This window comes from Budorcas taxicolor, chromosome 15 (genome assembly GCF_023091745.1).
Source record: "Budorcas taxicolor isolate Tak-1 chromosome 15, Takin1.1, whole genome shotgun sequence".
NCBI classification, from domain to species: Eukaryota; Metazoa; Chordata; class Mammalia; order Artiodactyla; family Bovidae; genus Budorcas; species Budorcas taxicolor.
The window spans coordinates 45,026,574-45,091,143 of NC_068924.1; the positions used below are offsets into that span (position 1 = coordinate 45,026,574).

Here is a 64,570-nt window from a genome sequence, read left to right on the forward strand (position 1 = left end):
TTAAAAGACAAAAGAATTTTCCTTTATCTGAAAGTTTGGTAGACATCACCTTGATTACAAGCAGTTTTCGGGAATTCCATTGTCCAGTGGTTAGAACTGGGCACTTTCACTACCATGGGCCAGGGTTCAGTCCCTGGCCAGGGAACTAAGATCTCACAGGTTGCACAGTGCAACCAAAAAAGAAAAAAGCAGCAGCATTTATTAGTCCTTAGTTGGAGCTTTATTTGGCCCTGGAGAATGGGCCAGGATTATGTTAAAGCCCCTTATTTCCCCTTTCTCTCCATTCCTGCTGCTATGGCTCTCTTTACAGCGTTACCATCTGTGGCACATTTTATTGAATGGAATGAAATGGTGCATTTATTGAATGGCACATTTCATTGAATGGCACAGGATTGTTGTTTATGAAGGATAAGATGCTGCTCTATGAAAGGAATGCCACTTCTTCGATGTATGCTTTATTTTCTATGGACTTCCCTGGTGGCTCAGAGATTAAAGCGTCTGCCCGCAATGCGGGAGACTTGGGTTCGATCCCTGGGTCGGGAAGATTCCCTGGAGAAGGAAATGGCAACCCACTCCAGTATTCTTGCCTGTAGAATCCCATGGACCGAGGAGCCTGGTGGGCTATAGTCCACGGGTCCGCAAAGAGTCAGACATGAGAGGCTAGCTTTCTCTAGCCAGGACAACTGTCACTGGGAGTTAACCTCATACTGACCCTTCTCTAGGTATCATCTCTGCCAAATGTCACCTGTTATCACTGTTCTGTGTGCATATATCAGCTCCGGGAACATTACTTGTAAATTCTCACCCAATTGCCTTCTGCCCCCATCTACCTGCCATGGTTCACTCTTGTCTCCAGCCTTGCTATGCTGACTTGGGAGCTATTATACCAGCAAAGAGACAGACAGGGAGAAAAAGGATAAGAGTTTGTGGTAGACTACAGAAGGCCACAAATTCTCTAACACTATTCCCATCAACCAGTGACTGCCCTTGAATCTAGACTGGCTTGGACTGTTTAGATCAATGGAGTAAGACAGAATTGGCTTTATGCCAGTTCTGGGCCTACCTTTTAAGAGAACTGGCAACTTCCCCTTGACTTCGTCAAAGCCCGAACCTCCATTCATTACTCCATCCCTGCTAGAAAGGCCCTAAGACTGGAGGGAAGAGCGGCCCAGCCTAACCCAGCCTGCCAGCCTGCCATCCTCTGCAAGGCACCAGGCATGTGACCGAAGTCCTCTCTTTAGTCTTATAGAGCAGAGCAATATGACTGTCAATTAAATATCACCACAAGACTCCAGGTGATGTCATGTGGAGCATAAGAAGTGCTTAACTGAGCCCTTTCTCGATTCTAATTCATCCAGTCATGAGATATAACAAAGTGGTTATTGTTTTAACCCACTATGTTTTTGGATGGTTTGTTATTTGGCAATAAATTGCATGACAAGACATTCTCCCACTGAAAATTTCAGTATACCATGTTTCTGCCAAAGGAAGGAATCTGCTTTTAGCTCTAGAAACTCCTATAATCTTTATATCTTCATTTATCTTCACAGTGAAAAGGCAACTCCCATTTCTATTGAGACTTGTGATTCTTAAAGAGTAATGTACCAAAGAATTGCCTGGGAAGTTATTAAACATGCCAGTGTCTGGGAACCTCACCCAGTAATCTATTTCAATAAATCTGGTATGGAGCTCAAAAATCTGCATTTTAAGAAAACACTAAGTGGTTTTGCCCCGACTGGTCCCAAGAACACACAGCAGAGCATTCAGTAAAATGTGCCACAGATGGTGAGGCTGTGAAGAGAGGCATGGCAGCAGGAAGGGAGGGAAAGGGAAATAGGGGACTTTAACATAATCCTCCCTGGCCCATTCTCCAGTCTCATTTCCAGGCTTCTTACATCTGAATCCTTAAACTTTGTATTCAACTCAAACCATGTTATATTTTCCACAGAGCTTTATGTTTTCCATTTTATTATAGCCTCTTAACTCCCATGTGAAGTAGAACAGACATTTTACAGAGAAGTGACTAACCCATATCTGACAGACATCACATGCTATATGTCTGGGCACAGAGTACCTAAAGCTAAGAGCCTCCCACCCCACCTTGTCACTCTGAGGCCTTAATTTTACTTCGTTGAAGGACATCAGGTTCTTCAAATCAGAAACACCGCCACCAGGAACCATCTTCTTCCTCATGGTCATTACAGTCCTGCTTAACAGCTAGGCGTAGATTGCTACTCCCCACAGCTTCCAGCAGCTTCTGGGTTTCTTCATCAAGTGCCTCTTTGCACAACCTGAGAAGACAAGGGAACACCTCTTCTTGCCACAAAAACACCTCTCAATTCTCCCATAGCCCTTCACTTTCTCTGGGGAATTTATTTCAAGGAAAGAAAAAAACCTGTTAATAGACAGAGAATATTAACATGGCTGGGCAGCAGGTAAGGAGAAAGAGATACACTGAGAGACATAGCAGTTGAAGGAAAATAGAGTACAAAAGATAAATGGAAAACAGATTAAGATTTTTAAAGGATCCATCAAGAGACTTTTCCTATTCAAGCAAAATAGCTCTATTCATGATTATGAAAACAGCCAACACATACACTGTTTATTACGTGCTAGTCACTGTTCTAAACACTGCCTGTATGGACTCAGGTGATCCATGCTCACAGTAAACCTCTAAGTAAATATTGTCATTTCATCAATTTTACAGACAAAGGAAACCAAAACACAGAGAATGTGCGGACTAGTACAAGTTCAAATATCTAGTAAGTGGCAGGGCCAGAGTTCAAACTCAGAGAGTCAGGCTCTAGAGTTCTCAGCTCTTAACTACTATGCTACATTGCACCTTTTGAAATTCACTCTTCTATGTGAGAAAAACAAATAAGGGCCTGGAAAATACCCAATGATTCACAATCAGGTTGATGCTGAGGCTTGCCATTAATGAATGGCTCCCCAAATGCCTCATTCCAGGAAACTTCTTCCCTGAGAAGCCAATGAAGACTTACCCTAGAACCTGTAGTTTACATTCAGTAGACCTCAAGACTTCACTTAACTTCATAATTTCTTCACGCTCTAAGGTATTCAGTGTCAGGCTTATTTTTATCAGGCCTTGGTTGCTGCTAAGAGTAGAAGAGAGATCCTGACAACAGAGAGAAGTCAAACCACAGTGCTCCAACCTGCAGGGAAGAGAGACTAAAGATAAATGAACTTTATCTCATGATAGAGAGCATGCACACAAGCAATCTGTGATCTGGGAGTGTAGGGTAACTCCAGAAGCTCAAAAAATGAGCACAAATAGGGTAAAATCAAGGTATATAATATCATTATTTCTAGATGTTTGGGGGTTGAATAGATCCCTTCCTTAATCATGAATTACAGGTTCATAATTATGGTCCAGGAATAAATAAAATGTGGAAGCACACCAAGGAAAACTGAAGCAACTGAATCCTTAGAATTAAAAACACAGCAACATAAGTAGATTTTAGAAATATGATATTGAGTATTAAAAGTCCAAGTATACAACACAGGGAAACAAACTAAATGTCCATGGACAGAGGAATGAATAAAGAAGATGTGGCACATGTATACAATGGAATATTGTTCAGCCATAACAGGAATGAAATAATGCCATTTGCAACAATACGGATGGACCTAGAGATTATCATACTGTGGAGTCAGATAAACACCATATGATATCACTTATAAATGGAATCTAAAATATGATACAAATGAACTTATCTATAAAACAGACTCCGGACATAGAGAACAATCTTGTGGTTGCCAAGGAGGAGTGGAGGTGAGGAAGGGTTGGATTTGGAATTTGGGACTAGCAGATGCAAACTATTATATATAGAATGGACAAACAAGGACCTACTGTATAGCACAGAAAACTATATATTCAATATCCTGTGATAAACCACAATGAAAAAGAATTTTTTTAATATTTTTTAAAATGTCATATGTTAAAGAAATTATGGAGAGTGGGTAAGGTAAATAAATGGCACCATGCCAGTTATGCAAAAAAAATGTATACACCTAAAAACACCAGAGAAGCCCCCAAAGCAACATTACATCTTCTATAAGGTAATACAATTCTATGGCATATTTCAAAAAAACGAGGCAAACTGCCTATAAATGGAAAGGAGACATAGTTAATGGAGATAAATTAACCAACTAATCAACCAACCAGGGCCCATGCATAAAACAAGGATAACAAAATACCACGAACTGGATCAATGGAACAGAATAGAGAACCCAGAAATAAGTCCACACACCTAGAGTCAATTAATCTTCAACAGAGGAGGCAAAAATATAAAATAGGGGAAAAAAAAGGGTCTCGTCAGCAAGTGATGCTGGGAGGTTGGACAGCTGCATGTAAATCAATGAGATCAGAACATGCCCTCACACTATACTCAAAGATAAACTTCAAATGGCTTAAATATAAGACAAGACACCATAAAATTCCTAGAAGAGATCACAGGCAAGATATTCTTTGACATAAATTGTACCAATGTTTTTTTGGTCAACCTCTTCAGTCAATAGAAATAAAAATAAACAAATTGAACTTAATCAAACTTACAAGGTCTTAACAGCAAAGGAAACTATAGATAGATAGATAGATAGATAGGTATGTATGTATATGTGTATATATATATGTATGTACATATATAAAGACAAGCTACAGAATGGGAGAATATATTTGCAAATGATGTGACCAACAAGGACTTAATTTCCAAAATATACGGATGCTCATACAACTCAACAACAACAAGACAACCCAATCAAAAAATGGCAGAAGACCCAAATGGACGTTTCTCCAAAGACATACAGATGGCCAATAGGCACCTGAAAAGATACTCAACATGGCTAATTGTTAGGGAAATGCAAATCAAAACTACAATGAGGTACCACCTGACAACAGAAGAATGGCCATCATTTAAAACTCTACAAATAATAGATGCTGGAGAGAGTGTGAAGAAAAGAGAACCCTCTTACATTGTTGGTGGGAATGTAAATTGGTACAGCCACTATGGAAAAGAGTAGAGAAGTTCCTCAGAAAACTAAAAATAGAATTACCATATGATCCAGTAATCCTGTTCCCATGCATATATACAGAGAAAATTATAATTTGAAAAGATACATGCACCCCTATATTCATAATAGCGTTTTTTACAATAGTCAAGACATGGACGTAACCTAGATGTCCATCAACAGATGAATGGATAAAGAATAGGGGGTGGGGTAACAGTCCCAATAATTATGATACAAGGTACATAAATATCACACAAAACAAACCTTATGGTAAAAGCATATAAGACATAAGACATAAAAGCATTATAAGAATAAAAGCATTAAGAGACATAAAACACTATCAAGAATTCATCAGGAAATAATCATTCTAAATTTGTGGTCACTAATAGAAGTCACAAATATAGAAAATAAAAACTAACAGAACTACAAAGTGAAATACACAGATCTGTAACTATAGCAGAGATTTTAACATATTTTTCACAATAATAGAATTATCTGGAAAAAATCATTAAAAATACCAGATGATTTAAACAACAGAACTAACAATCTTAACTGATACAAAATACTGCAACCCACAACTCTTCATAATCTTTCCAAGTGCACTATGGAACACACATTAAAAGCTGACTATATAAGGGCCATGAAACAAGTGTCAACAACTTTTTAAACATTGAAATCATATACAGTATATTCTCAGACTACAGTGCCAGAGGTTAAATATAAGAAGATAATAAGAAACCCTTATGTTTGAAAATGAAGTAGTACACTTTAGAATAATCCATATGTTGAAGGAAAAAATCATGTTAAATATTTTAAACTCAAAGTAACAAAAATAACACATATAATATCAAAATTTGTAGGATGAACTTAATGACTTAATGAAGTCTATTGGAAAAGAAGGAAATATTTATGAGATAAACATCCAACTCAAGAATTTAGGAAAAATAATGGCAAAATTAACTCAACAAAAATAGAGAAATATAGTAATTAATGAAACATGGCTATCTAAACACTAGATATGACTTAGAAATTAAGCAGATAACAGACACTTGACAGTAAGTTTTAAGTTTCAGATGAAATGGCTAACATCACTTGCCAGAAGTTCACCAGAAATTTCTGCCAAGTTCAAGGAAGAAATAATTCCAGTTCTACACAGTCTTATGCTAAAATCACACTTGATTGGCTAGAATTTTAAAAATTAAGTCTGACAAAATTGTCAAGAATAGAGTAACAAGAACTCTTACACACTGCCAGTGGTAGCATAATGGGTGTGATCCTTGGAGATATTCCCGATAATAATTCCACTCCTAATTATACTGTAGATAAATGTGTACACACCTGTCTTACAATCCATGTATTAAAATGGGCTTCCCAGGTGGTGCTAGTGGTAAAGAAAGTGAAACTGAAAGTTGCTCAGTCATGTCTGACTCTTTGCTACCCCATGGACTGTAGCCCACCAGGGTCCTCTGTCCATGGAATTCTCCAGGCCAGAATACTGGAGTGGGTAGCTTTTGAACGCCTCTGGCAATGCAGGAGACCCAAGTTAGATCCCTAGGTCAGGAAGATCCTGTGGAGAAGGAAATGGCAACCCATTCCAGTATTCTTGCCTGGAGAATCCCATGGACAGAGGACCCTGGTGGGCTACAGTCCATGGGGTCGCAAAGAGTCAGACATTATTTACTGGAGATAAATGTGTAAACACCTGTCTTACAATTCATGTTTTAAAATACTCATAGCAGCACTAATCATTAAAGAAAACAATCCACCAGCTAAATAGACTGAGCAACTAAGCCCAGCACAGCACAGAAGAAACCTATAATAAACACAAACCTCAATTAAATAGAGTTGGGAGACCAGAAGGGGGAGCTCTCACACCCTGCAAAGATAGCGTAGCCCAACAAGGACTTCTTTCCTGGCAAGGACTCAGCCAGGGAAAAGCCAGACTCTTGGTTTGCTATAGCCCCTCCAGCTTCATTTTCCTCTCTGTAAACACGTTCTCCTTTCCTTGCCATGTAGAGACTTGCACATGGCTCATCATGGTTGCAGACCCCAAATTACAATTCTCTGCGGATCCTGAATAAATCCATTTTTGCCAGAGAAATATCTGGCAGTGTTTCAGGTTAGCAATAGTTGGTAGTATGGTCATTCATTGGAATCTTTCATAGCAATAAAAATGAGTAAAAACAGCCACATGAAACAACTAGAGGACTCTTACAATCATAACATTAAGCAAAAAACATAAAAGAATACATAAAGTATGATTTCCCTGTATAGAAAGTTCAAAATCAAGCAAAATTCAAATATATTGTTTATGATTACATATATTATATAAATCTATAGCGGAGAACACAAATTACTGCTATAAAAGTCAAGATAATGTTTACTTCTTGAATAGGAGAGAAGTTGTGATTTGGGAGGGATAACTGAGGGGAGTTTAGTTTACTGGGAAAATTCAATATCTGAACCTGACCATGATTGTTACATATTTCCTTTTTAAAAAACATTAGTTTTATTTACTTTTCTGTATATTTTATTTTATAAATAAAATGTTTAAAATATGATTTGGCAGAGCTTAAAAGTAACAGAAGAAAAAAATTATAGAATGAAGGCCACATTAAAAGAAGTCACAACTGCTAAAAATACACTTAGGAATATGTAGCATGAGTTAGAAAGATCCAGCAAAAGAAGAGTGAGTTTTAAAAGATTAAAGAATATAGATAAAAAATTATCCATAATTACAGAAAAACGAAAGAGATCCAACATAAGCATAATTAGTTATTCTGAAAAAAAATTAAGTCAAATAGATAAGCAGAAACTAAAGATATGAAAGCCTACCCCCACAAAAAAAAGCACAATCTACATACTTAAATGGCACACCATTTCCCCAGAAAAGTATTATTAAAGAAAATTCAACAAAGGCTAAAGGAAAAATTTGGAGGATATATAGTCCCCCTCCTCCATTTTTTTAGAACAGTAAGGATATTAAAGGGGAAGAACCAACTGATTTCAGACTTTTCTACAACCAAATTCAATGCTAGCAGGCAGTGGACTCTTCAGAACTCTTAAGAGGATAACCAAAATATTATGAAGACAACCAAATGTGTTCATTCAGGTTCATCGAAAACTAACATATTTTCAGATATGCAAAAAAATAATATATATCTCTGGACTGCCCCTCAAAATTAAATAAGAAATATTACTGACTCTACACCCCTCACTAACTCCTGGTCTACATTCCTTAGAGGGGCAGTTTAGTCACCAATTGTGACTATCCCCTGAAAAGCTCATCTCTCTTTGGCTACCTCCTGGGTAATGATTAGGATGAAAGGGACGGCAGCTTCTATAAAAAACTATTTTGAAGTTTCAGGATTGTATTCGGGTCATTCTTGGGCATGATGCTTTTCTCTCCCTAAAAGCAACTCCAGGTGACCCTGACTGGTACACCCTCCAGGTGGCAGGTCAGCCAAAAAAGGACTTTGGAATTCAAACTTAATTCAGATCAGATACCTGGATTCTCTTTTGGACTGACATAGCTCGTGAAAATAACAATCGTTTGGTTGAGTACAATGCTGGACAACTCCCCAACAAGCCAAGATGTGGGATACAACGGGTTTCTATAAATACTGTAAAATTGCTTTTGTCCCTCTCCTGCCTTATCCCTCTGGACTGTAGGCCTGGTGCTGGTGGGGGATGACTAGAGAAAAAGTGAAGTTATAGACACTGGGATGGGACACACCTAGTTCCTGACTGGGAGGAAGGCTAACAGCACTAATACCTGGAGAAAGAACACCTTAGAACCTGAGAGGTTCAGGGAGTGGGAAGAACCACCATGGTTCTCCTTGTCACCCTGGATCCAACACTGCCACCTGACAAATAATTACGTGGTTTGCTTGAGTCAAGCAGCAGCTGGCACCTGGACCCACTGCCCAGTTGTCATGCCTGTCTACATGCTATGAAAACAGAAAATCTCACATGGACATGGCAGGTCCTCAACTATTCTGTTATGCCTGTGGCTGTCAAAGGCAGACCCCAAATGTAAGATCCCTTTCACAGGGCAACTGGTATGAACTTGTTTCAATCTGTGGATGCAAATTCACTAAGATTCTCTTAATGCTGGAACAGCCTGGATTATGCCACATATGGCAAACAAAGCAGCTGTAACTCCTCAGCGGCACTGCCTGCCCGATACAACCAAAGCAAGGTAATGGTGACCCAAATCAAATATAACAACAAACCCCACATTGGAGCCACCTGTGCACCTTCAGGTTATATGTTTGCATGTGGGAAAGTGTAGACCACTGAATGGCTCTTTAATGATGAAAGCATTGCTTCTGGCCCATCTTTTGCCTCCTTTCCTTATTGCTAATGAGACCAGGAGCAGCAGGTCATTCTAAATTCCCTTTCTTGAATTATAATCAAAAATTGGACACATTGTTCCTTTTATTGTTACTCAGCTGGCAAAGCCCAGGGCCCTGGGGCATGTTTTAAATCAATACTGCAAATTGGCCTCATCCTGTGCTTGGAGTCCTGTTGATAGTGACCTTAATTAAATGGCATAGAGACAAACTGAACAAATTTGGTCCCAGCCTTTGTTGGTCTGACTAATCAGAGTGGCCAGTGGAGTGGCATATCCGTGCGGAAGTTCACCAGAAGCCAAGACTTCTGTAGAAAACTTTTTCTGTTGTGTAGAAAAATTTGTGGAAATTGTTGGGAGACATTCTTCTATGGCTATGTCACCCTCCTACATGTTTTACTGACAAAAATGCAAGGTCCTGACAACACTACCTGATCGTTTCCTGGGATGTGTGTGCAGTGAGCAACCTTGAGGGATAAAGAAATGTCTCCCTCCAGGACAAAGGGCAGGCTTGCTCACTGCTTACTATGAAATGATGGGTCCCCCAAACTCAACGTTCCTCTCCTGGAATGCAACAACTGCCTGTGCAGGCATCCATCTGAGTCCTACACATCGACCCTGTGGGATCTGCGACACAAGGGAAACTGCCAGCAAACATGCCCAATGCTTATGTGGCTATCCTCTGAGTAATCAAGTCCTCTGTCTCTGATAGGACCCCACTCTCCTGGCAGGATGCATTAAACAGTAACTGGCTAAAACAGGCAGAATAAAATTAAAAGTCAGACCCAAAAGTAATATCATAATTATTGTGAAATATATATGTATATATAATTTATATGTATTTGTATGTGTGTGTGTGTGTGTGTGTATTTGTAAATTGTCAATGGAAACATAGAAAAAGCAACACTTTCTTAGAAGAGCCAGGAAGATATATCAGTGTCTAGGCTTTCCACATGTAGAGCAAATTTCTTGACCCAGAGGTCAATAATTTATGCTGTGTAAGTAAAAATGTACTAGCCAATACGAATCCGTTCAAGATTTAGAGAAAATAAAAATTTAAACATTATTCAACATAAAAAGTACTCAGAACATAGGATTAGATTTTGCTAGATTACAAGCTCCTTGAGACCACAGACAGCATTTTTACAGGTAGAAAATGATTAGTAAAACCTTTGATTTACTAAGAAAAATTAATTCAAGGACAGATGGAATATCTGAAGGATAATAGAACATAGAAGACCTAAATTAAGCACTATTTACTTAATATATACCATGTCCAAAGCACTAAGGGGGACACAAAGTAATGTGAAGTGCGGCTTCTATGCTAAGAACATGTAATACAACGATTTATATATATGAAATTCAGATTTTCATTTTTGAGAATAATTTACCTTCTAGCCCCATTAATTTTTCACCCATTCTGCATATACTAAATTTCTTCTAGGTATACAAGCCATCAGATAGGTATCATTTTCCTAAGGAAAACCGAACTCACCCAAGCCTCTGAATATTGCAGTTTGGATGTCTCAAAGCCTCAAACAGAAATTTCACTCCATCATCCTGCAAGTCATTGTTCCCGAGGTCCAGGCTCTGCAAGTTTGGGTTGTTCAAAATAGCAGAAGCCAGATCCAGGCAACATGCACTAGTGAGAACACAGCCCATCAATCTGTGAGAAATAAAAAAGAGAAGTGAGATTTTCAGTTGTGAGGCTTTATTAGTTTATTCCTGGAAGGAACGCCCAGGTGAGCCTTTTTTTCCCTAAGCCTTTTCTATCTATAACCTAGGATGCACACAGGAAGGTCTAATGTTAAGCCACTAAAAACAGATGGGATTGCTTAATAAGCAAGAAAAAACCAACAGGTAAAACTGCTTTCTCCCACAAATAGGTTGTTTTCTAGTAAGCTTCCCAAGTCAAGGGTATAAACACTTATTTCTACCTCTGCCAAAAAAAAAAAGGATCGGATATAATTTTCCTGAGGAATCCACAGATCTCTATGCCTTCGGTTCCTAATATATTTTTGAAATTAAACTGCAGTTAAGGAATCTAAAAGTACTGTTTCCAAAGAAGAAAGAAGCAAGCTACATACAAAAAGGTATTTCCTTCAAGTCCTTTGTAGGACATTCAAGAGCATTCACGATCTGGCCTTTCTTTCTCTTTCCGTATTTTGTCCCCACCCTATTTTCCAACCATACACACCCATTTACCCTACCCCAAATATATCACATCTACCTGCATTCCCCATCTTTTCTCTCTGCCTAGAGTATCTGCACATAACAAAATCCTCTTTATCTTTCAAGCCTAAATTAAATAAGTTTCCTCTGTTTCATTCCTTGCTCCTTGGGACTTTTGCCACATCCTTATAACAGCATATGGAATCTATTATAATTGGCTTTATATTTATTTCCCTGCTGTCAGCACTTTGTAAGTTACCTTAGGACAAGTGCATAACCTTAGAGATACCCGTTAGTTCCCTGAGCATTTAGTTCATATCTGATGTAAAGATTGCTTGAGAGAATAGGCATGCCTGCAGAGGCTTTGAAAGTGGCTAAGAAGGCACAAATTTGTCTATGTGTTTACAGCAATGCTTAGGAGAAAAATGCAGGCTAAGCAAACAACTTGTGTGCATAGGCCACATAGAAATTATATCTCTGTAGCTGAAATGAAGGCACTGGATTTAATGATAAACTCCATGAAGTAAATTTCTGTCTTCCAGGTGAATAATAATAAAAGAAACCAGAAAATCACATCGTAACCCATATCATATACATTTTCTCAGAGGAAGTACAGGTACTTATTGAATCCAAGAGTTCAATCACCTCAGGGTTTATAGAAATGACAATCAACTATTAAACTCATTTGAAAATTTGGTTATCATAAGTCAATCCAATCTGGCCAAACACTTCTAGGTATCCCATCGATCTTCAGTTTCTAGGAAAACAGTGTTGGGCTTAGACCCTTAATGACTCACCCAGGCTATTAGTCGCATGGGAGGCCCTAGTGGGAAAGTGAGATTTCTAAGTGACATCTCTTATCTTGCTTCACTTGAGCCACAATATTTACCTAATGAAATACTATGTACTATGTAGCCATTAAAATAAATAATTATATGTAAGTATTTAAATGAAATACTACATTTATCTGAAATACGATCACGTAAAAAGGAAACCTTAAAGTCATGTAATCACAACTATACATACACATATATGCAAATGTTTGTGTACCTACTCCTAGAGTAAGACAGACTAATGGAATTAAAAATGATTGCTGCTTAAGAATGACTGGATTCTTGGATATTCTTAAAAACTTCATTCCCAGTTTCTTTCAAAGTTGACCTAAGTATAAACCCGAGTTTAAGAAAGAAAAACTAGTAAAGCACAATTCAGCTTCCTGGATTTAGGTAGAAGACACACAACAGACTCCCTGAAGCACAACCGAGGCAAAAATGAAATGGCTACATACAGTTCAACCTGAGGTCTCTGACCCTCCTTAACCGAGGGAATGAGGGAAGTTGACTGTAATTACTGTAGTAATTGTTTAACAAAAATCTGATGAATAGACTCCTCCAGCTTTTCTCATGCAGAATGAGAGAGAATTAGTGTGTATTCCTCTCTGACAGATACTCTGCTCTCAGAACTCTTTTCCCATCTCCCCTGCCCTCCCAGTACTTAAAGCTACACAAAAATAAGGTCACAGAGCACCTACTCCAGGTCTTGAAGACTGCAACTTGGATGCCGAAAGGCATCACACAGAAGCTTTACTCCATCGTCTTGTAGGCAGTTTGACCCCAGATCCAGATGCTTCAGGCTCTTGTTGTGCAGGAGAGAGGTTGAGAGAGATTCACTGCTGAGTGACGTGAAATGGCAGCGCCTCAGCCTGTGGGTGGACAATGTGAGGAGAGATGGAATCACTGCTCTGCTACTTAGATTTGTACATCTTTGAAGAGGTTTCTAAGCCCCTATCTTCTTGCCAACCCTCCATCTATCTCAGATCAAATACCCTCCTTCCTCATTGCCTCTTTGGCTGTCTCACTTAGGTTTGTGCCAAATTTGGCTTCAAACTGGATTCTTGTTCTTCAGAATTTTTCTTCCTAAAAAGAACATGCTAGCCTCCCTACATTGTACGTAAATATAGTATCCTATTACAGAAGCAGCTCTGTGGAGCAGAGGAGCAAGCCAATGGAGTAGAATGGGCGGAATCATAATTAAATGAGGACTTTCCGTACATATTAAATGCGGCATTTCCAATCAGAACGGAAAAGATACATTATGCCATAAATGATTTAGGGTTAATGTCCTTTATGTAGGGGACATTTAATGTCCCCTAATATGTAGGGCAAGGTAAATTTAAATCTTATGACAAAGTTAATTTGGAATAAGTGTTAAAAATTAAGCCATGGTGGCTCCAATGGTAAAGAATCCGCCTGCAATGTGGAAGACCTGTGTTCGATCCTTGGGTTGGAAAGATCCACCGGAGAAGAGAATGGCTACCCACTCCAGCGTTCTGGCCTGGAGAATTCCATGGACAGAGGAGCCTGGCAGGCTGACTTTCACAAGCCATAATGAATATGAAAAAGATGACAGAAGTGGGCTTTTTTTAAATATATTAAACAATTCTATTAAGTCATGAAGGGGAAGATAATTCAACTTCACGAAAGTTTTAAACTTCTATATTCTAAAAATAACCATAAAGAAAGTTAGAAATACAACAGGTATGTTATTTATAATATATAAAAATAATAGTGATAATGTATATGTGACATTAATAACCATAATAGATATAACAAAAAAAAAATCAGGGGAAAGCTAAGCCTAGTAAGAGGAAATTTCTAGAATAGTAGAAACCAAAAAATTTGAAAAGATGTTCAACACAAATAATTTTTAAAGTTATTTTCAACTAATTAATATTGATAAAGAATCTTGTATAGGTTGGTGCAAAAGTAATTGCGGGTTTTGCATTGTTGAAATTTGCCATTTGATACTGGAATACATTCTTAAATAAATGTGATTATGTTATACATCTTTTTAATGCATCTTTCTTTATGTTTTTTTTGCTAATGACTTATTAATTGCTGGTTATTTTATATTTATTTTAGACTATGGAATTGATGTTAGTCAAAAAGCAAATTCGAGCAATTTTATTATTTAAGTTCAAAATGGATCATAAAGCAATGGAGACAACTCACAACATCAACAACACATTTGGCCCAGGAACTGCTAATGAATGTACAGTGCAGTGGTGGTTCAAGAAGTTTGTGCGAAGGCGACAAGAGCCTTGAAGATGAGGAGCATAGTGGCTGGCAATCATCGAAGCTGATCCTCTTACAACTACATGAGAAGTTGCCCAATGTTGACCATTCTATGGTCATTCAGCATTTGAAGCAAATTGGAAAGGTGAAAAAGCTCAAAAAGTGGGTGCCTTGTGAGCTGACCAAAAATCAAACAAAATCATTGTTTTGAAGTGTTGTCTTCTCTCATCCTATGCAGCAACACAAACTCACATACTTCTCACGTTACCTAACAGCAATGAACAGTACTGTCACATCATAACTCAGCCATACCATGGAATACTGTCTTTGTTTAACGGTAGTGATACATATTTAACTGTTTGGAGCCCAGAATATAGAGTTGGATGGGTGGACTTGAATTCTAAATACATCATTTTCTTGTAAGCATTATGCAAGTTGCATAACCTTTCTAAGCCTCACAATCCTCACCTATTCAGGGAGGCACTTAGAACTCAGGTGACCAATTTGACACCAATGGGTACTTCTCTGCAGGTTAAATTTTGCACAGGGCCCAGCAGAGAGTAGGGTCACAATATATGGCAATTATTAATATCATCACCCTCATCATCTTCATCATCGTAGACAACAGGGAAAAAGCAAGGGACATAATATGTCCAAAATATTTTCCTAGTTTAAATATATTTCAAAATGTTATTACATGGGAATGATGAAAACTAGCAGGCACCAGGACTTCCCTAGTAGTCCAGTGGCTACGACTCTGCACTCCCAACACAGGGAGCCTGGGTTTGATCCCCGGTCAGGGAACTAGATCCCACAAGCTGCAACTAAGAGTTCACACGCTACAATGAGGATCGAAGATCCTGAATGCCACAACTAAGACCCAGCATGGCCAAGTAAATAACAATAAATATATATATATATTTTTTAAAAACTAGTAGACACTTACACTAGGCTCTGTAGAATGCACTGTGGATGTTTCAAGGCCTCGCTCATAAGCTTTACTCCACCATCTCCCAAGATGTTGTCCGCCAAGCATAAGTGTGTCAGCCTTTTGTTGCTGATGAGAACCAAAGACAGATCCTCACAACAAGCTACTGTGAGGCCACAGCTTTCTAAGCTGAAGCAGAAACACAGATGAAGAGGGGTCAGTCAAGTCCCAAAGTGCGTGCTTCTCTCCCCTTTCAGAGGGAAGTTAGCTGGTACTAACAACCTCTACATCTCCACTATAGAAGCAACCTCATCAAACCTACTTAAATCATGAATTCCATTGCAGCCATGGACAAGGTATGGTGAAACAAAATACAAGAGGACAGAGAAGAAGGCTGGAAAAGAATGAAAACAAGACATCTGTCATAAACAAAAGAAATGTCTAAAAGTCAAGTGAAAGGGGGAAGGAGGTAGAAGGAGGAGGTCATCCAAGACTGACAAATGAGCCAAGTAATATCAAGACCCACTCAGTTCATAAGTAAAAAAAGAAAAAAAAAACTGAACAAAATGTCTCTGTAGAAAACAGTACAGAAAGACTCACGACAGTTTCTCCAGGTTACACTTTGGATGCATTAAGCCCTCGCACAACAGCTTCACTCCATCATCCAATAGATTATTAGTTGACAGATTCAGAGACAACAGGCTCTGGCTTCTCACGAGAGCCTTAGAGATATTCAGACAACAAACCGTAGTTAAGTCGCAGGATTCCAAGCTGGAAAACGATACAGAAAAATAGAAACGACCACTCCTCAGAAAAGAATTATAACCCCAACTCACTCAGCCACAGAGTGTGGTTTCCCGGTCTTTGGGACCTGTTCTGAAACTCAGCTTCCCTACACAGAATGAGGGTGATTTATCTAAAGCACAGGGCTCTGACAGACAGGAAGGGGAGGGGAGGAAGCTTACCTCTCCCATCCCTACCTCCCCAATTCCCTACAAAATATGTATGAAAGCATTCAGGAAAGTATTTTCAAATAATAAGTTTTCTTTTTTTTTTAATTTGGGAGGAATTTAACAACAACATGAAGAAGGTAGACAGAAGGATGGCTGTATCCTTGCACACTTTGACTTCTGAAACAGAACTGAGATGGGCATGAAACCAGGGGTGAAAGCTGAACCAACCATAAACTACTGTCAAGATTTCATTTATTCATGGCAGCCAATCTGTGTTTTTCTGAGTAACTTTGTCCTTAACAGTGAAAATAAGAAGTAAATTAGAAATAAAATTAAGTATTTCTTAAAAGAGGAAGGGAAACAACAAGAAAATTAAAGTGCATGTAGAGCACTTATTTTTAGAGACTCGTATTTACACACAATTTGGCTTTAAACGTGGCTGAGAGTAATATCAGCTATTTGTAAGCAGCGTCAGGCAGTAGCATTCCTGGAACTTGGACTTGTTCTACTTATTCCCTTTAATCAGGGACTTATCAACTTGAGTCCCTTGAGAATTGGTTCTCTACATCAAAATCAGGGTACAGAGTCCAGAATTAGTCCTTAGTGGATGACCTGGAACATGACCTAAAGCTGAAAAACCTCAGCTTGTTCTGAAAAGTTGTTATGGACTGAGCTGCCCTCCCCAAATTTGTATGTTCCCTGTCCAGGGGCCTCTAAGGAGGTAGTTAAGGTTAATGAGCTCATAGGAGTAGACTCCCTAATTCAATAGAACTGGTGTCCTCATAAGAGGAGGAAGAGACACCAGGAGTGAGTACATGCCCAGAAAGGCCATGTGAAGACAAAACAAGAAGGCAGCCGTCTATAAGCAAGGGGGAGAGGCCTCACCAGAAACCAGCTCTGCCAGCATTTGATCTCGACCTTCCAGCTTCCAGAACTGTAATGAATTTGTGTTTTCTAAGCTTGCCAGTCTGTGCTATTTTGGGTATGTTATTATGGGATCCTGAGTAGATTAATGCAAAAAGATATTGTATCAGCAGCCAACAAGGCAGTTAGGGAAACAAGGGAAATCTTATAAACTATGTATGGATAGAGCTCTTCCAGACAGAAAAGATAGTCCAATATTATGGGATGAGTGGATAAAATATTAAGGCTAAACAGAAAAAGATACATTATACTAAGGGACAGAAAATAAGCCCAAGTATAAAACACAAAACTAGGAAACAGAAGAAAATGTTTAGAAAGGCTTCTTTTACATTTTAAATGTATAGGACGATGCAGATTCTGTGAAACAATAATAGCACATCAGAAGTGAGAATGCTTCACAGGGGTTCAAGCAACCAAAAAAAACAAAAACGAAGGAAAAACAAAAACAACAGCAAACTGAAATCTGTATTTGACACAATAGAGAAAAATCAACATAAATAAATCTAAGAAATTCCCCTAGAAGGAGAGGATAAAGGATTAAGAGGACAAAAGTAATTCTTAGAAAAGTAAGAATTATATAGGAAGAAAGCTACAGCCATTGACTATCAGTTCAGTTCAGTTCAGTCGTTCAGTCGTGTCCGACTCTTTGCGACCCCATGAATCGCAGCACACCAGGCCTCCCTGTCCATCACCAACTCCCGGAGTCCACTCAGACTCATCTCCATCAAGTCGGTGATGCCATCCATCCATCTCATCCTCTGTTGTCCCCTTTTCTTCCTGCCCCCAATCCCTCCCAGCATCGGGGTCTTTTCCAATGAGTCAGCTCTTTGCATGAAGTGGCCAAAGTATTGGAGTTTCAGCTTCAGCTTCAGTCCTTCCAAAGAACACCCAGGACTGATCTCCTTTAGAATGGACTGGTTGGATCTCCTTGCAGTCCAAGGGACTCTCAAGACTATCAGATGCTCTTAGAAAAGAGACACAGAGACAGCACATGCAAGAGAGTAAGCCCTGAAGTCATTTTTAAAAATTCAAAGAAATCATTTCTGACAGGGAAAAAACAAAGGTTTCCAGCAGTTCAAAAGTTCAGTTCAGTTGCTCAGTCGCTCTGTTGTACTGACTCTTTGCAAACCCCATGGAGGGGTTGCCAGCCTTGCCTGTCCATCACCAACTCCTGGAGCTTGCTCAAACTCATGTCTATTGAGTCAGTGATGCCATCCAACCATCTGGTCCTCTGTCATCCCCTTCACCTCCTGCCTTCAATCTTTCCTAGCATCAGGGTCGAAAGTAACAAAATGTAAAACTAATTTTAAAAAATTCTGAGTACACTAGTGAGAAAGTCTGGGAAGGTGCAGCTAACGTGGCAGATTCTTCTCACACTTCTCTTTAGAAACCTAGATGTTAGAAAGTAAAGTAGCTAAGTCAAAGTGTGCAGAACAGAGTAGAGGCCTGAGACCCAGATATGCTGTCATTCATCTATGAAGGCAATCCAAGGATATAAAGAAAGTCGGCAAATGTATCATTCACACACCCTGCATGGAAACGTTAGTTTAAAATTGTACTAGCCAATGGTGCAATGAATCAAAACTAAGATTTTATACAGTGAGAAAGTTGAGTTTAAGAAAACAAAACCAAAAAACTAGCAGTACACACTGATTAAAAATTAAATTTATAGAATTAAGTCTAAATAATTGCTGCAGTCATGTGTGTTGCCATGATAGAAAGTTTTAGGGTTCAAAAGGTAGACTATCTAGCCCTTGTAACCCTAGATTAAATGAACATACTGGAAATTATATGACAGAGGTATTCTAAATGTATTGCTTTACATGGAGTATTTTAAATGCTGTAATCGTGTTGAATTTGATCAAGCATACATATGAGGGGGAACCCTGAAGAGTAATAACTAATAATTACCAATTAAAAGCAGGCACTATAATTTGCTGGACATGAAACAAAATGTAGCTCATTTATGAATCAAGAAATAGAAGTGGTACTGAAACGTTAAAAAATGCTTTTGACTGGAGATATAAACAGTAGAGTCCCTTTGTTCATAATCTGTTTTGCTCTTATCTTTTCCATATTATAAGTTTGAGTTTCTTAATCCCTTTTCTTTGTGCCAATTAATAGAATTTCAGCTATGGACCTCCTAATGCTTGATGAATGAAATATCAGCCTCATAAAAAGAAAATGATCCCTCTTTCCCTTGCATCTGCAAAGAAAAGCAGATGGTATCATAAATCAGAAAATATTTTGTAAGAACATTTTTGCTGTGTTTTACTGTTTTATCATAACAAGGGAATCTTATAGGGTACCTGAACCTTACCGATTGTTGCTATGTCTTGTGAGAACAACCATTAAGTGCTTTTAAGTCTGTAATTTTGATTGCCCTGTGTAATAATGTCTTTCTTTCAATACTCAAATTGATATTTTGGAATTCCTAAATGTTACAAATATTGAAAGAATTTTGTTAAATCAGAAAAAAGATTTATCAGTACTCTCATCTCACATTATGATAATAAAAATAATTTTTTTCTAGAGTTTAAAGGCTCTGTCTTCTTATTATTAACATGCAATATCAATCACCAGTGACTCAACCAAAAGGGAAGGTGAGAGCTGAGGTTTGTGACTCCATACTTAACTCCTAAATAATGAACCAGCAAAACAGAGAAGATGCACTCACTCACTTTCAGGTCTTGCTGGAGAACCAGTCTCAATGTTGCCACTAAAATTAGGCCCTTGGCTGAAAACTTCCAAAGCCCCTTTACGGTAGGCACACTATAATTTTTATTCTTTTGTTGCTCTTATTGATTGCTGTCTGTGGCTCTTATGAGTTGTCATGGGACACTCGTCCATAAAATAGTCCTTAGGCAATGGGACTGAGAGGAAGGAATCTATGCTCCTAGAATAAGTTATCTCAGTTCAAGAGGTGGTCAGGGTAGAATTCTATCTGATGGAAGCTGCTACAGCTTCATTCATGAGTTGAGACCCAGTGGAGTTAAGCTCGCCTGTGCTACAGGATTATGGTAAGAAAACTGCCACTCAAAAGGCATCACCCAAGAAAGCCACCATTCCTCAGTGAGAAGGACCTGCTGTCCTAGAGCATGAACTCTTGGGGAGCTCAGAACAGCTGTCTGAGTGTATTTTTCTTTTCTAAAAATGCATGTTTAATTTGCAGGTTATTTCTTTTTGTTGCTGAGTGTGAGATGAGTTTTCTGATATGAACTACAAATTGAGATAAGCAGAATGGAGTTGTTGCCAAAGCAAAATGGTTGCAGAAGTTGTCTGTTACCCACATAGGGGCTGAATGTACCACAGGTGCCAGGGAAATGATTCTCACAAGAGAAAGGGCCTTTACATTAGTGGGATAGGCTTCATGGGCCTGTTCTAAAGTGAAAGAAAGTGAAGTCGCTCAGTCGTGTCCGACTCTTTGCGACCCCATGGACAATAGCCTACACCAGCCTCCTCCAAGCATGAGATTTTATAGGCAAGAGTACTGGAATGAGTTGCCATTTCCTTTTCCAGGGAATCTTCCCAATCCAGGGACTGAACCCAGGTCTCCCACATTGTAGACAGACGCTTTACCGTCTGAGCCACAAGCAAGGTAAATCATGGGATAAGTTAATTTGGTCCAAAATTTGAGACTTAAAATGTCTATGGGACTTCTCCCTAATTTTATGAAAGTGAGAAATAAAAATGCACAGATGGTTTTTTAGATCACATAAGGTTTTCCATTTCTTTAACAATAAATCTAAATTAAAGAACTTAAATATCTTACAGTTCTCATAGATTATGCTAATATTTAAAAGAATATAAATATAAATCTGTGTGTATAACTTAAATGAGTTAAATAAATGACATCTTTATAAAATTATAATTTTCTAAATCTTAGAATCAGATAATATAAACATCATGATATCTGGGTTAAGCTTTGAGATATAAAACTGTTTTGCTAAATTCGTAGTAACAGTGATTATACTATCCTTAATGTCAAATATATTTCCTAAACCTACTCATTGATTTTGGAGGCTCAGAGTAATGTAACATTTTAAGAATTAGTAATGTGTGCTTATCTAAACACATATACAGAAGTTAAACTTCAAAGACAGAAAATAAATTACATTCTTAAAATAATCTGTTACCATTTCTTGTTCATATTACTCAAATTATAGTAGCAAAATCTTACAGTTTCCTTATAGATCAAATAATTCCCCCAAATCAATGAATTGTCTTATGTCCCATATTATTTGCATTTTAAAAGTTAGGGCTCAAATGCTTAAATGATACTTCATTTAAACCTTATTTGGGGTGATTATGAAGCTGTATAAATATACATATGAAGGTTTATTAAAACTGATGAATGAAAGATTTTTGTAAGAGAAGAGAGGATTGGTAGTTCAGTTGTCAAGTCTCTGCCTGCTATATCACCTATGCAGATGGCAGAATTTCTAGTTTCAAAGTGTTTACTCTCACTTTGCCAAAGTCTGTGAAGTTTATCATGACTCATTATGCTTTGAACTCTTAAGGACTGTAAGCAATTGTAATAAACTGCAAGTTCCTCAATCCTGGAAAAGCAAACATTTCTACTGGACCATATGCACTCTACCTATTAATATTATAAAGTATTCTATTCTACTTAATAATAGAGCCAAGACTGTGGATATTTGACATTCTCAAGTACCTTCTGTTTATAACTGGCAACTAGTCAGTTTCTTCTAGCAACCATTTTAGATGCTCCCTTTCTAGAATGTTAGTCCTCTAACTCAAAACCTTTGAGGATCTAAGGGGTGTTTTGCATTTATACCATTTTAGCATTCCTCAGGTGGCTGTTTGGCAGAACCAATGATTGCTCCCTCACCTTGCTTGTAACCACAACAGCAGAGTATAGGCAAACTGAGACAGGATTCTGGGCACAATTAGGCAGTAAATGCATGTCCAAGATCCCCGCTCCCATGTGTTCAACATGTTTTAAGAGCTACCCTGTTATCACAATGTGGAAGAAGTTATTAAGATAGGGAGACAAGATCTTTCTCCTCTTGTGGGGGAAAACCTTTGATAAGTATCAGAGTGAAATATTCACATGAAAATTAGTGATTGTGTGTACCTTTCCAATATGTTCATTTGCAAGGGCTGATATGAGTCTCTTTACAATTTAAATCATTTTAAAACACTATATCTAAATTTGCTAAGTCCCTGTAGCAATTGGGGATCATATTTGGTGAAACAGACTGGCAGAGACCCACTAATTTATCAATACTTTCGCTGCCCACATCATCTACATTCAGCAGGGAGAGTAAAACATCAAAATGCAATTCTAAATGTTAATCTCAGCATGATCTATGCCTAAACTAGACAATCGTGGCCACTCAAGCTGTTTCTAACTCTCATAACAGGAGGCCTAAAGCAAACACAGAACTGGAGTTTTTCCTAGGAACATTTCATGATATGAAATGTTTATGAGACTGATTACTCTCCAGTGGCCACCCACGCTGAGAGAACATCCAGTCCTACAGAATATAGTGTTAGACAATATACAAAGCTCTGATGACTTCTGCCTCCAAACATTCTATGCACTGGTGCAACAGCCCTATAATAGTTGACTTGGAGAAATGGTTTCCTATCTGAAAGTCTAGTAATTGGGCCTACATCAAGGTTCATCAGTGGAATGCCTTATTCAAATCTCAACTGATGAAAGGAATCTTATCACTCCACTTATGCACTCCAGGCATTTTTCTTGGCTCCCACTACAAGAAAACATCTTTCCCTCTATTTAACAACCCTTTGCTGCTAATATGTTTTATGCTTGGATACAGGAGAAATTTCGTAACCTAAAATGTCCTTGTAGTTGGTAAAACCAATACCCTAGGCTGGCCTGCTGACAACTGAACTCTACACATGATCAAGAGTTAACCAAAAACTTTGCAGATATCCTGTGAATTTCATCCTGTAAAAACTGGTGAGACTTTAAAAAATCCCAATGATATTTTTGCCTATTGTTAAAAAGAAGGTCCTGTTTCAGATTTCACTTATTTTTGTCCACATAGAGATTATAATTTGATCCCCACAAATACAACCTTACCTTGGCCCTTCATTATCAAGGTTCAGTCTTGCTCCCCTGAACTGAACCTAAGGATTTCAAAAACTTCGAATGTAAAACTTACTGTAACGATTTTTTGTTTTTCTTTTTTGGTTGTTTTTCTTTTGTGAGAAGTTGATTTAAGTGCCTTTCCTTGGAAAATAAGATCTTTCTTGAAATCTGTTACACAATGTGGAGACCAAGTATGATTGCTAACCCTCTCACTTTTGTAAAGAAAGTCAGGCCTGTCAGTAGTGTGTGAAAGCTAGCAAGTACCTTGACAGCTGCTGCACTGATCTTCCTCAACTTTCTGACCTGGTCACTGTGTTGCAATTATAAGGTAAGGGGATTCATTATCCAAAATTAAGTTAAAAAAATTTAGTCCACCATAGCATTGCACACCCCCCACACACACTGTTGGTGCATTCTCTTCTGTGAGAGTTCAAAGATACAGTGAGTATGCCTACATTTAAATATGAAAAACTTACAAATTCTGGGTCTGCTCCCATTTTTTCCCCCAGACTTAGAAGATGGAGACACAGAGAATTATACAATGGAGTTCTTCAGTGGGGGAGGTGGGAGGAGTTGTAGGTCCTGTTGAGAGGAAAGACGCCTGAATCTACTAATCCCTGCTATTTCGTATCAGGAAAGTAAATTTAAGTTAGCCCAAAGAATAGCAAGTCCAGGCTGTAAGAGTCTATTTGGACAGACAAAAGTCTCAGTTATAAACACACACACACACACACACAAATCATGATTTACCTTAGATTCTGTAGTTTACAGTCTGGGTGTTTCAAGGCTTCACATAATGACTTCACTCCATCATCCCCTATATCACTCCCTTTCAGGTCAAGATGTATCAGATTCTGATTGTGAGTCAAAGAGCCAGAGATACCCTGACAAACGTCAGGGAAAGAAGTAAATCTCAACCTTCAGAAGAAAAAATACACAGGAGAGATTACATCATCATCTCTGTCCCTGATTACAACATCCTTCTCTTTTCAAGCCCAGCTCTTAGACACTGTCTAACTATTTCTACCATCTCTTATCTGACACTAGGTTTCTTATATTCCAGGTCAAGATCATACACTCAGGATTCAGCATGCTGCCTAGGAAAAAAACTGGGTTATGACTTAGATGTCCATTGTATCCTGACAACCAATACTCTCAATTTTTTTTTTTCAACCTTGAAGGAAAAGAAGGTGTAACATAAGGAAAGCAGAAGAGGGTTTTTTTTAACTCTTTAGTCTCAGGAACGATGACCAAATATTATTGGGGCTATTCCCAATACTGTATTACAACATTAATTCACAACATTAATCCTTTAAATAAGCCAACGTGAGTTCACAGTTAATATCAACTATTTGATATGCATAATTAGCAAAACACGTTTTTTCAAAATATTTCCTGTCATCTCATGGGCTTTGTTAGGTAGAGAGAGAGACAGCAGAAAGCAAAATATGAAGTAAGTTAAATCGGCCAATTTTTAAATTTCCATCTCCTAACTTTGTCAGAGACTTAAGACTGGGTCCTCCAGTGCCACTGCTAGCCCCAAATGCCCAGTATAGTCATACTTCTAACCGTTCAGAAACCTCTGTGATATCATCTCCCTTCACTTTTGCAGATCACTCACCCTTCACCCTCACCCCTCATCCAGCCAAGCACACCAAAAGAATAAAGCTTTATTCCCATTTAGAGTGCTAGGTATCATCATATAGTAAAGGTGCCTAATGCACTCACTAAACCTAAGTTGAAAGTACAATCCCCTTGCCAGGGAAAAGGGATTTGAGTAAGTAAGGTGACACTAAGGTAAGAAAGACTGAGAGCCGTCTTCATGGCGTTATCCCCCATAAAAGACTTTCACATTCTAAAAGAGGGAGCCATTTAACCCCAGAGAAGACACTGCATGCTGCGTTGCCTCCGTTGTGTCTAACTCTTTTCTACCCCCTTGGACTGTAGCCCAGCAGGCTCCTCTGTCCAAAGGATTCTCCAGGCAAGAATACTGGAATGGGTTGCCATGCCCTCCTCTAGGGGATCTTCCCGACCCAGGGATCAAACCCATGTCTCTTGTATCTCCTGCATTGGTAGGCAGGTTCTTTACCACTGGCGCCAACTGGGAAGCCCCAGTATCAGCTGTTGTTGAGATTTGAGTTGGTGGCATCCAGTGAAGGGACACTGTGGGCGAGATGAAGGCAGGTAAGTGAAAAGGACTTAACTACTTCATCATCACATATGGGCAAATGTCAACATTTATAAATATATGCAAGACCAGACTTCATCTACTTACTTGAGATTCTAAGGGAAATATTTAAAGAGAAGCCTGTTTCCCGAAAAAAGAACATTCATCTCCAGTGCTAATGGAAACAAGTCTCAATTATTTGTTCAGCATTCACTACATATTACTGAGCACCAATCAGGCATTGGGCACATTGATGGGCATTGAATACAGAGAAAAATAGGATTGGTTCCAGCTCCTGGTGGAGCCAACAGACGAGAGAGAGAGATGTGAACAAGCAAATGTAAAAAAGTGGTAGGGTATCTAAAATAAAATGAAGATATAAAAATTTTGAAAAGGAAATAGCAAATGTTGGCAAGGATGAGGAGTAGCTGGAATGTATATACGATGCAGGCACAATTATAAAATGGTAAAAGCACTTTGAAGAACTGGTTGGGAATTTTTTAAAAAGTTAAATATACATCTATGAGCTAACAATTCCATCCCTAGGTATTAGCCCAAGAGATAAGAACATGTCATAAAAAAGGTTGGTACAAAATATTCATAGAAGCCTTATTCATAACAGCCATAAACTGGAAATAATCTAGAGATCCATTAACAAGAAAATGAGTAAGCAAGTTGGAGTATATCATTACAAGGGGATGCTAATCAGTAATTAAAAGAAATGAATGATTGAAACATGCAATAACAAGAATTTCAAAAAACCTTTTGTTGAGCAAAATTAGATGAACACAGGAATCAATCTAAATGAGATCCAAGAACAGACAAAGCTAATGTACAGTCACAGAGGTCAGAAGGTGGTTGCCTTTAGGACAGGACAGAGTGAGAGACGTAAATAAAGACTACATGGAAACTTTACGAGGTGAGGGAATTATTCTCTATCTTGTTTTGGGTATTTGTTACAAAGGTGTATGCAACTGTCAAAACCTAATGAACTAAACACTTAACATCTGTGCGTTGTATTGAGTGGGGAAAACACAGAACTTATCTTTGAAAACGCTTTGTTGACCTGAGTAGAATGCCTTAGTTCTATGTTCCTCTTTATCTAGAAAATTCCTAATCAAGCCGCAAAAACCAGGTCAACCACTTGTACACTCTGTGCAGTTTTCCCCAGAAAAAGTTACTTATGCTCCCACAACTCCAGACGTTCCCATAGTTGGTGTTCTTAAGAGTATTTTATGCAGTAGATTTTAATTTCTGTTTACTACTAATTCTCCCTAATGAGTAGGAGTGCGAGGTGGGATAAAGAAAGAGAGTAGAATAACTCCATTTTCTCATGCCAGACTTACAGCAGTTTTTGTAGTTTACAGTTTGGGTGCCTTAGTTCTTGATTAAAAATCTTCATTGCGAATTCATCAAGGTTGCTGTGACACAAGATCACTTCTCTCAAGTGTTCATTTGTATGAAGCACAGAACAGAGGTCTTGCCACCAATGAAAAATGCGACTGCCAGCCCTTTGCCTAAATGATTAGAAAAAGAAAAGACCAACAAATCAGTTTCAGCTCAGGCAACTCTCAGAAGATGGTACTGAGTGAAAACAAGTGTCCTTTGTTACTCAGTTATGAGTAACTCAAAGAAGTGGTTGGAATTTGGCGTCTATATACATCAATTACTAGAGGAAAGGCAGAGGGAGAAAGGGCACTTATAGGAAAACAGATGGCTTTTTGGTAAGGTAAATGGGCCCCTTGGAGGAGAGCCTGAAGATATGATGGTGATAATGACGTCTGAGTGTGGTGTCAACTGCTGCCTTCACAAAGACAAGATTAGAGTTACTCTGGGGAGGGGATTCATGACAGCTAATTTAAAAAGCTGAGATCTTTTGGAAGGCTCTGCTTTTAGGCAAATATGGAATTTTGGGAACTCAGATGCCTTTATTCAAAATAATTCTTATGTAAAAACTGTGTAGTTTGAAATGGCAATATAGTGATCCATTTCACTACTCAATAAATATTGGTTCCCCCATGCCTTGCTTAAATTGGGATGAATGACATTGCAGAGGGGTGGTCTCTACATCACTCAGGGTCTTAAATTTGGAAAACTTGAGATTGAGGTGGTAAATCATTCATTCAGACATTCAGGTGCTTACTGCATGCTATGTATAAAATGGTGAACAAGAGATCCCGCTCTTGTGAGGTTTACAATGTAGTTATGTCATAAAATAGGCTGAGGTCACCTATAATGCCTCTTTAAAAAAAAAAAAAAAACACGCGATTCTTGGTCTCTTATTTTCACAACAATGGTAACTCTAGAATCAGATAACACTATAACATAGATGAGGGGAAAGTAGCACAAAGACTAGCAATACAGTTGCTAGAATTCCTTCCTAATACTTATTATTAGGCATAAAATACATTCTAATGTTCTGGGTTCAATCATGTCTTCTATAAGTAGAACTATGAAGTCAGAATTAAGAAAACTGACTGCAGGTGATTACTCACAACTCCCAAAGGACAGGAAAGGTCATAGCATCCCAGCCTACAATTCCTACTCCCACAGTTCCAAGAGAAATGAAATGCATGTTCTTATAAGAGGAATACATTTGTATGTAATGGCAACGAGAAAACTTAGGTAAAGTTGGAAAACCAAATACCTATAATCAGATGTGTAACCTCGATCAAGTTATGTTGCTTCTTGGTACCTCAGTTTTTTATAAGTAAATGGAAATAACAGCATCTACGTAGGATTGTTGGAGACTAAATGAGCTGGTACTTAGAGGGATATTGGGTATGTGTTAAGCAAATGTTAGCTATTATTTGATCTGTGCTTGAATCAATAATTGATAACTGTAACTTTCTGGGTGAACTTCTCTGAATCTCAGTTTTATAATCTTAAAAATAAATTGAGATATGGTTTTGACCAGCATTAGCTTGGATAACATGTTAAATATTCTGTGATTATATAGCTGTGTGCCACATGAAATGAAATGAAGTCGCTCAGTTGTGTCCAACTCTTTGCGACCCCATGGACTGTAGCCTACCAGGATTCTCTGTCCATGGGATTTTCCAGGCAAGAATACTGGAGTGGGTTGCCATTTCCTTCTCCAGGGGATCTTCCTCACCCAGGGATCGAACCCAGGTCTCCTGCATTGCAAGCAGATGCTTTACCCTCTGAGCCACCAGGGAGGCCCCAAGCCCTTAATCAATTAAATCTGGAACTGATACCATAGTTCAAGAAAGTTAGAAAAAGTAACTTGAGAAAGGAGAGAGGGTAAAATAATATGCATAAAATGCTGAAGGTGCATTTAGTCTTTCAAAACATTCCTTCAGCACCTACTATTTCTTATCTCACTATTTATGGTGTTATAGGGCTAAATCTTTCATGCAAAGGCCAAACTATATCAAGGTAATGGGGAAGGTGAATGAGGTCAGTAAAGTGAAACAGCCAAGACAAATGAGGTATGTACTCTGAGTTCAGCAAGAAATTCCTGGTCTCTATTTTTTAAAAAGAATATATTATAGTGGATGGAAGTTAGCACTGTGCTGCCTCCCTCCTTGAGAACTGAAACACTCATTCCCTAGTTGCTGGAAGCTCTCAGCCAAGTGCTTCTCTGGGGATTACCCTCAGGCCAAGACAGCAACTGCAGGCACATTTTTGCCTATTCCTCACCGGTAGCTGTGACTGGTCAATAGGGGGTTTCAGTGCCTGACCTCCTTGTCTCAAAGTGGGACAATTCTGAAAGGTTATCCTGGCTCTGGGACCTCAGTTAAACAACTCCTCCCCTCCCTCTGACAACACCTACGTCCTTCACTCTCTTGCAGGGCACTTCCAGGGAACTGACCTAACCCACTTACCAAGTTTCAGGTGGGAAGCTTGAGTTTAACATCTTCTTCTCAAATACCTCAGTTACCATCAGCTTCATGGTCCGTAAACACTGGCAGTGCTTCAGGCAGAATGAAGACAAAAGCAAATGGATTTCCTCACAAATATTAATGACAACCTTTTGGAAATATCTCATTGCCTGGCTTACAAATACTTCATCTTGAGTCTCATACAAATGGACAAACAACTCTAGAAAAACCAGGTGTGATGGAAGCTGTTCACTGTTTCCCAGCGTTTCCATCCACTGAAGTATCGTCCATTTCACCTCCAATGACATTGTACAGTTAAAAGTTTCCTCCAGTTGTTTCATTCTATCTTCATTCAAAAGGCCAAACAAAAAGCATTTCATCTGTAGCAAATGGGGGTCTTTATAACTGCTGCTTTCAAGCACCAGCTCCAAATTTTCAAAAGACTGAAGGGAATCGTCTCTGGTGTCCCAACTGTCTTGCAACACATAGAACATTGCTGCAAAAAACTCCTGAATGTGTAGGTGGGTGAACACATAGCAGTTTTCATACACTGTGTCCTTTTGAAGAATATTTGTGTCTAGGAAAATTGAAACATCAGATTTCACTAACCCATGTCTTCTGAGATTTTCCTTGTAAAATACATATGTCATAGTCCATACTCCTTTGGCAGCCAAGTGGCACAGGCTCCTCAGTTGGGTTTGGCTGGGTAGACCAGGAAAGCTTCTATCTACTTGTGTCAACAAGCTGGAGGTACAGCAGGCAAACAGAGAAGTGGTTGTCTTGCAAGTCAGCGTGATATCACCACCCTTTTCCATTTGCTGCTCCAGACAATTACAAACGATCCAGCATACTGCAGGGACTTTGCACATGTTAAAAAGCATCACATTGTTTCTTAGGGAACTGAATACTTGCAAGGCCCAACTCTGGTCTTCAAAAAACTGGTAAATATATTCCTGTCTTGCATCCTCAGACATACCTAGTAACTGTATAGAATGCTGATTCTTCAACAAAGGCTTTAGTTTCCTCCAAGCTGTGAGTTTTGTCGTCACCAACAAGGACGACTCAGGGAGCATCACTTTTCTCAGCAAACTACTCATGAGGAAGGACACAGGATGCACTTGGGTCCAGTCTGCGCACAGCACAAACTCAGGCTCCTCAAAGGCAAAGTTCAGTTCATCAAAACTATCAATAATAAAAAGGAGACGACTTGGCTGGGACATAATCCTTTCAATGGGACCTTCTGTGCTGGGCCAGTCCTTTGACAGCAACTGAACAAAGCTTCTCTCTCTCAACTGGTTAATTTCTCTTGCATTGAGATAAAAAACATAGGTAAATTTCTGCTGGTAGAGGTTGCCCTGTGCCCAATCTAACATCATCATTCTCACCAACGTTGTTTTGCCTATTCCAGCAGCCCCTTGAAGGACCACTGTCTGTGGCTGCTCTTTGGTTCCAACATCTTCTTCAAACAAACGTTCCAACAGTTCTCGGCCTTCCTGAGCAATTTCATGACAGAAATCTTCAGATTTCCCAAGCAAATGGTTCTTATCTAACATGATGTGAAATTTTTCCCTTATTTGAATTCTGTATTCTGCTCCATCACCTAAGTCAGTTAGAAGGGAGATTGAAAAAAAAAAAAAGATACACATGATCAAAATTAATTCTATGATTTGCAATGTTAAGAATATTGGACTAGACTAGGAGTGATACAGGCTGAAATCAAAGCACAGCTGGTTTAGATGAGAAAAGAATGTAAATAAAATAAAAATATTCCTGTGGGTTTAAATGCACATTATAAATTGTGGGAAAAAAAGAATTGAAAATGCAGAAATCTATGATGGAAAATAAAAATTAGATTCATTCCAGAAGTATTTTTTCTTCTTTGTACTTCTATAGAGAAAAAAAAAAATAATGGTATGTATGGAGAACAGAGCCATTCTCCAGATAAAAAGAGAACATAGGCAACAATTAACAATAACAGCCAGACAGGATCTGAAGACAGATCTGAACTATAGATCAAAGTAATCTTCTTTATACAGATAAAACATTAATGGGCATGAAGAGTTGCAAACATGTTTCTCAAGGAGCAGGAGGGTTGAGCCCCACACTGAGCTTCTCAGCCCTGGGGTCCTGCCCTAGGAAGATGAGCCCATGGAACATTTGGCTTTGAAGACAGCAGGGCTTACTTTCAGGAAAGCCTGGAAGGCTGTGAGAAACACAGACTCTGCTCTTAAAGGGCACACACAAAATCTCACATGTTGAGACCCAGAGTAGAAGCAATAACATGAAAGGAACTTGAGTAAGTGGCTGATCTTGGAGAGCCTCCCAGGGAGGCAGAAGGCACCTGGGACTTACCCTCACAACACTGACAGCAGCCACTTTGGGAGTTGATTTTACCAGTAAAACACAGGTGCTGGCAAGAGCCATTTTGGAATCCTTCCCTTAGTTCATTAGCAGCAGGACCCAGCCATGTCCACCAGCTAGTCAGCACTAGTTCCTGGGGCCCTACCTACCAGCAGGGAAACACCAGCTCCAAGATATCTTAGGCTCCTCAGTCAGCTTCCCCGGAATCCAGCCCCAGCCACCAGTGGGCCAGCAATGGCCCTGGAATCTGGTCTCATCTACCACCTGTAGGACCCTCAGGCCATAGCCAAACCTGGTCCTGCCCATCAGTGGGTCAGCACCAGCCCTGGAACCCCCAGAGCTCCACAGCTGGTCACATCGGGATCTGGCTCCACTCAACAACAGACCAGCCAGTCCTGGCCCCCCTGTACTCCCAAAGCCAGGCACTTGTGATCTGGTCCTACCCACCACCAGGTCATCCCAGACCGTGCAACCAGTCACAACATGCCCCAACCCCTCCCAATGGCAGGTCAACATCAGCTCTGGCAAACCTGGGCTTGAAGCCAGCCACAACCCAGCCCCCCTCACCAGTGGGACAGCACCAGGACAAGGACTCCCCAGGCCATGCAGCCAGCTCCTCTGAGATCAGTTCCACCAGCAGTCAGTAGCTTCTGCACGAGGCAGGGCCTAGCAACCAACTGGACCAGGGGCCAGCCATGCCTACCAGTGCGTCCACAGTAGCCAGCCCTGCCACAACAGAAGGGCCCATGGGGCCTGCACAGGGGCCACCCCCAGACCACATGGCTCTGCTGACCAGGGGGAAGTGTGCTGCTCGGCCTCGCAGGACAGACCTACCTAATACATAGAAACAGACACAAACACAAGGAGGCTAGACAATATGCTACTAAACAACCAATGGATCACAGAAGAAATCAAAGAGGAAATCAAAAAATACCTAGAGATAAATGAAAATGAAACTACAATGATCCAAATCCTATGGGATACAGCAAAAGCAGTTCTAAGAGGGAAGTTGATAGCAATAAAATCTTACCTCAGGAAACAAGAAAAATCACAAATAAACAACATAACACCTAAAACTAGAGAAAGAAGAACAAACAAACCTAAAAATAGAAGAAGGAAATAAATCATAAAGATTAGAGCAGAAATAAATGAAACAGAGATAAAGAAGACTATAGCAAAGATCAATGAAACTAAGAGCTGGTTCTTTGAAAAGATACACAAAATTGATAAACATTTAGACAGACTCGCCAAGAAAAAAAAGGGAGCAGGCTCAAATCAATAAACTTAGAAATAAAGAAATTACAAGGGATACCACAGAAATAGAAAGGGTAAGAAGAGGCTACCACAAGGAAGTATATACCAATAAAATGGACAACCTGGAAGAAATGGACAAATTCTTAGAAAGATACAATCTCCCAAGATTGAACCAGGAATAAATAAAAAATATGAACAGACCAATCACAAGAACTGAAATTGAAACTGTGGATCATAACAAAGGTCTAGGACCATGGCTTCACAGGTGACTTCTATCAAACATTTAGAGAAGACTTAAAATCTACCCTTCTGAAACAATTCCAAAAACTTTCAGAGGAAGCAATACTTCCAAATTCATTCTATGAGGCCACCATAACCTTGATACCAAAATCAGACAAAGATCCCACAGAAGATTACAGGCCAATATCACTGTTGAACATAGATGTAAAAACCCTCAACAAAACACTAGCAATCCAAATTCAGCAACACATTAAAAGGATCATACACCATGATCAAATGGGATTTATCCCCAAGGAAAGTTCAGTATCTGCAAATCAATAAGTGTGAGACTGCATAAACAAATAACAAAAATCATACAATCATTTAAATAGATGCCAAAAAAGCATCTGACAAAATTCATATCCATTTAGAATAAAAACTCTCCAGAAAGTGAAGATGACCGTATCACCCAAGGCAACCTACAGATTCAATGCAATCACAATCTGAATACTAATGGGATTCCTTCCTCCACATATTCTCTCAGAACATAGTATATTTTTCATTCACAGCACATATCTCAAGCTGGAATTACTTTAATTTTTTAAAGTATATCATTCTTTTCTTTGTTCTACTAAGGCCTTCAGTACAAACATCTAACAAAGTTCAGATCCCACTAAATTATCCTTATTTCTCCCTCAGGGGAAGGTATGTTATTAAAAGTCAGATACTCCTTTTTATGGTATAACATCTCAGACACTGCTGCACTTTTTAAAAATCAGAGTTACAAGGATAATCTACTTTCTTTGTAATACTTTATCTATCTTCCAAATTTTACAAAGTAAATTTCTATGGAGGTAGAATCTTGGTTTCCTAAATTACAGCTCATTATACCACAAAAATAAACTTCCTTATATTGTATCAGAAATCACGGCCCAAGCAGGAACTTATCTTCAGAATCATTTAACACAATAGGAAATTTTTATTTATCAGTTCTTGGAACAAAGTAGGCTCTCAATTATTTTTTGAATGAAATAATGTAGCTCATTAAAAAGCAGCATAGCTGAGTTAAGAACAAAGGCTTCTCACATGGTCCAATTTTCTCTGTATTATACTTCAATTTATAGAAACTGGGATTCAGCTAATATAGAATTGAAAACAAAGCAGGGGGACTGGAAATGGTATTGAATTAGGACTAAGAAAACCCAGCCCTAGAAATTACATTTTATGTAGATTAGTTGGTCACCATCCTGGAACTCAATTAGAGTATCATTTTGAACAGAAGAGAGGAGATGCAACAAGCCAAATTGTCCCTGCCAACTCTTACGAACTCTTATGAACTCTTCAGTCCATAAAACAAGATATTAAGATACCTTTGTTCATCAGACTATCAACTGTGACAGGGTCATTTCTAAGGACTCTGAATTAACATGGTCCTGTGTCTGATTTTGTCCAGAGAGCTGGTTTTGTCAATTCTTTCTGAATGATAATCACTGTTGCTGCTGCTAAGTCACTTCAGTCATGTCTGACTCTGTGCGACCCCATAGACGACAGCCCACCAGGCTCCCCCGTCCCTAGGATTCTCCAGGCAAGAACACTGGAGTGGGTTGCCATTTCCTTCTCCAATGCATGAAAGTGAAAAGTAAAAGTGAAGTCGCTCAGTCATGTCCAACCCTCAGCGACCCAGTGGACTGCAGCCCACCAGGCTTCTCCATCCATGGGATTTTCCAGGCAACAGTACTGGAGTGAGGTGCCATTGCCTTCTCCGTAATAATCACTGAGCAGGTAGTATATCGTAAGAAATTAGCAAGAGTTGAACAAAAGTCCCCTGAGAGATAATCCTCCCCCACTATGCTTCAAAAGCTCAAACCTCCCAAATCGGACAAAAAGGCCACCTACTTACCCAGCACTGCTTCCTGATCACCCTGTACCTCTCCGGCCTCAGTGTCCTCTGGTATCATAGTCTGGACAGTCCCTGCAACAGGTTCCAAAAGGAACATGAGATTTATCAAAAACAATTATTTGCTGATGGCCACACAGGGGCCAGAATTTTCCTCCGTGGTCCAATTCTGTGATCATCTGGATTTAAGAAACTAGAGCCAACAGAGCCGCAGACTCCACCAGCTTAGCTGACGGGAAAGTGATGTGGTGTGAACACTGAGGCAGGACACTTCTTGCCACACCTCCCACCCTGTAACTCTGAGGCTCGTGGTCTAGTCTAAGCCTAAGTTTCCTTGTCTGTATTGACCTCATGGGGATGTGGTGAGGCTCAAAAGAAATAATGGATATACATTTTGGAGCTGTAAAGCATTAAATGTAAGGAATTTTAGATGTCTACAGTATTTCACACCTAGGAATGACAAAAAATAGTTTTTATGTCCCTTAATATTTTTTTTTTGCCCATTCCTCATATTTCAGCAAAGATTTAAGGTCTTATTTGAGTATTCTTAAAATGTAGACCAGCCTAATTACTTTATTTGTAGTTTAGGCAAAAGAACACTAGATGGGGCAATTCTTTCTAATCATTCTGGTTTTTTTTTTTTTTTTCATGTTTAGTTTTGTTTTTGTGTGTGTGTGCTCTTTATTTTTTATTTTTTAACTTTATAATACTGTAGATGGATGAATTACTGCCAATTAAGGAGCCATACTCTGGAGAAGGGCATGGCAACCCACTCCAGAATTCTTGCCTGGGGAACCCCATGGACAAAGGAGCCTGGCAGGCTACAGTCCGTGGGGTTGCACAGAGTCGGACACAACTGAAGTGACTTAGCATAGCATATCCTAAGGAGCCATACTGAACAACAGTACTCAAAACTCTTCAGCCTTTTAGTGCTCCTCAAATGATCTAACAAACTCCCATTATATACCTGACCTCCATGGAACTTGTGAACCAAAGAATGGCCTGGACTTCATTCCCAAGTCCCTTTTGCAGAATCAATGGGCTCCAGGAAGCACCCCCTTCTCCCCACCCCCAGGTATATCTCCAACATCACTCACAGTTGATCTCTGCTTTTGCTCTCTCACACAGTTCCTTCAGGTTCATCTTGCCAAAGATTCTGAGAGCCACCTCCCAGGCTTGCTCTCCTGGATAATACTTGCTCATCAAGTCAGCCAAATCCTTCCGCTTGGCCTTCTTCACTTCAGACCAGGGTATCCTGCAGGACCCCGGTTCCAGGGTCTCATTCTTTAGAAATGACTTGAATCTAATTAATTCCTCTTTGTTTAGCTCCTCCAAATACAATAGCAGCCCAAAATCAGAAAAGAAGGAGGAAGACGACAAATGCGTCATCTTGTCTATGGATTAATATTCAAGCTTCAGTGGGGAAAGATAATCCAAAGAACATGGGATAACTGGGACCTGTGGAAAAATAAGATTAGAGAATGAAATACATCTAAACACACAGACTAATTCAACAAACTTATTGAAGCCCACTGTTTCAGGCTCCGTACTAACCTCCTGTCCACTGTAATATATTTTCTATCATAAAAGCATTTCTCTAATTGTGTTTCTTCCACCTTCCCCAGAGTTGCTCCCAGCCCCATGCTTATGAGCTGTAAGAAATCAAGGGAGGCAATCCGTCTCTCATTACTCTTCTGCAAAGCGAGGACAGCAGAACCAATCTCAGAGGACTATGGCCTGGATTAAATGAGGTAGAGTTCATGTATCACCTGGCTCAGAACAGGCTCCTACTAAGTACTGGCAAATTTCTTCATTCACTCTCTCCCCTACCAACACCCAGCATGCACCTCAAACTATGAAATGTTATTACTGTGCCTCCACCATTACTCCTAAAGCATGGCATGCAAGTGGCATATGCCAACTTTTTCTTGTCTGGTCATGTCAGCTCTAGTCATATGTCCATACCAGCTCCAGCTTCCCTAGCTCACAAGCTCCTTTCACACCTATTCAATACCAAAATTATTATAGATGAGTTCAAAGGTAAAGCCCTTCCAAAACAGCATTCTCACCCATCCCTGACCTCAACTCTCATGACCTCATCCCACTCCAGCACTTCACTCCAATGTTCTCACTCAGACTTTATCAACTACTCAAATTCTGTAGAATCTTTTAAACTCTTAAACTAATACTTTCTAGTTAACTGAACAGTTTCATCCCCTCACTCCCATGACAGTTCTTCAGATGCTATTAAATCTTAGTCTTCTGAGCCCTGTGTTTTCCTTATTTATCAGCCATCTTAAGAGCCGTATTCAATTTCTCATTTAGCACAGGAACTCCAGTTAATCATTTAAATCTGAGGTTCAAGTTCGCCATTACCTCTTCAGTGATTTGCCTAAAGAGACAGAGGTAGTAAGTGATACACCTGGAACTCACCCTAGATCTTTCCTCAAGCCCTCCTCTCCTTTCCAGCCTTTCATATGCCACTTGCTACTCTTGCCAGTGGGATTGGAAAAGATGAATGGGGGAAGAAAAAAAAATGTACAGAGGGAAATTTTACTTCTTAAACAGAAGGTGAATTATCTCAAAATTACAAGGTAAATCAGGACTTTCTCATATAGTAATCGGTGAGTTATCAGCTGTTACAGGATTGTTTTTGTTTGCTTTAATGGCACTGTAGAGATACTCTACATTATAGATAGAATCCAACCAAAACAGGTTCTACAATAATTTTTTAAAAGAAGCAAAAAGGAGTCAATTTGAGGAAACTTCAAAGGAACACTAAAATTTCTCCAGAATATACAAAATATGGTAGGTGAGGGAAAATGCGATATAGAATACCACACCCTCAACTTCCTGCCCAGAAATTACAGTTATCACTGCACGGGGGCTTATCTGTTCCCTCTTTTCCTGTAACAAAAGATGTGAGCACCAGCTCCTTTTCTACAGCTCATTCCTTCACCTGTGATCTCAATCTCATCAGCATCAGGAATTAAGGGACTTAGTCCATCAAAAACCTCCCTTCCCTTCTCGAGCCTCAACTTCTCCCTGTCCTCGAGGCCCTTCTTGCCAGCATTTAAACGTGCCCAAGTCCACCTTAGTCTTTTACAAATATTTCCTTTACTCCACATCTCCTTCATCTTCAAACATCCTCAGTCTTCTATACTTTACCTATTATACCTCCTCAGTCCCTTGCAATCTAACTTTTGCTACCCCAGTTTTACTGGGAAAACTCATACCAATGATCACTGTTGTAAAACCCAATAGGTAGGCATTTGGGGGAGTCAATGTTTATATTTTTAAGTAGGAAAAATAACAGTACCTACCTCTGCAAGGATTAGAAGATAATACATGCCCCTAATTTATAGGGTCTCATATATATAGTATTACAATTTTAACAGTGTCATAATTCTTGATGTTCTTTCTCTTTGGCTTTTATAATATCTCATACTTCATCTTCCTCCTGTCTTTCTAGGTGCTCCTTTGAGCCAAGATTTGCAACTTCTGAATCCCTTGTGCTTCTACAGAATGATATCTACAACTCTGATAGAGTACAATATGCCTTGGCCTCCTTTCCAAAGATTTTATGTTGTTCTTTAAGGATTTTTCTTTTTTTCCTGTTTTGTGATCTTCCTGTGCTTATATTTTTGGGAAGAGGAAAGCAGATGTTATCTGGTATGACTCCTTTTCTCGGAAGGCATTCATAAATTCCAAAATATTCTGAACTAAAATGGGAAACCATGGCCTAAAAGGATCTATTTCAATTTGCAAATTTATTGATGGAATTTTTACCACCTATGATAATTAAAGAATATTTGCTCAAAATAAGTTATTCTCTCAGCATGTATTAATAATTATCATATTTCTTGAGAACCTACAGAGATAGTTTATGAAAATGTTCTCTAGTCCCCAAAGCTTGGTTTTATCTACATTTTACAGATACATGGACTCAGAACTTAATAAGTTTGTCCAGGTTACAGAGTTGACAAGGAACTTATCAGGCTACAAAGCTCATTTTCTTTCTACTATGAACCACTTGCCTTTTCATTTTACTTTATTTTTTCAGGCACTGGGAATTCTGATTTAATGAAATCTGCATGACCATTCTCTGATACCTGACTTTTGCTCAACACTGGGCTAGGGGAAAGGGAAGACTTCTAAATATATAATGGCAGAACATAAAGGAAGGAGGGATTCTTTTCCAAAAAGGGTAGAGATGACAAGGTCTTGGAAGAGTTGCATTCTAAGAAACAGGATATTCCTACCTTTTGCACGTGTTTCTGCCTGACTTCCTTTATAGGGCCACTGGAATCTCCTATAACAGTTTCTCAACCTCACCACCATTAACATCTTTTGCCAGATGATTCTTTATTTGGGGGACACTGTAAGTACACTGTATGATGTTCAGTGGCCTTCCTGGACTCTGCCCACCACATGCCATTAGAACCTCAATCTCCCACAGCTGTGACAATATGTCTTTGGACATTGCCAGATGTCCCCAGGGGAGCATATTGCCCCAGTTGAAACCAATTTCAAAGCCTTAACCTCTACTGCTGTATATATGATTCATCAGCCCTTCTTCATGTCATTACTGTAACAAATCAAAGAAACAGAGTAGACAGCTCAGGAAAAGGCAGCATATAAGACAAGAAATATAACTGTGAAGGGGAACATTCAGTGAAGGTTATTAGGACAACTTGTAAATCATTCAGACAGAAATTAGTATCCTCACATAATAAATCTCAGATACATAAATCAGTACATTGTTAATAGTTCAAAGTAGACTGGGATAAAGCAGAGCACATTCATTACATTTTAGGAGATTAGGAATTTCTCAGCTTGGGAAAATTAAGGGAAATGATCAAGAATCAGGATAACTATCAGCAGATACATTGTTAAATATGTTGAAAATCAAACTTCTTGTCCATAGGAAGTCAAATGCAAAAAGTAAACTGAAAACAGCTAATGTTTATAGGAAATTTGACAAATAAAGGGCTGAAGTTTAAATTAGTAAAACCACTTTAGAACTGTTGGCATCAACTACTAATGAGGGCTCCTTGGAGAAACTGTTGATTCTAGAGCTGAGGCTGGGAGTATATGAGCTGAGAGTCTAGAACTTCTTGTTATGCCAGAAAGTAAGGAAAGGAAAAGGATTAGATACATCATAAATACACAAGAACAAACCCAAAAGATCTCCCAGTGGCAAAGTAAATAACATTGTATTGGATTATAACCTAAAGGATAAAACAAGTGTCTATGTCCAAACTGATAAAAATAAATTAATGGGGGTGGGGTGGGGGGAGACAAATCTTACAGAAGAATTCCAAATACTTTTTGTAGCGGTTTCCTCCTCCAGGAGGTAGATCTTATGCCCAGCCCACTACCACCTAGGAGTGTGAACCATGAAGAAACCTGACAAACACTGGTGATTAAGGTTAATATCATCAACCGTAAGTCACCACTGACAGTATGTACCACTGATGTGATTGATGAGAAAGGCTTATAACCACTGTGATATTCTTCTCCTAAATCCGTAATCCCAGTCTAACCATGAGGAAAATATTAGACAAACAAATGAAATGCTACATATACCTGGCCAGTACTTCTCAAAACTATCAAGATCAAAAATAAGGAAAGACTGAGCTCTTTCCTATCTTGCAAGATGGTGGGTGAAAAGGCTAAGAAGCCAGATACTAAGGGTAAAAACCCCAAAGCCAAGAAGGCTGATGCTGGTGAGAAAATTTAAAAAGTGAAGAAGGTTAAGAAGGAGAAACCCCACTGCAGCTGAAACCCTGTCCAGATCAGAGGAATTGGTAGATATTCCCAATCGGCTATGTGTTACAGAAAGGCTTGTACAAGAGGAAGTACTCAGTGGCGAAATCCAAGGTTCAAAAGAAAAAGAAGATGCAGGTTCTTGCTACTGTCACAAAACCAGTTGGTGGTAACAAGAATGGTGGTACCTGAGTGGTCAAACTGCGCAAAATGCTTAGGTATTATCGTACTGAAGATGTGCCTGGAAAGCTGCTTAGTCATGGCAGAAAACCCTTCAGTAAGCCTGTGAGAAAGCAGGGCACCAGCATCACTCCAAGGGCCATACAGATCATCCTCACTGGGTGCCACAGAGGCAAGTGGTCACTGTCCTGAAGCAAGCCGGGCAGTAGCTTGCTACTTGTGACTGGGCCTCTGTCCCTCAATCAAGTTCCTCTGCACAGAACACACCAGAAATTTGTCATTACCACCTCCTCTAAAATTGATACCAGTGGAATGAAAATCCCAGAACATCTCACTGACGCTTACTTCAAGAAGAAGCTGTGTAAGTCTAGGCAACAGGAAGGTGAGATCTCTGACCCACAGAGGGAGAAATAGAAGACTACAGAGCAGCACAAGGCTGATCAGAAAGGGTGTGGACTCAAATTCTACAAAGAATCAAAGCTGTTCCTCAGCTCCAGGGCTACCCCCACCCTGTGTTTGCTCTCACAAATGGAATTTACCCTCACCAAGCAGTGTTCTGAACTTCTTACCAAGAGCCTAATTAAGTAACTTGTACATCCATCCCCACCCCCCACAAAAACCCACAAAACTAAAAAAAAAACAAGGAAAGACTGAGAAACTGTTACAGACCAGAGAAGACTAAGGAGACAAGATGCCTAACCGCAATACGGTGTCTTGGAAAGGATTCAAGAGCAGAAAGAATACCAAGAAAAATATTGTGAATAATAGTTTTAGTTCATATCTTTGCTGTTACAAATATACTACAGTAATACAAGATGTTAAAATTAGGGGAAATTGGGTGATGGGTGCACGAGAACTCTTTCTGTAAATCTAAAACTATTCTAAAACAAAATGGTTATTTTTAGTTGAATTTATGTATACCCTATGGCTTAGGAATTATAGTCCTCAGAATATACCTAACAGAAATGTGTGTGTGCAAGTATATGCCAAGAGACATACAAAAATAGCCACATCAGCATTGTCTGCCAATTCTTAAGCACTGGAAAAGATTCAGAGTAACACTATAAGTAGAACCAATAAATTAACTGCAATAAATTCATACATCAAAATCCTAGACAGCAAAGAAAATATATGACCTGTAGCTACATGCCATTAGGATGAATCACACAAACATAACCCATGAAAGAAGTCAACCCCCCAAAGATTATAAACTATATAATTCAATTTATAAAAAAAATATCAAAACTAAAAAAGTAAAAAAAAACCTAAACTGGTATACTGTTTACAGATATACGTATAAGTGTTAAAGCCATATTTAAAAAATGGGCTAGTGGTAAGGAAGTAGCTACCAAAAAAACTGGTTTATTGTTACCTCTGCAGGGAGGGAGGAATTTGTAATCAGGAAAGATCCCCCGGGCTCTTGGGCACTCTATAGTAATGGTAATAAGTTAATATAGTTGAAAGGTCAGGGAAAGGCCGGGATGAAAGGTCAGGGCGAGGTCAGGATGAAGGGTCAGGGCGAGGTCAGGATGAAAGGTCAGGGAAAGGTCAGGCGTGTTGAGGCATGCCTGGGCATGTCGGGACATTCCCCGGCAGAGGGCGCTGCAGACACACCCCGGAGACGGGCCAGCAACCAAGCCGACCAATCAGGAGCCGACACGAAGCCCTCGCCGTCCAATCAGGAGCTGACACGGAGCCCTTGGACACCAATCACCGCTGAGCCTGCATTTTCTTCCTTATATGGGAGCCCCGGCCCGGGCTATAAAACCCCTTCCCCACCCCTCACACCTCGCAGACTCCGCAGACTCCTTTTCCCCCGGCAGACTCCCTTTACCCCGCTGACTCCCTTTGCTTCGCAGACCCCCCTCGCTCCCTTGCTTACCCGCCCCCGGGTGTTCTGCCCGAGAGCGACTGCCCAATAAAAGGCCCTAAACAACGGTCCATAGGGGTGGTTCCTTCTTCCCGCGGCGTTTCTTACAATAGTGTAGTATAGTAATAGTAATGTTCTATTCCTTGATCTGGTGATGGCTTACATGGGTAATCATTCAGTTATCACTCACTAAATGCACATTTATTTTGAATACTGTCTTCTATATGACTTATAGTCTCCTCTAAAATAACGATTTTAGTTCATATGACTAGAAAGAAATAAGACAAATATATTAGAAAAGCACTTAAATAAAATTATTGCAAATAACCACTTCAGACAGAGGGGAAATGGATAATAAATATTTCAGAAAATGGTCAAACTTAAGCAGAGACCAAACTAACACAAACCAGGTGATACCACTCCACACTTATTAAAATGGCAAAAAATGAAGTTTAAAAACACCACCACATTGACAATGAGAATGGGATGGAACATTGTTAGTGTAAATGTTATTTGCTACACTCTTGGAAAGCTGCATGTTTAACACAACTATGCAGAACTTCAAAAACATGCATGACTTTTCAATCAGCAACCTCTCTCTGGGAAATTAACCAATGAGAAGAATTACAGAAAAGAAAGTGTTGGGCATAACAGAATAATTTTCTGTGCATAACATAAATGTCAACTAATTAAAATTTAAAGATGATTAATGAAATGAATGCATAAAAAATGAAACACTTTTTCAGCTATTAAAATGATCTCTTCATACAGCAATATGCAACACATGCATGGTTAAAAGCAAATAGTAGCAGTATAAAGATTACAACCAAAGAACTGAAACCTCTGCATTAAAAAAAAAAAAAAATACACCAAAGTATCAACCACGGTTGTGTTTTGGGCTTAGGACAATTTGTGACAACTTTTTTAAATAAGATTACATTACTTAAGTGAAAAAAAAAATAAAAAGGTGAAAGGCAATATATTTGTCAAATGTTAAAAAAGACAAAGAAGTGAGTACCTGTACTTGAATTTGGCGAGTGGGAGTTCAAGGGAAACCTCTGTGAAAAGAGCAATTTTAGGTCTCTGCTGGGGAAGAAGGAGTGTGAGTGATAGTCTCAGTACTGTCGGGGTAGAGGGTGACTGATGCAGTGAGCAAATACGCGCTATTCTTTTCAGAACTTTGCTACTTACAGGGGGGGAAAGAACTTCAGCGAGGAGCCTAGAGACTGCAGAGCTGACAGTTTTGTTTTCAGTGCGGCGAGAACGGGGCGGAGGCTGCACGGGGTGGAGGAATAAAGGCGAAGCACAGGTGGAGGGAAGAATCTGGGATTGAAGGATAAACACCTGCTGGGGCAGAGAGGCGAGAGCAGTGCCTGAATCCATTAGGATTCACGAAAGAGGGGAAAATCATACCACCTGACCGTTAAGAAGCGGGCGTTGCACTCGGGAGTTAAAGGCCACACTAGGTCTTCGACCAAACTGGACTCCTCACCCACGTGCGCACCTCGTCCCGGGCTCCCCGCCTCCCCAGGTGCCGAGGACTGGAACGTGGGAAGTGGCCTCTCCCGCCGGGTCGTCTCCCGCACCCTCCAGCCGGCTGCGTTCTCCACTCTGGGGGTCCTAGCAGCTCCCCTCCTGGGCCTTGGGCTGGGGTCGGCCTGCCCTTCCTTGTCTTCCACACAGAATGCGGGTTCTGGCAAGACTCTCACGGGGTGTAACTGTATTTTAGAGCTGGCAAAACACGCGCAGAGAAGAGGGTTATTCCATACCTTGCGTCACACGGTGGACATTGGTGGCGAAGATTCCATTCCAGCTCTGAAAACCGCGAACCAGAGAGAAAGGAAAAAGGGGGTACCCTCTAATGCGAACGGGAAACTCATTCTTAGATCGTTTCACTAAAACTCCCTCCGGAGCTGCGAGTGCTGCAAAAGCGCGCCGAGGGCAGCGTGGACCGCCTGGGGCGGTTGGACCCGCAAGGCCTGGCCATTAGTTCGCGGGGCAAGGGGCTGCTCTCACCTTCCCGCTCCCTACCCGAGTCTCCGAGAACAGCTTTATGACACATTGCTGCTAGGAAAAGATACATTGTTCATTATAGGATCCTCTGTGTGCAGCACACCTTGGAGCACACAGCCTCCTTTCCAGATAATAAATAACGTGGGGAAGAGAGAGTCTGGGAGTTGGGCCCTAGCTCGTCTGACCTTTCCTAGACTGGAGGAGGATTCCTAATAAACCACTTCCCTTTATTCATCCATCCAATAATTCCTGTAATTTTTGAGCATCCGTTTCCTGCCTGAGAGTTTTCTTGGTCTTCTCTTGAAGGGAATAAAATATCCAAATTTTTCTCCCATCCTCCTGACTCCCACCCCTCCCATGGAGCTTACAGTCTATTGAAGAAGTAGAGCTCTATCAGAAGTGTAGTATATCTTATGTTATCTTTGCTAAGGAGAAAAACAGTGGGGTAAGGGACCTAGTGCTGGTAGGTGGGGGATAGTGAGGGTCCTATTTCTCTTACGGTGGAAAGGGAAGACACTGCTAAGGTAACATTTGAAGAAAGGGCATGGGCCAAGCAGATAAGAGATCCTGGTGATGGAGCAGCCAGGGAGCCCCTCCAGCAAGAGCCTGACTGATAGATATGAAGAACATTTGAGTTAAATCAAACATCATGGTCACCATGACTCCGTGTTGATATACAGATGGTGCAATTTCATCCAAATCCCACATGACTAGAACTGCTCTTGTATGAATATGGCCTTGGTCCTTCAAAGTTGACTTCCACCCTAATAAATGGAATTAGAATCATCTAATTCTTGGATGGTAGACCTTAGATCAAAAAGGCAAACACGTGTCCCTTTAGGATGGCTTCCTTTTTTCTCAGGATTAACCATTCTAAAGACCTTTTCTGGGTGACACAGCAGCAAGATTTGGGAGATTCTAGAATTGTCCATAATCTCATTTAAGGTAGTATTTCTCCAGCTGGAATCTTCATGGAGAGTTTTAAACCTTATTGGCAAAGTAGGAGCCAGAATCCATTGTCATTAAGTAAATATACACTCTAGGCAGCTGATACTAACGGTTCAGGCATGCTGATTAGCAAGATGGATCCAACAACTTCAATCACAGTCAGAAATTAGAGTCCTAGATTGTAAAGATTCATATAAAAATTAATTAAAAAGGATAACCAATAGTGTGAGGGTGACAGAAAACCAAGTACCTTCTCTTGGTTTGACTCCAGCTTACTATATGTATTGGCTATCTAACAGCTATCCAAGTAATGTGTTAAATATTATATTCACAAGTCCATACATCTTAAGAGAAGCTATGCATGTTAGAAGTTTTGGTTCTGAAACCATTTCTAACATGCTCATAAAATCATGAAATAGAACATTTATTTCATGAAAAATTTAAAAAGGAAACTGTTAAAGAAACAAAGTTTTAGAAACTGAGGGTCCCAGAACTGTACGTTAGTAAAAATGAATTAGACATCTGCATTTTTATTTAATTTACAAATATCTGGCCATATTTGAGTTTACATAAATGCACAACCTTTATGTCTGGCTCTAGGTGAGTGATCACACCATCGTGATTATCTGGGTTGTAAAGATCTTATTTGTACAGTTCTTCGGTGTATTCTTGCCACCTCTTCTTAATATCATCTGCTTCTGTTAGGTCCATACCATTTCTGTCCTTTATTGTGCCCATCATTGCATGAAATGTTCCCTTGGGATCTCTAATTTTCTTGAAGAGATCTCTGCTGCTGCTGCTAAGTCACTTCAGTCGTGTCTAACTCTGTGTGACCTCATAGACGGCAGCCCACCAGGCTCCCCCGTCCCTAGGATTCTCCAGGCAAGAACACTGGAGTGGGTTGCCATTTCCTTCTCCAATGCATGAAAGTGAAAAGTGAAAGTGAAGTCGCTCAGTCGTGTCCAACCCTCAGCGACCTCATTGACTGCAGCCTTCCAGGCTCCTCCATCCATGGGATTTTCCAGGCAAGAGTACTGGAGTTGGGTGCCATTGCCTTCTTCATGAAGAGATCTCTAGTCTTTCCTATTCTATTGTTTTCCTCTATTCCTTTGCATTGATCACCGAGGAAAGCTTTCTTATTTCTCCTTGCTATTCTTTGGAACTCTGCATTCAAACGGGTATATCTTTCATTTTCTCCTTTGTCTTTCACTTCTCTTCTTTTTTCAGCTATTTGTAAGACCTCTTCAGACAAACATTTTGCCTTTTTCTATTTATTTTTCTTGGGCATGGTTTTGATCACAGCCTCCTGTATGATGTCACGAACCTCCATCCATAGTTCTTCAGGCACTCTATCAGATCTAATCCCTTGAATCTATTTGTCACTTCCACTGTATAATCGTAAGGGATTTGATTTAGGTCATGCCTGAATGGTCTACTGGTTTTCCCTACTTTTTTCAATTTAAGTCTGAATCTGGCAATAAGGAGTTCAAGATCTAAGCCACAGTCAGCTCCCAGTGTTGTTTTTGCTGACTGTATAGAGCTTCTCCATCTTTGACTGCAAAGAGTACAATCAATTGGATTTCAGTATTGACCATCCGGTGATGTCCATGTGTAGAGTCTTTTCTTGCATTGTTGGAAGAGGGTGTTTGCTATGACCAGTGCGTTCTCTTGGCAAAACTCCATTAGCCTTTGCCCAGGTTCATTCTGTACTCCAAACCAAATTTGCCTGTTATTCCAGGTATTTCTTGACTTCCTACTTTTGTATTCCAGTCCCCTATAATGAAAAGGACATTTTTTTTGGGTGTTAGTTCTAGAAGGCCTTGTAGGTCTTCATAGAACTGTTCAACTTCAGCTTCTTCAGCATTACTGGCCAGGGCACAGACTTGGATTACTGTGATATTGAATGGTTTGCCTTGGAAATGAACAGAGATCGTTCTGCCATTTTTTAGATTGCATCCAAGTACTGCATTTCAGACTCTCTCTTTTTCTTTTTTTTTTTCACTATGATGGCTAGTCCATTTCTTCTAAGGTATTCTTGCCCAGAGTAATCTGGAAAACTCAGCAGTGGCCACAGGACTGGAAAAGGTCACTTTTCATTCCAATCCCAAAGAAAGGCAATACCAAAGAATGCTCAAACCAAAGAATGCACAATTGCACTCATCTCACACACTAGCAAAGTAATGCTCAAAATTCTCCAAGCCAGGCTTCAACAGCATGTGAACTGTGAACTTCCAGATGTTCAAACTGGATTTAGAAAAGGCAGAGGAACCAGAGATCAAATTGCCAATATCCGTCGGATCCTCAAAAAAGCATGAGAGTTCCAGAAAAACATCTACTTCCGCTTTATTGACTATGCCAAAGCCATTGACTGTGTGGATCACAAAAAACTGGGGAAAATTTGACAAGAGATGGGAATACCAGACCACCTGACCTGCCTCCCGAGAAATCTGTATGCAGGTCACGTAGCAACAATTCGAACTGGACATGGAACAACAGACTGGTTCCAAATAGGAAAAGGAGTACATCAAGGCTATATATTGTCACGCTGCTTATTTAACTTATATGTAGAGTACATCAAGAGAAATGCTGGACTGGATGAAGCACAAGCTGGAATCAAGATTGCCGGGAAAAATATCAGTAACCTCAGATATGCAGATGACACCGCCCTTATGGCAGAAAGCAAAGAAGAACTAAAGAGCCTGTTGATGAATGTGAAAGAGGAGAGTGAAAAAGTTGCCTTAAAACTCAACATTCAGAAAACTAAGATCATGGCATCTGGTCCCATCATTTCATGGCAAATAGATGGGGAAACAATAGAAACAATGACAGACTTTATTTTGGGGGGGCTCCAAAATCACTGCACATGGTGACTGCAGCCATGAAATTAAAAGACACTTGCTCCTTGGAAGAAAAGCTATGGCCAATGTAGACAGCATACTAAAAAGCAGAGACATTACTTTGCCAACAAAGGTCCATCTAGTCAAAGCTATGGTTTTTCCAGTAGTCATGTATGGATGTGAGAGTTGGACTAAACGAAAGCTGAGCACCAAGGAATTGATGTTTTTGACCTGTGGTGTTGGAGAAGACTCTTTTTAAAAAATTAATTAATTTATTTATTTTAGTTGGAGGCTAATTACTTTAAATATTGTAGTGGCTTTAGTCATACATTGGCATGAATCAGCCACAGGTGTATATGTGCTCCCCATCCTGAACCCCCCTCCCACCTTCCTCCCTATCCCATCCCTCAGGGCCATCCCAGTACACTGGCCTTTAGTGCCCTGACTCATGCATAGATCATGAATTGGCAATCTATTTCACATATGGTAATAAACGTGTTTCAATGCTGTTCTCTCAAATCATCCCATCCCCGCCTTCTTCCAGAGTCCAACAGTCTGTTATTTATATCTGTGTCTCTTTTGCTGTCTTGCATATAGGATCATCATTACTATCTTTCTAAATTCCATATATATGTGTTAATATACTGTATTGGTGTTTTTCTTTCTGACTTACTTCACTCTGTATAATAGGCTCCAGTTTCATCCACCTCATTAGAACTGATTTAAATGCATTCTTTTTAATAGCCGAGTAATATTCCATTATGTATATGTACCACAGCTTTCTTATCAGTTTGTCTTCCGATGGACATCTAGGTTGCTTCCATGTCCTAGCTATTGTAAACAGTGCTGCGATGAACTTTGGGGTACACAAGTCTCTTTCAATTCTGGTTTCCTCGGTGTGTATGCCCCGCAGTGGGATTGCTGGGTCGTATGGCAGTTCTATTTCCAGTTTTTTAAGGAATCTCCACACTGATGGAGAAGACTCTTGAGAGTCCCTTGGATCCAAGGAGATCAAACCAGTCAATCCTAAAGGAAATCAGTCCTAAATATTCATTGGAAGGACTGATGCTGAAGCTGAAATTCCAATACTTTGGCCACCCGATGCAAAAAACTGACTCACTGGAAAAGACGCTGATGCTGAGAACGACTGAAGGCAGGAGGGAAAACGGAGGACAGGGGATGAGATGGTTGGGTGGATGGCATCACAGACTCGATGGACATGAGTTTAAGCAGGTTCCAGGGGTTGGTGATGGACAGGAAAGCCTGGCGTGCTGCAATCCATGGGGTCGCAAAGAATCGGACACGACTGAGGAACTAAATTGACTGAATCCAGGTGAGAGAACACGATGATACCAGAGAAGCCTAAGACTTAGCAGGAAGAGAAGAGGGAGAAAAGCCCACCCCGACCAACGAGTTAGCAGGAGAGCAGCGGGTCCCGGCAACCATAAGCTGAAAATTGAAAAGCCGTCTTCGCGGCTCTGTAACTCCAATTTGGGGACGATGATACAACCAGAGCTAGCGGGGTGCCCATTTCGCTGAATGCGCGGACAGCAGGCGCTACCACCCCTCGCCCCGCTGGGTGAGACTATTTCCCAGAATCCCCAGCCCTGCCCCTTCCCAGGGGTCCTAAAAAAACCCTAGAATTGTCCATTAACGTTAGTAATATCTTAGATGGCTCAAGCCCATCCTCGGTTCAAAGCGCATTCAGTAGTGCACGGTCCTCCCGCCCTAGAACACTGGTGGTTTAAGACCACGCCACCGCCCGGATCTTTCTGGCCAATCAGGAGCCACGTCCCCCGGCGCGCTCCTTTCCTGCCCCGCCCCCTCCCGTCTCCATGGGAACGCTCTGAGTGTCCAGTCCGAGGCCTGGGGCTTTGGTTTTGGTCAAGCAGGGTGGCAGACGTTGTTTGGACGGAGTATTTGAGTTGGTCCCTGTTCCTCTCCAGAGGCTCAGTAGGTGACGCGGACTCTCAGGAGCACATAACCAGAAGCAGACAAGGACGAGACGAGCTGTGGCAGAAGAGAGAGGGCCAGGTGTCGAGAAGTCGCTCAGGCTTAGAAATCTCGGACTCGCCTGTAGGTGAGTCCTTCACAACCGCCCTCCCCACGTTAAAACTGAAGGGGAAGGAGAGAGGAGGCAGAGGCAACTTGGATCCTCGGGCCGGGGTGCTCGGGGCTGGGAGGTGCTGAGACGGAGGTCTGGATGCGGAACAGAGGCTGCCTGTGTCTCCGCGGCAGGAGCAGAGGCCCTGTGGATCCTGCTCTTTGAGAACAGTTTGTACGTCTGAACCCGGAGCTTCAGATGTACAAACTCTGGCGGCCCTTGGTGCGTATGGAGTACAAACCTGTCCTGCTGCTGGAACACCATGAATCAGTTTTCTCTCTAGAGAAAGAGGGTTCTTAACTGTTTATCATTTTCTCCAGGGACCTGTGATCCGCAAGGGAGGGCCAGAGTGGCAAAGACTAATGCCCCCATTTTACAGGTGAGGAAAGTGAGGTCCTAGGAGGTCTAGAAGTTTGGTCTTTTTCAGAGTTCTACAAGTGGTTGGTGGGATTATGATCACGTCGTGGAAGCCCTAGATCTGAGATCTGCTGAGACTCTATACTTTGATCTAATAGTAAATCCAGTATTTTTGTTGTAAGAAGTGGGGCGGGACAGGGTGATGGAATTAACCTTTCTACTTCACTGACTGAACAAAATTTTAAAAATAATTTTAGAAAGAAGCTTTTTAAGTGTGCTGTTATTCCAGTTGTTTTTATTTTTCCTAATAATAAACTAGGCAAATTTTGATGCTCAGAGAGGCTAAATTACATGGAAAGCATCTGTATTCCTGGAGGGATTAAACTTTGAGATCAAATTCTATGTTTTCATGCCCAGGCTAGAACTGTACTTTTCTAGATGCTCAGAAATGAGGTCCTGAGTGCAAATTCATATAAGTCTCCTTTCTGGTCTTTGAAAGGGCACAGAAATGTTCTTGGGCTCTTTCTGACATCTTTCTGGGAGTTTTGGGGGTCACACTCAAATCTTAGTGCATGGGGATTGTAGTGAGTTTGGGAATTTCAAGTCATGCCAGTCTTTTCATTCCTCTCTCTTCTCTCTCAGCTCAGCCTTCTCAACACTCCACCCTTCCCTAGAAAAGGAGCACAAAGGAGGAAAGAATGGCCACTCTTTCCCTCACAGTCTGATCCTGGGTGAGTAGGACTGTCTTCTCTTATTTATAAAATGCCCCTGACTTCTCCGTGGATAGCAGGAGTAGAAGTGGCAGCAGGGATGGAGGTACCGGACTGAATGGAACTTATTCCTCGTTTGCCTGGGAAGCTTTCAAGCCTCCTACGCAGCAAGCCCCTGCCTCCCGCCCAGGGACTTTTCTTGACATTTACTCATTCAGCCAGCCAGCCATTCAAGTCTACTATATAATTCATACTGTCTTCGATACCCTGAGATAAATAAATGTCAGAATGTTATTTCTTTAACCTTGGGCAAATAAACCACATGAGGTTAACAAGAATTTCTAAAGTTACCATATGTTAAACAATGCTGGAATGAGTGGCAATTTTAAGTAAAAGACAGGAGCAGGTACTTAAATTTGAATTATTATTATGAATTGGGAGATATCATTCCAGCAGGAAGACCATCACTGAGTCTCCGGCAGAATATGAGGGGCTTCCCTGGTGGCTCAGTGGTAAAGAACCTGCCTGAAATGCAGGAGCTGCAGGAACTGCAGTTTTGATCCCTGAGTCAGGATGATCCCCTGGAGGGGTAAATGGCAAACTATTCCGGTATTCTTGCCAGGAGAATCCCATGGACAGAGGAGTTTGGCAGGATCAGTCCATAGGGTCACAAATAGACATGACTGAAGTGACTTAGCACACATGCACATGGAAAGATTAGTATATATAAAAAAGTTCGAATCATGATAGATAGGCTCCATGAGGGCAGAGAATGTTCCCAGTATCTAGAACAATGCCTGGCATATAGTAAGCACTCAATGAATAGCTGTTGAATATGTGAATGGCTGTTGTATGTTTCATTTTTTCATTTAACATATGAAGTGGACATTTTTCCAAGTATGTTTTGGTAGCATGAGTTTTAATGGCTATATAATCTTTCATCCCAAGTGTATACCATGCTTTATTTAAATTTTCTTTTATTGGGAAAAACTTAAGTATTTCCCAATATTTTGCTATTATAAGCAACTTCTGATAAACATTCTTTTAATTTATTAAGTGTATTTCTATTTCCTCAGGATATGTTCTAGGAAATAAAATAATAGCATCAAAGAATACAAACATGTTTTAGGCTTTTGAAAAACTTGAGTTCTTTTTTAGAAATATTGCATAAACTAACTGGTACAACCATGTAGTGAAAGATCTTGTGTTGCTGAACCTTTACCAGCATTGAATATTTTTAAAATTTAGCCTTGAATTGCATCTTTTCAGTCTTTATTAAGATTGATCATTTTAAACATATACTTCTTGATCATTTGCATTCCTTCTTTGAAAAAACGACTGGACATAGATTACCTTTTTTCCTATTGATTTTTTTTCCATATGATAAAAGGTGTAATTTGTATATAAAATGCAGCAACCATTTGTTGTATGGTATAAGCATTACTCTAAGTTATTTGTCTTTTACTTTTAAGGACTTTGTTTATATAACTTAAATTTGCATAAGTGAATCTTATTTCTTTTAATTTATATGTATAGTTTTATGCTTTGAAAGTTCTTCATCCCAAGTCTAATAATACATAATTACTTTTCCTCAATTATTTCTTATGGTTTCAAGTATTTTTATAATTTAACTCTTAAACCTATCAGGTATTTATTTTGGTGTGAGAAAAAATACAAAGAATATATGGAAACATATATGTGGAATTTAAAATACAATGACAGCATGGGTACCCACCATATAGACCAGCAAATACTTTTAAAAGCCCCCTGATAAGCCCACAACTTCACTCTTCCTTCTCCTAAAGAAGCAACTGATACCTTAAATGTTGTGTTTGGCATTCTCTAGCTTTTGTGTGTGTGTGTGTGTGTGTAGTTTTAACTACCTATGTCTGTATCGCTAAACAAAATTGTTTAGTTCTGCCTATTTTTAACATTAGATAAATGGAATCACTGTATACATTTTGTGAATGGCTACTTTAGCATAAGTTAAGATTTTTACAGTGCAACCATGTTGATTCATGTAACTGTAGTTTATTTTCACTGCTGTGCACTATTTCACAGTATAAAAAACAGCTTATTTATCCAACATAAATTGTGCCTTCTGGATCATTCCCAGTGTTTTTGCTACTACAGCAGTCATACTCTAAATGCTCTTACACATATCCTCTGGTATTCATATATAAGTTTCTTTAGGATACAAACCTTGTAGTGGAATTTCTGGGATGTTGAACTCCTTATTTTCTTGGACTTCCCAGAAAAAAACAATCACACCCTCTACAGATAATTTTGTCTGCTTGCACTAGCAAATGCTTTCATATTAATGGATGTAAAATAGTGAATTTGTAGTATCCTTGTTTCCAATTTTGATGGGAATGCCTTTATTGTTTTACCTTTTGATTTGAACTGTTTTTGCATGTCTTTGTTTTGGTAACTTGCTTTGTTTGTAGCTTTAAATGAAAGACCAATGTTGAACTTTAAGAGATACCTTTTGGACATTGATTAAAATAATTATATGGCTTTTCTTCTTTGACATTATGATTATGGCTTATAACTAATAGATTTTCTCTTATGAACCTTCCTTTGCTTTTTTGGAATGAACCACCATTTCATCATGCTATAATATACTTTGGTACTGTAGCAGATTACATTTTCCAAAGATGGCCATACCTATAATTTATCCTATCCTTCATGCTCTTTCTACAATGTGACTTTCACGCTTCTGACCCAAAGATGGGATCTATGACCCCTCCTCTCAAATCTGGCTGGGGTGAGTGTTTGCCTCAGCCAATGGAGAACACCCCTGGAGAACAACTGGAGAACACTGAAGAACAATGGAGAACTCAATGGAGAAAACCACAACAGCAGAAGTGGTGCTATGTGACTTCCCATGCTAAGTCATTGAAAGGGTGCAACTTTTGCTTGCCCGTCTCGCTCAAGAAACTTGCCACCATGTTGAGAGGTAGCTCAGGCCACAAGAAAGGACCAAGTAGAAAGAAACTGAGACAGCCAACCTGCCAGCCGTGAGTGAGCCACCCTGGGAATGAATCCTTCAAGCCTACAGATGACTGCAGAGCTAGCTGACAACTCCACAGAATCTCATAAGAAGTCCAAATCAGAACTGCCCAGCCAAGCCTCCCTTGAATATCTGACCTAGAGAAAGCATGAAAGATAGTAACCACTGTTTTAAGCCACTCAATTTTGAAGTAACTAGTTATGTGGCAGTAGATTATAAACACAGGTGTTGCTAAATTTTATTAACCTTATATTTTACTTTATTTACTTCTGAAGCTTGTTGGTATTCATTAATAATATAAATCTACAGTCTTCGGTCTTTTGCCATCTCTTTTCTTGAGTTTCTTAAAATTTTGATAATTTTTTATATGCCTTGGAATAATTTAATAGAATCAAGTAATCTGCTCTCTGAAAATTTGAAAGAATTCATTTAAGGAAACTTTTGGGTTGTTATTGTGAAAGTCACATGTCTTTGACAACTTAACCAATTTGTTTCAAAATATCTGATGTGTTCATGGCTTTTCCCTTTTCTTGGGGCCGTATCAAAAGGTTTCTAGGAGAAGATAAATTCCCATCCAGATTTTCAGATTTATTTTCTATAGAATTATGGGAAGTCCCCACCTAATGTTCAGTTAAACTTTTATGTATTGTTTTTTCACTAATCTAATTTCTAATTTTTTTGTTTGTGCCCACCCCTTTTTCTTTTTTTTGTAGCTAGTCAGGGATTGATATATTTTCTTGTTAATATTTTTCTCACAAAGAACTGGCCCTTGGATTCATTTAACAATGGTAAATGTTTCTCAATTCCAACACTTTCTTTTACTGACTTTGTAATGTTAACATTTAAATGTTTAATCCATCTAGTGTTCTCATTGTATATGCTATCAAGTTGGAATCCAACTTTATTTTTTCTCATATAATCAGTTTCACCACTATCTAATATAAATAATCCATTCTTTCTTATTTGATTTTTAATACCATCTTTATTGTTAATAAGTTTTCATATATAAATAAGTACATTCCTTATTCTCTGAATCCTCAATTCCATTCTACTGACCTATTCTGATTTTACTGCTGTCGTTTGTTGATATGTTGGTATTTGGGAGGACAAGTGTTCCTTGGTTTACTTAAGTCTTTATGGACTTATTTTCCCTCCCTATAAATTTTAGGGGGAAAAGTATATTCCTCAAAAAATCCAGCTAGAAATTTGACTGGAGGTATATGAATTTGAGTCATCACATCTAAGAACATGTAGGCATGCTTCTTCTTTTATTCAGATAATCTTTTTACTACTTCACTGGAATCTGAAAGTTGTCGTCAAAGATAAAACTTTTATAAGATAGCTTTTTTTTTTTTTTGCTGTTGTGAATGATGTCTTATTTCCTGGTAATTAATTGCTGCTATCATAATGCTTTTGCTTTGTCTGGTAATTTTGCTGAGCTTGCTCATTAATTTATGGTTTATCTATATAATTTTGTTTTCCTAGGTAAATGACTATAACATATGCAGATAATGACATTTTATGTTTTTTCTTCTAATCCTTATCTCTTTTTCTTTTCTTCTAGTATTTGTCAGAACTTTTAGTACTATTTTGAAAGCAGTGATGATGGTGTATAGCCTTATCTTGTACCATCATAAAAGAAATACATGTAAAATTTCTCCATTAAGCTTATTGTTTGATGTGGATTCTTAATATATAATCTTTATGAATTTAGGTAGGTTCTTTTTATTTCTAGTTAGCTAAAAGTTTAGGACTTATATAGGTGGTAAAAATTATCTTTAGTACACAATTTTTCTGCATCAGTTGAGATAATCATGGTTTTCTTCTGTAGTCTATTACTAGAATGAATTATGTTGATTAATTTTTCATGTTGAACTCTTCTCCATTCCTGTTATAAATTATGCTTTATCATGATGCACAGTTTTCATATATTTCTGAATTAAGTTAGTTAATATCTATTTAGGACTTTCTACATATTTATCAAACTTAAAAATGGGCCTATAGTTTTATTTTTTTGTTTTGTTCTTATCAGGTCTTGTAATCAAGATTACACTGGCCATATAATGAGTCAATAATTTTCACTTTCTATTTTCTAAAATAATTTGATTGTAATAGTAATTAAGTAAACATTTAATCAAATGTTTATGTAAACATTTGCTAGAACTCAACTATAAGAGGGCCTGTGATTTTTGGGAAGAGAGAAAGAACTGGCTGCCATTTCAGTTTCCTTAATAATTGAAAGTGAAAGTGAAAGAAAGTGAAGTTGCTCAGTCCTGTCCAATTCTTTGGGACCCGATGGACTGTAGCCTACCAGGCTCCTCCCTCCATGGGATTCTCCAGGCAAGAGTACTAGAGTAGGTTGCCATTTCCTTCTCCAGGGGATCTTCCCCACCCAGGGATCGAAGCCAGGTCTCCCACATTCCAGGCAGACGCTTTAACCTCTGAGCTACCAGGGAAGCCTATTACTCTTAAAATCTATTTTGGCATTTTATATTGGCATTGTGTACTTTACTAGGAATTTGTCCTTTTATATAGATGTTCAAGTGTATTTGCAGACAGTTCATAATGCCTTTGTCTTATTTAAAAACTTACACCTGTGGTTATTTACTCATTTTGTCTTATATTTTGTTTGTAATCATCTTTTAAAGAAAATCAGACTTGCAGAGATCTGACTTCTTAAATTTTTAAAAAATTTTTAATTGAAGAATAATTGCTTTACAGAATTTTGTTGTTTTCTGTCAAACCTCAGCATGAATCAGCCATTGGTATACATATACCCCCTCCCTTTTGAGCCTCCCCCCATCTCCCTCCCCATCCCCCTGACACAGAACCCCTGTTTGAGTTTCCTGAACCATACAGCAAATTCCCTTTGGTTATCTATTTTACATATGGTAATGTAAGTTTCTATGTTACTCTCTCCATACACCTCACCCTCTCCCCATGTCCATAACAAAGCAAGGCAGCAGTGGGGAAACAGACATAGAGAACTGACTTCTTAAATTTTTAAGAGTATCTTTTGACTTTATGCATTTTCTCATCATCTGTTTATTGCACCTTTGACTCTCAGCTTTATTCTCCATTTCTGAAGTTTGCTTATTTTTTTAAAGTGGGAGGGTTTCTGTTTTCTAAGTTTCTGAGTTGAATGCTTAGGTTGATTATATGTAGCCATTCTTATTTCCTTTAAGTACTTTTTTATTTGGATCTTGAAAAGTTTGAAATGTAATTATTATTATTCAATTCAAATTTTTCTTATCATTATATTTTCCTTTTAAGTTTAAGGGCTATTTAATATATTACTTGGTTTTTTATTGTTAATAGTTCCTAATTTTATTACAATCTATGTGAAGAATGTATTTTGCATTATATTAATCTTTTGGAGTTTATTTAGATTTCTTTAATGGACCACTACATGGCCAATCTTTTAACAGTATTGAAGGTGCATGAAAATGTGTTTTTAGTGTTTCAGAAGTCAAGAGTTCAACACAGATAAAATAGCTAGTGTATTAATTGTACTGTCTAGTCTTTATATTGTTGAGTTCTTTGGTTTTGCTTGATCTATCATTTTCTGAGAGGAGTTTATTAATAATCCATAATTACCATCAATGATGTATATATCTCCTTGAACTTATGATAACTGTTACTTCATACATTTTGAAATTTTATTTGTGGATGCAATTTAACTATTTTGGATATTTCCTTACTATTTATTTGAAAGTGAAAATCACTCAGTCATGTCTGACTCTTTGTGACCCCATGGACTATACAGACCCCATGGAATTCTCAAGGCCAGAATACTGGAGTGGGTAGCTGTTCCCTTCTCCAGGGTTACTAATATATAAAAACCTATATTTTTGTTCCTTATGGTATTTTTGCCATAAATTTTTTTATTGTGATATAGTTTACATATAACATTATATTAGTTTCAGGTATACAACATAATGATTCTACATTTGTATATGTTGTAAAATGATCACAATGTCTAGTTAACATCTATTACCATACACAGTTACAAATTTTTTGCTATAAATTTTATCTCAGCTGAAATTAAATTTGTTATTACAACTTTCTTTTGGTTCATATTTGTGTGGAATATGTTTTTCTGTCCGTTTATTCTCATGTTTTTTCTTTTTAGTGTATCTCTTCTAAACCACATATTGAATTTTATTTTTTTAACCTACGTATCTGTCTTTTAATCTGTGAGATAGAGCTGTACTATTATTTTTGCTATCATATGCCTTTTCTCCTGTCTTCCTTTGAAACAGGTTGTCTTCTGTTCTTGCTTTATTTTTTATAGATTCTACTATGGTTCTTTTGGTAATTGCTCTTAAAACCTATGTTGACTTTTATTTACTCCTATTGACTTCTTAAACTTGTATCTAAGTCATTTTTCTAAACAGACAAGTACTTGGCACACTCTCATGTCCCTTTCGGAGAAGGAAATGGCAGCCCACTCCAGTGTCTTTGCCTGGATAATCCCATGGACAGAGGAGCCTGGCAGGCTACAGTCCATGGGTCGCAAAGAGTCGGACATGACTGAGTGATTAAACCCCCCGCACCACGTCCCTTTTCTCTTACCTCCCACGCATCAGTGCTCGTATTGTCAAGAACTGTAGGGTAGGTGTAGATGTGCTCTCTTTTTCCTTTTTTGTTCTTAGATTTTATTGTTTTTACTTGTTTTATGATAACAATAAACTTTACCAAGGCATTTGATCATCTTTCCTTGTTATATCTCATGCAGCCTTTCCTGGATTTGTTTCTTTTCTTAAATGACTTATTAGAAAAATAGGTAAGTGTATATGTTTAAAGCATATTTAGGGTGACTCTTAAAGAATATAAATTATTAATATATGTATGGAATCAAAATCATAGAGGACAAAATGGGAGGAAATGAAAAAATAAAAACTAAAGACAGGAACGGATGGAAGAATTTTTAAAAATAACAAGATTTTAGAAATAAGTCCAAATATATTAGTAATCACAATAAATGAACATGGATAAAACTTACCTATAAAAAAACTGAGTCAGAGAGAGTTGATGAAAAACATGATCTTGCTCTGTGCTATTTACTGGAGACCTACCTAAAGTAATGCCATGAAAAAGGTTAGATGTATTAATCATGAACAAAACGTGTAGCTAAGAATGTGTTTCAAATTATATATAGCAAAACCTGAAAAAATTTTAAGGATAAAAATTTCAAATACTTAGAGAATAATTTTAACATCTTCTTGAAAAGGACCTTTAAAGAAAATTTTAATTATTGGAGAGATAACTATGTTTATGGATGGGAAGACAAGAGGGCTATCAAGTTTACATATTGTGGGGGAGGTTCATTTATATAGAAAAGAAAAAACTGAGGTTTTCAAACATTTTGGAGAAATGGTGAATCTTGGTTGGTACCAGAAAAACAACAAAACTGCATCTAGGACACTTGTGCAAGAAAGTAAGGATGTTTTCAAACGCTAAAAATGGTCATGTCACAAGAACTTGAGGCCAACCTGAAAGAATTCCCACTAGCCAAAGATAAGGGAGGTTTGAATATCTAAAAGTAAAATGACTGCAATTTGATTGAAACATATCAAATATGTAAAAATCAATGAATTCATAAAAATGCTTAAAAGCAAAACAATTCAAATCATACTAGTCACATTTGGTGGTTACTTTGTCCCAATCTACCATCTAATTACTCTGCAAATTAATTTTCTTAAAGGGGGTAGTTTGGGAAATAAATATTTATCCTGACTTTTTTGATTGGACTACATTTCAGGGTAACCAGAAAATTTGTGATGGGGATTTCTTTAGAAGAATTATAGCTTGCATGTGTACAAGGGATAGTAGAGTTAGGAAACCAATTTACAATGTTTAATGACATAACATATCTAAGAAGTGATCATCATTTACTTCCAAAACTTTAAGTGAAAGATTTATGGGAAACATTAAAATGGAAGGTCGGAACTTGGAAGCACCTGAACCCACTACTTAGTTAATTTAGCAGCCCTCAAGTATTGTAACAGGAAGTGTATAACAGGTATTCTTTCCAGAAAAAAAAAAAAAAAGAACTTTAGTCTTCACAGGCTTCTGGAATAAAAGGACCAAGTACCAGGAATGGAATAAAAGAACAAGTTAAAATACCACAAGGAAACAATTAGCCAAATTATTGATGTGGATGTTCTGTAGAAGTGCTATTTAAAGTGTGGTCCCTGGAACAGCAACATTGTCATCACATGGGACTATTATTACAAATGAATCTTGACTCCTATCTAGGACCTAATAAATCAGAATCTCTGGGGATGATGTCCAGGAAACTGTGTCTTAGCAAGTTCTCCAGGTGATTTTGATGCTTAATGAAGTTTGAAAACCATTGTTTTACAGGATAAATGTCTGGGTTTCTTTAACAAATCAATGGTGAGATGAATTTTTTTAAAAAGGTAGGAGGTAACTTACAGAACAAGAGAGATTTAAAAAACATGATCAGTTCAGTTCAGTCACTCAGTCGTGTCCGACTCTTTGCGACCCCGTGAATTGCAGCATGCCGGGCCTCCCTGTCCATCACCAACTCCCGGAGTTCACTCAAACTAACGTCCATCGAGTCGGTGATGCCATCCAGCCATCTCATCCTCACTGGGGCTGGAGGATCCACTTCTAAGATGTTTCTCACAAGGCTGTTGGCAGATACCTCATTTCTCACTGAGGACAGAAGGCCTCAGTTCCTCACCACATGGGCCTCTCCACAGGGCTGCCTAAGTATTCTCATGGTATTTTAGGTAGCTTCTCCCAGAGTAACTGATCCAAGAAAAAAGCAAGGAGGAAGAAGAGTGAAAGTCGCTCAGTCGTGTCCGACTCTGCGACCCCATGGACTATATAGTCCATGGAATTCTCCAGGCCAGAATACTGGAGTGGGTAGCCTTTCTCTTCTCCAGGGAATCTTCCCGATCCAGGAATCGAAGCGGGGTCTCCTGCATTGCAGGTGGATTCTTTACCAACTGAGCTATCAGAGAAGCAGAAGGAGGAAGATGTAGTGCCTTTTATGGGCTAGTCTTAAACGTTGCACACCATGGCTTCCTCTTTGCATTTTCTTCTATTCATCAGAACTAAGTCCCTAAGACCAGGCCACATTCAAGGAAGTGGGGACCTAGGCTCTACCTTTTGAAGGGAAGCATATCAAATAATTTTTGGACAAAATCAAATAATCTTGGACATACTCAAAAATCACCACAAATAACACAGGCCTATATGTACTGAAATGGGAAGTTGTACACTATACATTACCTGAAAAAGCAAACTGCCGAATTATGATGTCTTTGTTATGAAAAAAAACATTAGTGGGGTATGTGTGAAAATAAGGTCAGAAAGGACACAATGAAAATAATAGTGGTTTTTTCATAAGTTATTTGTGGAGGGTAGACTTAATTTTTACTTATATTATTTTAGCATTGTTACAATTTTTATGAACTTACTTTCAGTAAAAGATACTAGACTCTTAATCTCTAGCATATTTTAAAAATAAATTCTTAAATCTTTCTTAAAATGACAATCAAAACCAGTAACAACAGACTGGGTTTTATATACTGTACTTTATAAAAAGTGAAGGACCAGTGAGTTCATTTCTTTTTCATACTGACACCAGTTTGTCAGTTTCTGAGAATCCCAATTTGTATGTGTTAAGTAAACTTACTGTCTTTAAAATTTTTAGCATTTATAAACATTTAAAAAATAAATAGCACTGTATTTTCTCATTCTTGAATTCATATTTGTGATTAATGTTTCACTTTTCATGGGTTTTTATTTAGTTTATTTGGAAAATGTTACCTGGGTGGTATATTTTGAATCCTTGAATATTTCAGTATATCTTCCTTTTGTCCTTCTATATTAACATCATACGGCTGTGTGGAGAAATCTTGATTTACCACCCTTCACAAGTTGTTTTTAACTTCTCTCACTTTTGCTTAGGAGGTAAAGCAGCAGTAGGCCTGTGTTAAAAAAACCACTACTTTGTAACTACAGGACCTTGTGATAGTTACTTTATCTTACTAAATTTTAGATTCTTTTAGTGTTGATAATAATACCTTACTGGATTGTTGTGATGATAAATGAGATAATGTAGCCTATTTCACATAACTGCCCCTAACTGCTAGATAATATTTAGCTGCTGCTATGATTATAATTTTATGATGATGATAGTTTAGTTTTTTTTATTTTACTGTAATCTCCTTAAAAGTATCTATTTCTTTTATTCTTAATATTTATTGAACATTTTAAACTGACTTTACAATTAAGAATATATCATCAAAGAAATAAAATGAATTTGTTACACAACCAACTTATGATCTGTTTTACTAAAATAATTATTTTTAGACAGAATACATGCATTATCCCTTCAACTTTCTAAAACTGCATAATAATAAAAAACCAAGAAATTAATGAACTTACAATGATGAAACTGAAGAGCCATCAGCAAATGAGAAATTTCAACAAAAACCTGGATGGCAACGTAGGAATAGTGATCAGAGCCATTTAGGGCTAAAGATGTTTTATCCCAGAGTACAGCAGAGTAAAACAGACAAGAAAGGAACTGATGAGCCCGTGAATTTTGGAGAAGCTCAAATCCATATACCATTTGGGGCAGAAGGCCAGCCATTAAAGACCACCCTAAAATATTTCCAGAGAGGAAAGAAAAAGTTACCTACAAAGGAATTACAGTTTATTATTATTATTTTTTAAATCAGTCTTGGCAACACTAAAACCTTATAAAACAGTGAAACAGTTTTAAGGAAAAATATTTTCACTCTAGAATTCTACACTCAGCCACTTGTGAGGGACAGAAAGACTTCAGGTATACAGTGATTCAAATGATTCTTGGGAATCTTTCCTAGTAACTATGTTTGGAGATTCTCCTTTGAAGAAAACCTCACCTGTTTCTCACCTTTGCTTTTTTCAGTGGCTAAAAAGTGTAATGTTCACAGGCTTGATTGAACTCATGTTGTTATGTGCCCTCCAACTAATGGAGTAAATCACAAAAGAGGAAGAGTCATGTGATTTTGAAAATGGAGCACTAAAGAGTAGCAGGCCCTGACTGGAGCAGGAAGATAGACTTTCCAAAATAAAAGGGGTGGGCAAGGGAATGAGATACCTGATAAAACATTATATAAAGCCTTCTAAATAAATCAAGAATTTGAGGAGAGTAAATTTATCAGTAAAAATTAAACAGGTAATCCTCCCCAAAAGTGTATAATCATATTCAAAATTATGTAAGTGCTGCTTATTGATTTAACCAGAAAGTTAGCAATAATGCTATGCTGCTGCTGCTGCTAAGTCGCTTCAGTCGGGTCTGACTCTGTGCGACCCCATAGATGGCAGGCCACCAGGCTCCTCCGTCCCTGGGATTCTCCAGGCAAGAACACTGGAGTGGGTTGCCATGTCCTTCTCCAGTGCATGAAAGTGAAGAGTGAAAGTGAAGTCGCTCAGTCGTGTCCGACTCTTAGCGACCCCATGGACTGCAGCCTATCAGGCTCCT

General features: G+C 39.0%; 1 protein-coding gene and 1 pseudogene across 1 annotated transcript; one reads left to right on the forward strand and one right to left on the reverse strand.

Annotated features, from left to right (window-relative positions):
* Nucleotides 1-2,155: 2,155 nt before the first annotated feature.
* On the reverse strand, nt 2,156-36,647 carry NLRP14 (NLR family pyrin domain containing 14). The gene is made up of 11 exons (XM_052653319.1): nt 36,356-36,647; nt 35,262-35,333; nt 29,531-31,127; nt 27,029-27,193; nt 24,266-24,433; nt 16,157-16,327; nt 15,575-15,745; nt 13,086-13,256; nt 10,878-11,048; nt 3,003-3,173; nt 2,156-2,291 (listed from the first exon to the last, which is right to left on the reverse strand). Exons 1-11 carry the CDS (start codon nt 36,645-36,647, stop codon nt 2,156-2,158), a joined length of 3,285 nt encoding a protein of 1,094 aa, XP_052509279.1.
* A 4,270-nt stretch (nt 36,648-40,917) lies between these two features.
* LOC128060893 (60S ribosomal protein L6-like) lies at nt 40,918-41,767 on the forward strand (annotated as a pseudogene).
* Nucleotides 41,768-64,570: the final 22,803 nt, after the last annotated feature.

Coding starts and splice junctions, on each gene's coding strand:
- NLRP14 (XM_052653319.1), bottom strand. CDS start 36,647: ATGACGCATTTGTCGTCTTCCTCCTTCTTTTCTGATTTTGGGCTGCTA. Junction 15,746..16,156: donor TGTAACCTGGAGAAACTGTC/GTGAGTCTTTCT, acceptor TTTCTGCTTCAG/CTTAGAAAGCTGTGGCCTCA. Junction 13,257..15,574: donor TGCATTCTACAGAGCCTAGT/GTAAGTGTCTAC, acceptor GTCCACCCACAG/GCTGAGGCGCTGCCATTTCA.